The sequence below is a fragment of the Lolium rigidum genome, chromosome 1 (assembly GCF_022539505.1).
Source record: "Lolium rigidum isolate FL_2022 chromosome 1, APGP_CSIRO_Lrig_0.1, whole genome shotgun sequence".
NCBI classification, from domain to species: Eukaryota; Viridiplantae; Streptophyta; class Magnoliopsida; order Poales; family Poaceae; genus Lolium; species Lolium rigidum.
Window position 1 is genome coordinate 315560955 of NC_061508.1, and position 63111 is coordinate 315624065.

The following is a 63111-nucleotide window of genomic DNA, read 5'->3' on the forward strand; positions in this document are numbered from 1 at the left end:
GTTGGACGAAGCTTGTCGCAGGACTGGGAGCAGGACTGGGAGCGGCGGTATTGGTGGATGCTTGCTCCTACTTTCCGTATGGAGATGGGACCGCCTATCAGTTGGCCGGCCCAGGATACTCACAGCGAGACCATGGCCTCATTACCGGCACAACCTTGATCGGGAGCCGACTTGGGCATATCTTTGGGACAATGTCTCGGAGATGACGAGCGACCCAAAGATCATGTACGTGCACTACACTGAGGAGTTGGATACTCTTACCGCTGAGCAGGTAACCGATTTTAATCCATCACTCTTTTGCAATGGGGTCTTCATATTTTAGTCCAATTCCGAAATATTTGTATGTTGCAGGTGGATTGGGAGCCATATGGTACGTACTACCGTATTGGCGCGGGGATGGCTGACCTCAACCCCAAGTGCCTTGAGGAGGCGTGTTTCTGGCGTATGCGCTGCCTACTCATATGCATGTGGCTTGTTGAGTACCACCAGCCGCATAGAGTGATGAGGCAGTTTGGGCTGTATCAGGAGTGCCCACCTCAGTGGCAAGACACGGACCACGCGCTTCATAGGTAAACTTTTTGAATCATGGGATGAAAGCTTGTTGATTGAAGAGATAGTATGTAACTTGTTGATTCTTCCAGTGCTTGATAGGAAGCGAGCAGAGGAAGATCACGGATTGGCCTGTCCATCATAGAGGCCACGTCACAGCCGTTCCAACACTGTTTGGAAGCGGTACGGAATGCCGGCGATGTGGAGATTGTCCCCCACGACTTGGCCGCTTTCAACAACTATCTCCAATGGTTTCATGAAAGCACGCGTATCGAGCTAGTGAAACCCGCGTATGATGACGACATCTTGTACGACCCCATCGAGTTCAATGAGCTTGCGCAAAGCCAGCACGACACCTTTGCTCACGAGAGGAAGATCGACTTCTATTGCTTCCGAGCTGAACTTCGTGGTAATGTATTCTCTCGTTAGCTAGTACATCATCTACATTGGCATGTGATCGCTCAAAATTTGTATAATATGTTTGTCGCAGCGGTCCGAGATCCAAAAAACAGCTGAGGAGTGCGAGACTCGTTTGGGATCGAGCCATACAGATGACAAGCCTATCGGACCGATGCGGCATTTCATTAAGGTATGGTCACCAACATTGGCAATGTGAGCTACTGTGTTCGGGTGCCTTTGTAACCATGACTTCCATGACGCAGAACACGACACGAAAGATGCGGCGGTTAGCCAACTTGCTAGGTTGCCGCGACACCGAAATTGCGGCTACATCCTCTTCTGAAGAAGCGGAGGTTTGGACTATTTTGTTACCACTCAAACCTGTGCTTACTAGTTTCAACTTTTTGTAATGTCATGTGTTCATGTTTGTGAAGATTCTCGCGGACGACACCATCCCGAGTCAAGGCAAGAAGAAAGCCAAACGGTCCGCTTACAAGTTGAAGCCAAGGGGCAACGCTCCTAAACGATACACTCCGGACGATTATGTCAACCGAGGAAAGAAGGTTGTCATTGAGGAGGATGAGACGCCGCCGCGGAGATCAACTTTGAGAAATATGAGGAACGACGAGCCGTTATCTTCAGAGGAGGAGGAGGAGGAGGAGCAGGGGCATCAGGAGCAGCAGGAGCAGCAGGAGCAGGAGCAACAGCCACGGCAGCGAACGAAAAGGTTGGCCGTCCGGAAGCAGCCCTCGAGGAGGGGACGTCGCGGAGGATAGATGCATTTGCTAGTGTTGTGAACTCTATCTTCTTAAATATCGTGTTGTGAACCCTATGTCATTTCGAACCATGTCTCTATTGCTACATGTTGTTTGAATCTATGTGCTAAGATGTGATCTATGATGTGTGCTATGTGTATGTTCTATGTGTATGAAATTGCTATTGTTCTGTTGAAAACTGTTTAATTAAGGCAAGAATTTTCATGTATTTAACACAAGTCAACGTGTGGCGCGATGTGGCGCCCATGGCATCGGCGCCACACGATGCAACTTATATGTCCAACACATCCAGGGGCTCCGCAAGTCTGGGACTTAGCCGTTTTGAGGAGGCTGTTTGTGTGGCGTCGGTGGCATTGGCGCCACACCTCACTCTGTGGCGCCCGTGGCATCGGCGCCACACAAACAGCCCTCCTCAAAACGGCTAAGTCCCGTACGCTTTGTCTTACGAGTATGTTGGGGGCAATTACAAGTGCATGTGTGGCGCCGATGGGAGGGGCGCCACACATGCCGCCACGTCGGATCGGCGCGCCGGCCGCAGCGTCGAGGGCGCCACGTCGGCTGGGTGTGTGGCGCCGGCGGAGGGGCGCCACACAGGCATGTGTGGCGCCGTTGTGCGGGGCGCCACACAAAAGGGTTAGATGGGTGAAATAGTTTCGCCGGAGGGTCAGTCTGTGTTTTTCTTTCAGTTTTGGGTTATTTTTGTGCAAATCGCCGGGGTGCGGTCGACGTGGTGTGGGCCCGGTCTCGCCGGCTATTAGCGACCGTCGTTTTCGTCTCGTCTCGTGACATCCGCAAAGTTACTTACAGTACTACTTTTTTTACTCTTCTTTCCTTTTATTTCCTTTTTGAACTGGAGATGATTTATCAATTTCGTTGAGAAATGAAGTCAGGGCTGTTGAGCACCTCATCAATTAAAAAAGGAAATAAATATGCGTTATAGTTTTTCCTAATAGAGCTTATACACTCAATTTAAACCACACCAAATTCCTAGATGGCAATTTCCCTACGCAGTTTATCAATCAAATGCGATGGAGTAAGTATGTTTGTTTACAAAAATTAGTAGGTTTTATTTTCATGGGTTGAATTTTTAAGTGTTCTAACATTTTTTGTTATGCTCTTGGATTTATTTCATATTCCATGTTTTAGAAGGTCCCAATAGAGCAGTTTACCATCATCACCCAACAAATAAAATGATCCCGCATGATCCAAACATGTTATGACTCTATCTCAAAAGCCTTCTCGTGACACTCGAGGTATGCCTTGAGCCCCTCGTCGTCGGTGGGTACATGACGCAACGCGTGGTGAGAAGGTTCATGCCCTGACCTCATGGATCTCGTGACGGTGGATTGTTGCACGACACTCTGGTGGAAGGGGGGTCATCTTGGGGAAATCTCGAGGGGTGGCGGTAGGCGAAATGGAAGGGGAGTTGTTGATTTCACCTCCTTTGCTTTTGTTTTCTTATGAATGGATTTGTTTTACTTTGTATCTTTTCTCGAGCGATTTATCTCGTTTGCAAAATTTGATATCGATGAAATTTGTACTCTTAGAACAAAATTTCAGAGGTTGGCTCATCGTTGTGGTTCTTGCAATAGGCTTAGAAAAATGAAGAATATGGAGCTAGTTAAACGTGTGATTAAGCATTGTTCGAGCCATTCCATGTTCAAGAGATAGATCAAGGTGATAAGCACGTCCAATGGTGTACGTTTTGGGCTCCATTTGCAATGTAAATATGTATATAAACAATTATCACGCAGGTTTTCACGTGGTGGCCGGATGAAAACAAGGAAACGTGTGTACGCACAAGAGCATCACAAAGTGAGAGTCTTCCTCCCGTGCCAACAAGGTAGTTCGAACGGCAGTTGTATGATTTTAAATATGCCTCTATTGTTTCCTACTGTACTATATACTGACTTACTGAGCAAGATACACTCTTTTATAGCAACAATTGTATGGGAATTTGACGAGTGAATTAGCACGTGTAGTACTACTGGTAGATCGCAATGGTATTTTCTTACTCACAAGTCAGAAGATCTGCAGCTGTCGCATATCCGTATCCATGGTGATGAAAACAAAGTAGAAGGCCCAACTGCAAAGGTAAGATGTGCCATTAGACATTTTGTGTACTTGTAGTTCAAAATAGTCCACAGACCCTGCACCGGCAAAGTCACGAAACGAATGAATTCATTCTCCCCGCGGCGAATGATGATTCTTACATTATGTTGTTTTTAAACTTGAAAGAATGAAGAATATGGAACCTGGCTTACGGGTAAATTAAATGTGTGTATATGCCTGCTTCGTTTGGTAGCTTGTATCTTTGGCCCGCATCCGGGGAGATGAAAATAAGTTGTTTGGTTGGCTTCCGCGTTGTTGCATAGCACGGTTCTTAAAGCAGTGTTGAACCTGCCCGGAAGGGACAGTCAAATCAGCCGTTCTATGGAGCATGGCTCGTTGTCATGGAAATGTGCACACTAATGCAACCATGCACGCGTGGAGAATCTCTCTCTCCCCCTCTCTATCTCTCTCCCTCACTCACTCTCACTAACACGACTCCCATCCCACGGCCCATCAACGACTCTTCCATGGCCTCCCTACCTCCTCCGCCTTGTCCACCGACGGCTCCCACGGTGAGATCAATCCTCGGCGGACCTCCGACCACAGGCGGGTGATCCACAACTACGAGGCCGGCGGCCTTTACGATGCGGCAACGTCGATTGACCCAACAGTCATGCCGGTGTTAAATCGCCCCCTCCTCCATCTCAATGAGGTTGATGGGGATGAGGAGGGCGGGAGGTGGCGGCCCTGGCCGCCATCATGATTCTACCATCATCCCCCGATGGGGCCAAATAACCCCCAACTAGGATTAGCGATGGCCAGAGCGGCGGCCATGGCCAGGCGGGAGATGGACGTGCCGTCGGGGTTCCGGCTGGGAGATGGGGATGTCATAAGTACTTTTTTCTCATGATGAATAAATATACTCCTTCTTTTTTTTTTCCTTTTTTCGAACTTGAGAAGTTTTATCAATTTCGAGGAGAAAATAAAATTTGGGGCTGTTGAGCCCCTCGTCAATTAAAAAAAGGAAATAAATATGCATTGTGTTTATTCCTACTAGAACTTATGAACTCAATTTACACCAAATCAAATTGTGCCAGCGGCGGAGGGATTCTCTCTCACTCCGGGCATAAAACCCGAATCCCGAATCCCGAACCCGAAATTCCCGATCCCGAACCCGTATATCCCGAACCCGAAAAACCCGAACACGTATTCGGGAAGGTGTTTCAAATTCCCGAATTTATTTCAGGAATTTCGGGCCTGTAGTATTGGCATCCGAATATCCCGAATATCCCGAGAAGCCCATCGATAGTTAGAAGTTAGAAGGCCCAATCCCGGACGCCCTGAGCCCAGCCCAACTGGAGCGACGTGGTAACTGATAACCCTAGACTACCACAAGCGGTCAAGTGGACACACAACATCCCACTCCCGTCTCCCCAGCCGCCACAAGGAATCAGGTCCTTCGCTCGTCTGCTGCTGCACGCCACTGCCGTCTGTCGCCGCCTCGTCGACACCTCCTGGTCATCCTCGACGCTCGTCGACACCTCGTGGAGACGGGCAAGCTGCTCTGTCGTCAGCCGCCGCCTCTTCGTCGTCCTCGACGCTCAACGGGACGCATCCGTCCTCCATCGTCCTCGCCTCGTGGTGGAGACCGCCATACCGGCAAGCATACGGCAGAGCAGTCCAGTATGTCTGTATGTGGAGACCGGCAAGCACACGCCTCCGCGTCGTAGCTGAGTCTGGCAAGCAAACGCCTCCGCCCACTATCCTCTATTGCGTTGATTGAACTACTGAACACTCCATCTTGCTGTAAATTTTCTTGTCCAGTATGTAATTTCGGGCTATTCAGGAATTCCCGATCCCGAACCCGAATTGTCGGGTACCCGAATTTTCGGGATTCAAAAATTATGATGCACATTCGGGTGTCATTTTGTAGAACCCGAAATAATTTTTTCCCGAATTTCCCGTCCCGAAATTTCGGGATTTCCCGAACGCCCAGAGTGAATTCTCTCTACCCGACCTTGGCTGGTTCTCGCGTGTATCTGTTGATGACGCCTCGACCTTGGCTTGACTCTATAATCTTCATACAAATTTTCATGGGTAGTATCTTCGTTATGGTCCTTGCATTAGGATGAAAAAGAAATGAAGAGTATGGAGTAAGTTAAACGTTGTCCTTGCATTAGTTCTCCTCAATCCCGATGGCTCTAACTCTTTTTGAGGGGAGAGTATTCTTCCTGCTTCTTCTGAATTGCTCAAACGCCAGCTTGATTTGCGTTGTGATTACTTAAACGCAACCTCCGACTTCTGGTTTTGTGAGACACATTCTCACAGGCAGAGTCTCTACGACAAGAACAACACGACCCGTCATCGTTTGTGTGCGCATACTTCGATTAGGAGAGCCACTCCTTGCTCGATCGACACACAACGATACTCACGTCTGATGCATGTTAGGTCCGGGTTTCGAGGTAAATAAACAAGAAACCACTCAAAACGTGGAGACATGTAAACAGCAGGCCCGTCCATGGGGCAGTGCGAGCTGTGCGATCGAACTGGGCCCCCGAAATTTTGGGGCCCCCAAATTCCAGCCCTGCACTCTATCAGTGTCCCAGCGAAATTTTCCAGACCATTATTCCCCTGATGGTCCAGCCGCAGCCCACCCTAAAAGTCCAGTTCTGAAAGGGCAAAATGAAAAAAGCAAATAGTCCTCTCCAATCACGAGCCTCACGCGCGCTGTAGGTTTCGCGATCAATCTATTCTGAAAACCAAACAAGAAAATAAATCGCCCTAGCTCACGTCTTCCAGAACGGTAGAACACGATCGAAAAAAAAATCTCCAGATGCCATCAGCCAAGAGCCGGTCGCCCTGCGCTCCTGCCTGCGGCCTACCCGGATGCTCCATTTGATGGATCGACAGAAGACTGCCCCGATTTGGTTTTGCCAACGCCGTTTCAGTCCGTTTCTTCTAACTTCCAAATCAATCTACCCTGTGACGGTAGATCAGGCGAGCAAGGTTTGATTCTATTATCTATTTTTGTAAGACTAGAATTCATGTACTCAACTGATTCAAAGTATTTGTTGGCTTATTCGGTGCTATAAAACATTTCATGTGGAATATAAGGTTAATTCATTTCTTTTGCTTATGATTTTAGCATTAATATTTGTATAATAATAAAGTAAAACATGCTTTAGTTAAATTAGGTCTTCCATAATTTTTTAAAAATTAGGGCCCTAGTTTGCATTTTGCACTGGGGCCCCAAATTCCTGGAGACGGCCCTGGTAAACAGGAGCATCAACAAGGTGAGGTTCCTCCGCCTCTAAGATTTTCTAAGGACATGTAGATAAACTTGCCAGAAGCCCCCACGAGTCTGGATCCTCATGCGTAACGTTTTTCAAGTTTAAAGTTATCTAAGTTAACCCAACAAGGTACTCCAATCGGCACTTGTATATGACTGTAGCTTTTCTCTTGTTTTTGTGTTGAACAACCTAAGATACACCTTATAACGGCACTTCGATATTTTTGTCAAGTTAAATATCACTTGTACCTCCAATAGTTTAGTGAGCCAAGAACTTTAATATAAAAAACCCGAAAAAGATACTTTTTTTTTTGAGAAACACAGTACAAACGTAGACGCTCACATACACGCGCATACACTCACCCCTATGAACGCACACACGCACACCCTACCCCTATGAGCACCTCCGGAAGACTGAGCCGGCGGACTGGATCTTGAAATTGACGAAGTCACCACAGGCGCCTCGCTGTCGACGGGAACGTCGCCTCCCACTGAATGAATATTCCGCCTTTATGAGACACACAGATGTCAAACCTGGGGTTTGAACTCTGGTGGGCTGGTGTAAGGGTACATTGCCCCTATGTGTGGTTTTGGTAATTAATGACAACCCCTGTGGACTAATGTTTTCATTGAGTCTATATGAAGGAATATTCCATAGGTACTACTTGCTCTCCATGTGTTGGATTCAAGTATGGATGCCATGAAGATAAAGATATACCTTGTGTATTGGCATCAAGATCATCGGTATGAAGATATATATGTGATATGATCAAGAAGAAGAAATGAAGATGGAGTTCTTATGTGGAACTCAATATTAGCCATGCTCTATCTTAAGTGAGTATGAGAAGATACAAGGTTGAGTTGGGCAAGTTCAAGATGAGCATCTTGAGTGGATCACATGCTTGAAGCTTGACGTCCATTTGGTGATAATGGACATGTGAAGATGTGCATCAATGAAGCTTTCCCATCATGGTGTATGGGGGAGCATTTGTGAGTATACACGAAGCGACAATGATCAAGTGGTGCATTCCGGCTTGAGTGGAGCGTGAAGTGTTATCATCAAGATCAAGCGGGATGCGCAAGGCAAAGGTATGACCTTGATAGGGTTTCCTTTTACCGGTCTCGAGGTGGTTGATGGGAGACCGGATTATAGGATAGATAGCCGCACTATTAAGAGGGGCTTTCGGTTGGGTAACTTGATCACATCGTCTTAGGGAGCTCAACCCTTTGCATACTTTGCATATCCGTATTGCTTCTTGGTGTTTCTCTGTGTGAGGTTCTTGAGCTTGTTGCTAGCTTTACAACAAGCCCAAGTTCATCGAAAACGGAATCCGCATGCATCTTCTATTGCGTTTTCGAGGTTGGGTGATTTTACCGGTTATTCATGATATAAGGTTCTACCTTTTATATTCATGATAAAATCCCCTCCTATAGATTCTTGTGTTTTCACTTTCCATAGGATAGCATTTGTTGTTATCTTCCAAACAAAACTGGTTTCATTCGAATCGGGGTTCGGGAGCAAAAGTTATTAAAGAAAAGGAAAAAAGAGAAAAGGATAAAAAGAAAAAGAAAAAAAAAAGGAGGAGGAGCAGCCGGCCGGTCGGCCGGCCTGCCGGGCCCCGCGCCGGCCCACCCGGCCAGATCCGGCCTGGCCGCTCGAGCCATCCGGGGCCGCATCCAGGGGCCTTCCCGGTCCGGTCCGGCCACGGGCCCGGTAGCGACCGGCCCGCCCGGCTCCCGCCCCGGCCAGGCCGGCCACCCCGCCGGATGGGCCTCAAATGCCCCGGCGGCCCACCTACCCCGGCGCTCCTTGCCTATCCGCCGCCCGCGAGCAGCACGAGGCCTCGCCGGCTGCTCGGGCCGGTCGGACCGGCCGGGCCGCCGGCCGCCTCGGCGCCATTTCCGGTCAGCCCGGCCCGGCACCGGCCGGGGCGTTTTTCCGGCCCGTTTTTCCGCCCGATTTTCCGTCTTTTTCCCCCAACGACTATTTTTCCCCTTTAGCTATAAATAGGTTTCTTCCACCTTGAGCCAAGTTCGTGCTTCTCATTCTCTCACCTCCATTGTTGCTATTTGAAGAACTTGCTCTCCCCCTTGATTCCTCCAACCATTCTTGCTCATATTTGAGGATTTGAGAGAGGAGATCTAGATCTACACTTCCACCAAACCGTTTCTTCTCTAAGTGAGGGAATCTCTTAGGATCTAGATCTTGGAGTCTTTGGTTGACTTTCCCCTTGTTCTTCCTCTCCAATCTCATCCTAGCATTCGTTGCTTTGGTGGGATTTGAGTGTGAAGGACTTGAACACCTCCGGTGTTCTTGCTTTGCATCATTGCATAGTGTTGAGCTCTCCACCACGATTTGTTCGAGTGAGAGACCGTGAGCTTGTTACTCTTGGAGGGTGACCTCCTAGTTGGCTTGGTTGGTGTCCCGTGATCTCTTCGTGAAGATTGTGAAGGGGCCCGGGCTTCTCCTTCGTGGAGCTTGTGAAGTGGTTGTGGAGCTTGCCATCTCCGGAGCGGAGGAAAAGCTAACCATAAGGAAAGGGCCATTATCCTTCGTGGGTGTGGTTCGGAGAATAGGGTGAGCCTTCGTGGCGCGGGGAATCCTTCGTGGGACCTCCACTCCTCCAAACGTGACGTACCTTGTTGCAAAGCAAGGGAACACGGGAATACATCCTCGTCTCCGCGTGCCTCGGTTATTTCTATACCCGAGCTCTCTTTCCTTGTGATAGCCATCGTGCTTGAAGTATATATATATCTTGCTATCACTTGTGCTACATATATATTGTGCCTATCTTGCTTAGCTCTAGTTGTTATTGTTATATCTAGTTGAGCTTAGCATATCTAGGGTTTGTGCTTATAAACTAAACAATAGTTTAATTCCGCATTCTTACAAGACAAATCCGAAAGAGTTTGTAATTGCCTATTCACCCCCCCCCTCTAGGCGACATCTCGATCTTTCAATTGGTATCAGAGCAAGGTCTCTCCTTGTTTTAGGCTTCACCGCCTTGAGAGTAAAGATGTCGGCTAGTAATTTAGTGCACAATGACACAATTATCTTTGTTGGCACAAATTATCATTTGTGGCGAAATTGCTTGCTTTGTAAACTTCGGACCTTGTGTCCAAACATTGAGCAATTTCTAGATGTAGTTTTTTCTCCTCCGATGGATCCTCAAAATCTATCTTTAGAGGATGAGAAAAACTTACATCTTGAAGCTCAAGTATCTAATGAGCTTGTATTCTCTTTGAGACCAGATTTTCATAGGTTCTTGATATATATAAAGCGAAAATCGTCTCATGAGATGTGGATCAAGCTTAAGGAAATGTTTGGTGGATCCACTTCTCATTTGGTTGGTGGTGACTCCGAGGAGCTCTCTTCCCCTTCACATCATGAAGAGCTCCAAGTTGCTTCCACCTCCGGCCGTGATGAGTTCTCATCTTCTTCCACTTCACCAACGTGTAGCAAGACACGAGGTAATGATATGGTGAGTGGTGAGGAAAATTGCAATGTTGATATTGTGCTCAATAGTGATGATTCTTCATCTCTATCCCATTGCAATGCTTCCTCTTTGGACTTAAACACATCTAGCATTGAAAATAATCTACATGCTTGTGTTGATAGTCCTCGCATATCATGTGTAAATTGCTCACATAAACCCCATGATGATATGCTTGTCTTGTCTTGCTCCCATAATCAAAATGCTTCTATTTCCTCTAGTTGCTTGTTGACTAACAATGTAGAGGAAACCGAACACTCTATGGATCAAGACATGTTTTCAAATGAGGATTCAAGAATTTCTTCATCTTCATCCTCCGGTATGCACATGTGCCTTATGGCAAATGGATCAAAGGTATCTCCTACTTTGACTCCTAACACTTCCTCTAATGATGAGAGTGATGATGATGATAATGATGAAGAATATAATATCTTGGTGCATAATATGGCAATGGTATATGCTTCTCTTCATGGTAATAAAGAAGCTCGTGCTAATCTCGAACACTCTATGGATACCTTGAGTAAATATAGGGAAACCATAGTGGAGTTGGAGTCCCATGTTGAAAATGGGGAAAAGAGATTCACTCTCCTCAAGCATGAGCTAAAAGATGAGAAGCATACTAATTTTATGCTTACACAAAAAATTGAATCCTATATGCATGAAAATGAGAAAACTATTGTTGATGCTTGTGCTACTAACTCTACTTCTTGTGAAGCATCTACCTTAAAGGAGAATGTTGAGCTAAGGGCTCAACTTGAGTTGCTAACTAGTAATTGTAGGGAATTGGAAGAAAGCAATAAAACGCTCTCACACTCTCTTGAGGATCTTCTAACTTCCTATGATGGGCTAAAGTTAGCTCATGAGGCTTGTATCACTAAGGTAACATCTTGTGAGCCTCATGTGGACATTAGCACAATCTCTACTACAAATGTTATATCGACATGTGCTAGTCCTAGTAGTCCATCTAGTCAAACTAGTGATACACCTTGTGTTGGATTACTTGCCTTGCCTTGTTGCTCTAACAATGAAACTTCTACTTCCTCTAGTACTTGTATTTTTACTAACCATGTAGAGGAAATAAAAGAGCTCGAGGCCCAAGTCCTTTCTTTAAAGAAAGACTTGGAAAAGCGTCATGAAGGGAAATCCGCACTTGACAAGATGTTGAGTATGCAACAATCCCCCAATGACAAGAGTGGACTTGGATTCAATTCCAATAACAAGAACAAGTCCAAGAGCAAGAGCAACAAAAAGAAGGGCCAAGACAAAGTCAAGGATCCGGCCAAGATGGTTTGCTTCAAGTGCAAGGTTGAAGGGCATCATGTTAGATCATGCCCATTGAAGAAGAAGAAGCACTTGAGTGAGAAACAACAAGGGAAACGGCCACAAGGTCAAGGTCAAGCTCATGCTCGACCTCAAGTTGAAGATAGGCCACTTCCCAAGAAGAATCAAGATATTGTTCCCCAAGAGAAGAAATCAATAAAGAAGAGAAAGGGGAACACTTGCTACTTATGTCGTGTGAAGGGACACTTTGCTTCTTCATGTTTAGGTAGTACCTTATCTAACCCTATAATTGTTGATGATGATTATTCTCTAGGGAAGGATAAGTATGGCAATGTGTTTGCCAAGTTTGTTGGAACTCAAAGTGGTCTCAAGAAAAGGACCATTTGGGTTGCCAAGCCTATTGTGGCTAACCTCTTAGGACCCAACTCGATTGGGGACCAACAAGCTCAAACGTGATCAATAGGTACACGTGGAGGTCATTGGAGACTTGGCTAATTCATGAAGAATTAAGGGATCTTCATATATTATTTTTACCAAGCCAAGTCGTATGGATCATTATCTATATCTTATATCCAATGTTCCTCCTTGCGGTAACTTATACTTCAACTCTTCATATTCATTGTAAGTTATTTGCCCCTTTGCATGTTTGGTTGTGTATCAAATATGTGTTTGTATGTGTTGAGTCTTACTTGCCTATCTTGTGTATTCAAGTATGTTTGTTTGTCTCATCATATAATTGTGTATTGTTTTGAGCCTAATGCATCTTGATGATATCTTATTTGGCTCTCTTTGAGTGATTAATGGAATATCCCATTTTGGGGGAGTGATATGCATTGTGCATCTCTCTTTCTCTAAAATGTGTGTACATGGGTATCACCACCTAGTATTGATATTGCAAGATTATCTAGTCACTATGTGGCATGCCATACTCATGAGAATTCAAATTCTAAATGTCCATTAATCATCTCTAGTTGAATTTTAGTTGCCTCTTGTTTAGAAGAAATGTTTTATCACATTATGGGGGAGTAATATGTTTTGTACATATCACAAGCCTAGAAAATGTGAACATATGAGGTTATGCCACTTAGAGTTGATGCTCTTAATTATCGTGTTTCTAGGTGGCATGTTTGCTCAAACAAGCTCCATTTCTATTGAAAAAATTTTATTGGCTCATCTTATGGATTCTTGTTTGAGTAAGAAATTCTTGGTACGGTTTTTCCTCAAATACATATTTCTATATCTTATTTAGGATACCGTTTGTTTCATGTTATTCTAATCATTGCCGTGCGTGATTGTTTGACTAGTTGAAGCTATCAAGAATCTTCATCCGTGCATAGTGCTTAATTCTATATACTTATCCTATGCCTTTTATTGTGAAGTTGATCCTTACTATCATTGTCAATTCACCACCGGAAATTATTTCCAATATACTCATTGTCTTTGACAATTGATAACCTTTTATGTGGTTGAATTCATGGATCATCCTCACCTTGGATTGCTTCCTATTTACTTATTTTATTTCCAAGAAATCTTTGTTTCTCCCATGTGTCTTCCTTGTCCCTTTAAAAAAAAACTTTTGATAAATTCTCTTGATTCATATCAAGTGTTTGTTTTGGAAGACAAACCTTTTCCTTGCGGTACATTGTGCCATTGTGAAAAGTGTAGAGGGTTTGGTTTATTTGTTTGAACCTTGCTCTTTTTGGGAGTTTTGCTATCTCATTCCTTCTTCTATGCTTTATTTGTTGAATGAGATAAATCTTTGAGCATGCTTGCTTTATTTCATCTTTTATGCTCAATGGTTTCTTCTTAGTTCATTCGTTGAACTTTGTTGAACAAATCTTTTGTGATTTGCGTCTTTGATATAATTTGGACAACAAATTTGTTTGGTCACACCTTTATGCCTTATTCAATTCATTTGGTGTTTTGTCCAAAGTATATCTTTCTTGGATCTTTAAAAGTCTTTGTGCGTGCTTATATGCAATTTATTTATATTTATAGCATGCTTTCTTTCTTCGATCCATTATATAGGGTATACTCCATCAAATCCTAAATGGCTAAGATGTGCATGAAATTCAAATTTCATCTACAAATATGCACATATTGATATGGAGTGTATCCTATGTATTGTGGTTAGTCTAACCATTTTTGGACCCAATAAGTTTGGGGACCAAGATGTACTTGAATGATGTTTTAGGTACATTGGAGATGCAATGGAGGCTTGTCTCATCTATAAGGAAGGTGTTGTCACCATATGAGAATTGGAGTCAAGTTAGGATGATCGATGAACTCTTATCCACTACATCAAGCCATTGCTATCTCGGTAACAAGTATCTTATTCATGCATTCTCATATAGCATCCAATCTCTTGTAGGTTGTATCTTGGCATGAAATTATTTATTTCGAAAATATTGCGGTTCTTGAAAAACCCCTTTTAAAATAAAACATCTTATTGAACATTTGAGTAATTTGAGAAGATGCATATGATAGGTTATATATATATATATCATATTTTATGATTCACCTATCACAAATATGCCCTCTAGCAATTTATTGCATATCAATTCCTCAAAGAGCTCTTGTGTGCAATATTGATGAATTTGTGAAATAAATCCGTTTTTGAGATACTTGTTGCCTTTCTCAAAACATTCCAACTAGCCTTACTTCCCTTATTGTTAGTTGTGATGTTTTTGAGATTTTATTTGGTTGAAGTTCATTTATATACCATAAGTGAAAAGTGGAGCCATAGGCTATATATGCTTTTAAGCAAACATCCTTTGGTATATTTTATGACTTCATTTTGGATATCTAGTCCTATTTATTTTGTTAACCTCTTGTGTGTGCATGTTTCTTTATGGATCATTTTGTCCACTTTAGAAACTTATATACATAAGAGCGTTAATCCATCACCTTGATATCTTTGTTCTTTGCCAACCATCTTTTATCCTTTGTTTCTTAGTGGTGTTGGTAAAGGAGATTTATGAGTGCTTGGTTTATTTGTTTTCCTTCTTGCACTCATATCTCGTAATTGTTGGACTAAAGTTGTTCTTGATAAGCATATTCTCTTTATCCTAGTTGCGTTCTAAATGATATATATAGGGAGTGAGGATTCCATGTTTATGCATATTGTATTCAAATGCAAACATTATAAATTATGCACGAACCTTGGGGAGCTTCCTTATTTTTATTTTAGAGCACTATATCTCTCTTATCATGATATCTTTGTTCGTCCAATTGGATCTTTGATTGCTTGCTTTATTTGTTAAAGCTTCCTTCACCATGTTATCCTTGAGCAATTCTTGATCCTCAATATAGTTTGACTTCCTTCAAGTATTCATCATTGGATATGTGCACTTGATTCCACTCAAATTATGAGAAGTGCACACTTTGGGGAGGAACTCACATTATATTGGCCTTCTAAATTTTTCACCCATTTTGACAATCGATGCCAATGGGGGAGAAGTTTAGAGGGTTTAAGGGAATGGTTTTATACTTAAGTTTGGTTTCTGCTTAAGTGTTTGAGTGTTTTGCCTCTCATGCATTCCATATTTATATGTCTTGCATGGTTGTATATATATAGTGGAAATTGTCCCAAAGGTTAATCTTGACAATATATGCAATGAATTCATGTTCATCACACGTGCATACATTGTGGGGGAGTTTTCTCTATATATATATATATTGGTTCTACTCACATCCATTGCATTTGTTGTAGTTGTGTGAGTAGAGTCGGTTTTGATATGGACTAGTTGCTTTGTGTTACTTGACCATATCAAATACAACCTCTTGTATACAACTTATTCTCGGATAAGTTGCGTACTTGTCACTAATATTCATTATATAAACCCTCTTATTATGGTTGTCATCAATTACCAAAATGGGGGAGATTGTAAGGGTACATTGCCCCTATGTGTGGTTTTGGTAATTAATGACAACCCCTGTGGACTAATGTTTTCATTGAGTCTATATGAAGGAATATTCCATAGGTACTACTTGCTCTCCATGTGTTGGATTCAAGTATGGATGCCATGAAGATAAAGATATACCTTGTGTATTGGCATCAAGATCATCGGTATGAAGATATATATGTGATATGATCAAGAAGAAGAAATGAAGATGGAGTTCTTATGTGGAACTCAATATTAGCCATGCTCTATCTTAAGTGAGTATGAGAAGATACAAGGTTGAGTTGGGCAAGTTCAAGATGAGCATCTTGAGTGGATCACATGCTTGAAGCTTGACGTCCATTTGGTGATAATGGACATGTGAAGATGTGCATCAATGAAGCTTTCCCATCATGGTGTATGGGGGAGCATTTGTGAGTATACACGAAGCGACAATGATCAAGTGGTGCATTCCGGCTTGAGTGGAGCGTGAAGTGTTATCATCAAGATCAAGCGGGATGCGCAAGGCAAAGGTATGACCTTGATAGGGTTTCCTTTTACCGGTCTCGAGGTGGTTGATGGGAGACCGGATTATAGGATAGATAGCCGCACTATTAAGAGGGGCTTTCGGTTGGGTAACTTGATCACATCGTCTTAGGGAGCTCAACCCTTTGCATACTTTGCATATCCGTATTGCTTCTTGGTGTTTCTCTGTGTGAGGTTCTTGAGCTTGTTGCTAGCTTTACAACAAGCCCAAGTTCATCGAAAACGGAATCCGCATGCATCTTCTATTGCGTTTTCGAGGTTGGGTGATTTTACCGGTTATTCATGATATAAGGTTCTACCTTTTATATTCATGATAAAATCCCCTCCTATAGATTCTTGTGTTTTCACTTTCCATAGGATAGCATTTGTTGTTATCTTCCAAACAAAACTGGTTTCATTCGAATCGGGGTTCGGGAGCAAAAGTTATTAAAGAAAAGGAAAAAAGAGAAAAGGATAAAAAGAAAAAGAAAAAAAAGGAGGAGGAGCAGCCGGCCGGTCGGCCGGCCTGCCGGGCCCCGCGCCGGCCCACCCGGTCGTTTCCGGCCTGGCCGCTCGAGCCATCCGGGGCCGCATCCAGGGGCCTTCCCGGTCCGGTCCGGCCACGGGCCCGGTAGCGACCGGCCCGCCCGGCTCCCGCCCCGGCCAGGCCGGCCACCCCGCCGGATGGGCCTCAAATGCCCCGGCGGCCCACCTACCCCGGGCGCTCCCTTGCCTATCCGCCGCCCAGAGCAGCACAGGCCTCGCCCGGCTGCTGGGCCGGTCGGACCGGCTGGGCCGCCGGCTGCCTCAGCGCCATTTCCGGTCAGCCGGCCTGGCAGCCGGCTGGGGCGTTTTTCTGGCCCGTTTTTCTGCCCGATTTTCTGTCTTTTTCCCCCAACAGCTATTTTTCCCCTTTAGCTATAAATAGGTTTCTTCCACCTTGAGCCAAGTTCGTGCTTCTCATTCTCTCACCTCCATTGTTGCTATTTGAAGAACTTGCTCTCCCCCTTGATTCCTCCAACCATTCTTGCTCATATTTGAGGATTTGAGAGAGGAGATCTAGATCTACACTTCCACCAAACCGTTTCTTCTCTAAGTGAGGGAATCTCTTAGGATCTAGATCTTGGAGTCTTTGGTTGACTTTCCCCTTGTTCTTCCTCTCCAATCTCATCCTAGCATTCGTTGCTTTGGTGGGATTTGAGTGTGAAGGACTTGAACACCTCCGGTGTTCTTGCTTTGCATCATTGCATAGTGTTGAGCTCTCCACCACGATTTGTTCGAGTGAGAGACCGTGAGCTTGTTACTCTTGGAGGGTGACCTCCTAGTTGGCTTGGTTGGTGTCCCGGTGATCTCTTCGTGAAGATTGTGAAGGGGCCCGGGCTTCTCCTTCGTGGAGCTTGTGAAGTGGTTGTGGAGCTTGCCATCTCCGGAGCGGAGGAAAAGCTAACCATAAGGAAAGGGCCATTATCCTTCGTGGGTGTGGTTCGGAGAATAGGGTGAGCCTTCGTGGCGCGGGAATCCTTCGTGGGACCTCCACTCCTCCAAACGTGACGTACCTTGTTGCAAAGCAAGGGAACACGGGAATACATCCTCGTCTCCGCGTGCCTCGGTTATTTCTATACCCGAGCTCTCTTTCCTTGTGATAGCCATCGTGCTTGAAGTATATATATATCTTGCTATCACTTGTGCTACATATATCTTGTGCCTATCTTGCTTAGCTCTAGTTGTTATTGTTATACCTAGTTGAGCTTAGCATATCTAGGGTTTGTGCTTGTAAACTAAACAATAGTTTAATTCCGCATTCTTACAAGACAAATCCTAAAGAGTTTGTAATTGCCTATTCACCCCCCTCTAGGCGACATCTCGATCTTTCAGCTGGGGATACAACCATCCTCCTAACCACCCAACCTTAGAAGCTTCAAAAAACAAATCTGAGTTTTGTCCGTGGATGCATTCGGAGTGTTCTACTTATATGTAATTTTTTGTTGCATAATACATCTATGTTTTGACTACGAAAAATAATTCAAAGCTATAGCTCTAAAAAATACAGGATAAACTCGACTTCGCTCCCCATAATTTTTTATGTGTAGATTGGAGTTGAAAATTAATGCACACATGCTAGATATTTATACCAAGCTCCACAAAGTTCGTGATCTAACACGACTTCTCATTTTATGATGGCCCACTGGTTGATATTTTTCTTTTGACATACTTATTTGTTGGCAAAGATGTTTACGGAATCATAAGGTTCAAGGGCTGATGATAATGGTGGTATTGGGTCTGGATGTCATGTTGTCAGCAAAAGCACCGAGTGTTATGTTGGTTACTTCTTGAGGGTAGGCTAAATACCATGGATGTTTTACAAAGAAATAAAAAGCTTATTCCTTGAAGACTACACATGTACTATGTACAACCAAGCAGTGTTGGAGACCAGAAGTCATCTTCTTTTACACTTGCTCTTTGCGCTATCTTGTTGGTAATATATTTGCTCGTGCATTTTCTTTGTAGATTCAGCTTTTCATTTGCATTGTATTACAAAGATAAAAGAGAGAGTCGACAAACCTTTCTTCATGAAAATCATCATTTTAGCAGCTTGGTCCATTTGGATGACAAGGAATCGTTCATTTTCAACAATCTGAGGCCCAATCCTTTTAGATGCGGATCCATTTTCAAGACAGAGCGTAGATGGCTAAATTTAGGGTCGTGAGAATAAAATAGATGGTGTATGCTGCTTGGGTAGATAGTTTTGTTTGATTTATTCTTTTGTTTATTTTTCTTTGTACAATTCTCTTGTACATTTGTGAACTTGTTAAAAAATCAATAAAAATACCCAGCAGAGTCCTGCTGCTGTTTCTGTCGAAAAAAAAAAAGATCGCATTCATATTAAGGAAAAAAACAGAAGGCCGAGCTGCAAAGATACGATGGGTCATCCAACATTTTTTGTATTTCTTGTTTCAGCCCAGCGCCGCATTCTCTCCTCTCCCTCTAAAGCGGCCAGAGGCCCAGAGCAGAGCAAAGCCAGGCAGCACGAACAGAGAATTATTCCCCCTACCGCCGCCTCCTCCTCCGCCGGTCGCCGCCACCCTCGTCGCCGCCGGCTCCGCGTGGAGACATGCCCGGAGGCCGGAAACGCCCAGCGCCAGCCCCCTTCGCCGGCTTCTCCACCTTCGCCCGCTCCCTCCTCTTCTCCCCCGCCTCCGGCTTCTCCAGACTACCTCTCCCCGCCGCCTCCGCCGCCAAACCCCAACAAGGTATGCTCCTGCTCCACCAACACCCCCAACTCTACCGAACGAGCCTCTCACGCCCTCGTTCTCTCACCAGAGACCGCCGGCATGCCGCCGTCCAAGCGCGCGAAGCTGGCCGAGCTCCCCAGCGACGACGAGGCGTTCCCGAGCAGCGACGGCGAAAGCGACACCGACAGCTCGCGCAGCGACGGAGATAGCTCGAGCAGCGACGGCGACGACGCGTCTCAGGAGGTTCCTGCCCTACCTCCTTCTCTACGGCCTCAGGATTTTCTGTCTCAGCAGCTGAAACCGTCTGATGTTTTGCTCCTCGGCCTGGCGGTTGTAGATGGAGACGGTGCAGGCGGACTTCGCCTTCTTCGACCCCAAGCCCAGCGACTTCCACGGCGTCAGGCTGCTGCTCAAGACCTACCTCGACTCCAAGCCCTGGGACCTCACCGGCTTCGTCGACCTCATCCTGGAGCAGACCACCGTGGGCACCGTTGTCAAGATGGCCGAAGACGAGGAGGAGGGGGAAGCAAATGGCAGCGATGGCGGCGGCGACAACGACGATCTGTTCGGTCTCATTACCGTGCTTAATCTCGGAAGATATGGTGTATGCGCAAATTGCTGGTTCTGATCAGTTGCTGCTCAGGTGGATTTCAGACTGAATATGTGCTGCTTCCTTGTAGGAGAACCGCTGCATCAAGGATCTCAAGGACTATCTGCTTGGTGTCTGCGGCGACAAGGATACCAAGAAGAAGCTCAGGGCACTGCTGGAACAGAAAGCGGCTACTGTCGGGCTCCTGGTGTGCCGGCGCTTTGTGAATTTCCCGTATGAGATGGTGCCTAAGATGTATGATTCGCTCTTCGACGAGGTTTCTTGGGCGACAGAAGATGAGGTGGGTTTTCTGTCGTCAACCACCATTTATTTCTGCCCATTTTGTGCGTATGGCGAATTTTGAAACTGTGTGTGCATGTCTGAAGCCAACACAAGAACTCCAGGACTCGTTCCGGTTCAAGCAGTACCTCTTGGTTGTCAGAATCTTTGAGGTGAGCTATGCAGTATGTTTCGGTTTTCTATGACAGTAACCACTTTGCTTGAATGTTCAAAGTGGCATGTTTTTTGTGATTAAGTACAGTCACATGTGTTGGTCTGATTCAAGAATTACTGGTTAAAGCCATATGTTTTGCCCCTTGTATGGAAGGGCTCTATTGATCTGGTAATTGTTCATAGTAACAAACTTATCTCTGTCACTTTGTCCAGAGAAAAACTCCTCCAAAGCAGAAATCAAAGGGCAACAAGGATTTCGACGAACCTGTTATCTATTCGAAGTTGGAGGATGAAATTTTCCGTGAGGTATCAAAACATCCAGCCGAGTTATTGTTTCTTTGTGTATCTCCATGACAGATAGGTGCTAACACTTCTTTCTTTCTCAGCTTAGTTCGTGGTCTTTCACTTTCCCAATCCGTGCTGAACAGTCGGCTCAGCAGGAGGTCAGTTGTGTTCAATCTTTCGATGCTCTATTATGTTACGATATGTGATAATCTTGGTAGCATACATTCATCGTGTGCAACCGTTGACAGTTTTACTTGTGTTGGTGGTGCATATGCACCTTTCGTAGTTTCTTCTGTTTTATTTTTTAATACATAACTGCTTATCATATTCTAAGGAAAAACCAGTAGCTGCAGACAAACGTGCCAAGTAGGATCATACCTTTCTGTTTCATTCTGTCTTGAATCTTCTTTACATTTTTCTCTAACAATGATTTCAAACCTCCCATTTCCACTAGTCTGTCGGAATCTCCTTTCAGAAAAAAAAATCGGATGGTGTCTATACTTATGTGTTGGTTGAAATTAAAACATGTTGCCTAAATAGGATCTTCTGTCTCCCCTTGCAGCTGAAGAATTACAGGGAGATGGGCTTGGTGATGTGCGTTAAGGCTGAAGCGATTCCCAAGTTCTGCAAGAAGCTGGAGGCTTTGGTATCCGAATAGTGGGTCCCTTTGCTGATAGGAGAATGGAGCGAAGGTGGAATTTTCCTGCTGTCCACATCGTACAAGAACCGTCCAATTTTTTCTTGTGGTGTTGGCTCTACCATTAGGTGCAAATGTGCAATTGTTGCTGCAGATGGGAGAGGTTGATCTGTAAGAAGGAATCGTTTTTTTGAACCAGTCCATCTTTTCATGTACTGCTCTAAGACATGGAGGGTAGGGTTTCTCTTGTTGCCTGAAAACATGATTTTTCCTCTTCTGATCTATGAAAAATCGGCACTCCTGTTTAAGGTCACCACAACAATTTCTGCCATGCTTGAATGACATTATGGTTTTCAACCAACCGTTTAAGGTCATATTCTATGCCGACCTAACACATGCAAGAACTATATATGCTAATTTTTCCCTAAAAAAATGTTAGCACATATAGTTCCTGCACATATAGTGCCAAGTTGAATGTTGAAACTTGAAAGGTTCCTTCTCTTTCCATACAAGGTTGAAACCATGAAGTGACCGATCAACTGTAGTTGTAAGGTAAACCCTTGAGGAAAGTTTCCTCTATATCTGCTGCCTTTTTTAGGAGCCATCACGTTTCAACATTGTGTCATGACTCATGACTGCACACACGTATGAAAATCTTCCGTAAAATAAAAAACGTTTCCCCCTAAGAAAGGGCTTAAAATCTCCTAAAGCAAAGTGGAGTTAAGAAAAACAATTGAAGTAGAAAATGACTGAAGTTTGAGCAATGTGACTGGGTAAATGTAATTTTACAGGACTACTTCTCCACTTTGGGGCAAAACAGTTTTTGCGATGCGTCTTCTACCATTCTACGGCGATTTCTCCGTTGTCCGGCGAGGAGCCCCACTGAGACGTGTGAAAGCTGTTAGGTTGCCGAATTGTCAAAATGGGGGGTGTAATATCAGAAGCCAACAGGGGGCTACAACAGATACCGCTTCGATTTTTTTTGGAGAAGCTCGGGAAGCTGCCATTTCCCATTTTCTCCCCGCAGCCAAATTTAGGCCCAGTTCTTTTGAAGCTTTTGGACAGCTTAATGGTGGAAATAAGCTAAAGCCCAAAAGAACTGGATTTTAAGCCGTTTTGGGGGACAGCCGTTTATGGCCTTTCGTGTGTAGTCGGGGGAAGCCAAGTACCCCAGCTTCCTGCAGCTTCCCGAGCCCAGCCGAAACGGTACATAGTGATGCCCCTAATTTTCACTCTATTTACATTGAAATGCCACTGCGCTATCCCGTTGTTCTGGCCGAACCGTTTTCCTATCGAAGGCGACCCGAGCGCTGGCCTCAGCTCCTCTCCCCTGAGAAGAAACCGCTAGGGTTCCTCTCCACCACACCCCCGCCGCCGCCGTTGGCAGGGCAACTCCGGCCGCCTCCCACGTCGCCCCTCGCCGCCAAACTGCTCCCCAGATCTTCCTGGTTCCATTCCAAGGCACGGCCATGCCCCATCTCGCGCGGACGGCTGACCCATCGGGCGGACGGCCTCCACGGTGGCAGCGACGCTCTGCCCCAGCTCGTCCACGGGAACCTGATCGGCCGGACGGCCCCCACGGCACCAGCCACATCCCTTCCCAACTCGGCTGCCAATAAGCTACTATAGGAGAAGCTAGAAAGAACTGGACTGTGCTTTCTCAGGAGCTTAATGTTTCTCTAGACCACTCAAGCCGGAGTGGCTTATGCACACGCCGCAGCCCAAAAGAACTGGGCCTAACACTACTCAGAGGCCGGCGGTGGGGAGAAGCCGCCCAGAAATTTTCACTTCCCTTTTGGGTTTTAGCTTCTCTGGACCTATAAGCTGTTTCATAAGCCCGACCTACCTCGAGATTGGCACCGAACGCAACAAAATGTTTTCCTTCGATCCAGCCCGTGCTGGAGCAAAAACAAAATCCCACCCCATCGTATGTTTCCTTTCTTTCCGTTCCTGGTACCCTCTTCTCCCGTTTTTTCTGTGCTGATTAGTACAAGATGCAAACACATCATTTGTAATACCTGGCTGAAGAAAAAATAGCCCTCCTTGAAAAAATTCAGCATGAAGGTGCGATAGTTATATAAAATAAATCAGCGCATTAGAAGTAGGCACGGAAAATGTCGTGACATATGGTATTTTCATTTATCTAGGACATATATCATATCAAAGGCCTTACAGACAATGCACAACTCAACACAATAAATTTCATAAGCCCAAAAGAAGGAGAAGAATAACTTCTACGAGCTTTTTCTCACAGGAGTTTTTCCCCATCGCAAACCATAAGCTGACTTCTCCATAAGCATAAACCTAAAATAAGTGGGCCTTAAGATGGCTGGACAGTGGGACTTATGTTGTAAGCGCCGATGAGCGTCCTGTAGGTCCGCATTATCTACTAAAAAGAAGTAGGTCCACATTATGTCGTTGGGACGTAGTGTCGAGAGTTGTAATATTAGGTGTACGTGTTTTAGTTGTATCGTCATTTTTTTTGAAAACCAATATATTAAGTCAGCAAGCCGCCTCATTAAAAACCTTCCAGTCCCCTTCGGTACCCTGGTAAGGAAAAGAGTGCGTCTGGTACTTGCTGCTTCACAAATTCAGTACAGTTACATCGTTCAGCACATCTGTTAAAACGGATGGAGGAGGATTACTATCCCAAATACAAAAATTATTAGACTCAAAACTTAATCTAGCTTGATTATGCGCCGTCTTGTTTGTCTCTCTTGGACAATGCTGAAACGATATTCTCCCAATTCTTCGAGCAATTTGAAAACAGTCTGCCAATATTGCTGCATAAGGGCTCCATAATTCAATCTCACCGTTGCATGATGTAATCAAGTCCAAGCTATCAGATTCCACCACTACCGACGAACATCCAATATTTTCAAGTAACAACAAACCATTTTTCAACGCCATAGCTTCAGCTGTTGCTGGACTTAACATATCTAGTAAAGGCCAAGTCCCGCCACCAATCGCCTCACCATGATCATTTCTAATAACAGCTGCCGCAGCCCCTGAACCATTAGGAAAAAAGCATGCATCTACGTTAAGCTTGTAATGTCGAGCTGGAGGTTTGCTCCATGTGATCACCTTCGGTGTTGCTCTCTGTTCCGCTAGAGAAAAATTCATAGTTAGGGCTTTAATGGAGAAAGCTGAACTTATTGGTGAGGCCACCTTTTCTCCCTTCACACCTTCTCGCCGCTGCCACCATATGTACCAGGCCGCCACCGCCACTGTCTCCTTCAGACTCAGGGAACCAAGTAATGGCGGGTGATTCAAATCTGAGCGTAAAATCTCCTCAAGCACAACACTCCCAGATTTATCCAGTTTTGACCATTGCATGATAAAATCATTCAGACCTAAAGCTGTCCAAACCTCCTTTGCTCTGTTACATGTAAAGATCAAGTGCAGAATATCCTCAGCCCCCATCTTACAAATAGGACATTGAGCTGGCACTTTGATATGTCGGTTTGCTAATATAGCCATTCCAGGGACCAAGCCATGCAAAGCTCTCCAAATAAAATTTTTGACTTTTGATGGAACTTGCAGTTTCCAAACAATTCCCCATACTGGATTTATAGTCGATGGGCCTTGTCCAACATTGCTTCTGATCTTCAGACCAAACTGATGCTCCCATTCTGAGTAGTAGGCAGATCGGACAGAGAAACAAAAATTACTAGTCTTGTGCCAAGCTACAAAGTCTTCACCTAAATCTTGACTAATGGGAATCTGTAAAATTCTTCTAACATCCAAAGGATTAAAATTGTCCCTGATTAATTGTTCATCCCAAACTCCAGATGCTGGATCAATAAGCTCATCAACTGTCCTCAGTAAGCAATTGCCACGGTTTGTTTCAATTTTCCGTGTAACACTCCCTGGTACCCAATGATCTCTCCATATATTAATCCTTGTTCCATTTCCCACATGCCAGATATGCCCTCTCTTGAAAGTTTGTATGCCACTAATGATGCTCTGCCAGGTAAAAGAAGAGCCTTTCTTAGGCCCTGCAGCCAACAAATTTCCATCTGGGTAGTACTTTGCTTGAAGTATGGAAGCACATAGGTTGGTTGGATTATTGAGGAGTCGCCATGTCTGTTTTGCCAACATCGCCAAATTGAAAGAATGGAGATCACGGAATCCCATCCCTCCATCAATTTTTGGAATACACATTCTCCACCATGCCCTCCAATGCATCTTCTTCTGATCCTCAGTATCACCCCACCAGAATGCTGCCATGGCATCGGTAATGGCTTTGCAGATATTCTTTGGTATTTTAAAAACACCCATAGCAAAGACAGATATAGATTGAATTACAGCTTTGAGTAAAATTTCTTTTGCTCCCATAGACATTGTTTTCTCCTTCCAACCATTCAGCCTTGCTATCACTCTTTCCAACAGATACATGAAATTATCACTTTTGTCTATCCCCACCATAGCAGGAAGACCCAAATATCTATCAGATAATGCTTCAGTCATAATATTCAGCTCAGAGCATATATCCGCCTTAATGAGAACATCAACATTGGGACTGAAATAAATACTACACTTCCCTTCACTCACCAATTGTCCCGAATTTGTGCAATATTGATCAAGCACTTGTCTCAACGAGGTTGCATTAACTATGTTTGCCTTCATAAGGATTAAGGAATCATCAGCAAATAAAAGATGTGACACTGATGGTGCATTTCTGCACACCTTTACCCCTTCAATACCACGAACCTCCTCTTGATGAGCTAGTAAATTCGATAAACCCTCCGCACAAATCAGAAACAGGTAGGGAGAGAGAGGATCCCCCTGTCTCAGTCCCCTGGTTGGAATAAAACCTTATGTTTCTTGGTCATTATATCTCACTTTATACTTCACAGATTTTACACAAGCCATTAACAGCTCAACCACCTCAGGATGGAAACCCAATTGAATTAACATTCTCTCAAGAAAAATCCACTCCACACGATCATAGGCCTTATGCATGTCCAATTTAACAGCACAGTATCCCTCCTTTCCATTCTTTTTGTTCTTCATAGTATGCAAACTTTCATATGCCACAAGAATGTTGTCTGTGATCATTCTGCCAGGGACAAAAGCACTTTGTACAGGTGAAATAACTTCATCTAAAATATGCTTAATACGAACATCAATCATTTTGGATATAACCTTGTATAGAACATTGCATAGACTAATTGGTCTATATTGGGAAATTGATTCAGGAGTCTCCACTTTTGGAATCAACACAATAACAGTATCATTCCAACCTTCAGGTATTACCTTATCATTAATGGCCTACAGTACCTCTTGGGTTAAAACTTCACCCACAATATGCCAACATTTTTTGAAAAAGATCGCATGAAGACCGTCTGTGCCAGGTGCCTTCATATCCCCAATCGAGAACAAAGCCTTACGAACATCTTCAGCCGTGTATGGTCGAAGTAGGGAGTCATTCATAATGGCTGTCACACGTGGATGGACTTTCTGTAGAAGAGTTGGATCAGTATCATAAACTTCAGTAGAGAACAGCCCTGAAAAATAATCAGAAATCATGGGATTTAGATATGCTGTTCCTTCCCTCCAGACTCCATTTTCATCCTTCAACCTCTTCACTCTATTTCTCTGTCTACGGGCCTTTGCAAAGTTGTGAAAGTACGAGGTATTTTTGTCACCAAATTGGAGCCAATTTACTCGACTCCGTTGAGCCCAATGAATTTCTTCCTGAACCAAAAGATTTTCAATTTCTATTGCTAACTCCTTCTGCCGAGCAACATTTTCATCAGTAAGTGCTCCTCTCGCCACTATTTCAAGATCACGCTGTGCTGTTTTAATACGCTTGCTAGTACTTTTGAGTACTGTACGATCCCACCGATGTAGCTGGTCATGCACCCGGGCTAATCTGCCCGCCAGATCAAGACCATGCATATATTGTGTAGATTCCCATGCCCCTTCAACCACTTCCTTGAACCGACCTTCTTTCAGCCATCTCGCCTCGAATCTCAAGACCCTTGGTCCATAGGTATCGTGTGATTCCTGCTCCTCTAGCAACAGAAGCAAAGGACGATGATCAGATCGACTATATGGTAGCTTCTCCAAACTAGCCCCCGTAAATTTATTTTTCCAAGCATCATTAACCAGGACCCGGTCGAGTCTCTCTCGGATTTTTCCTCGATGCCATGTAAATTTATCCCCAATGTACCCAAGATCATGAAGATTGCAATCCGTAAGTGCATCCTGAAAAGCTTGCATAAATCGAAGAGGTCGAGGATTTCCCCCTTCTTTTTCAAACGGATAAAGAATTTCATTCAGATCCCCCATCACAACCCATGGCATGGAGCTCTGAGCATGTAGATCACGAAGATCTTGTCATGTCTTGTATTTGTCTTGCCATTTTGGTTCACCATATAAACTCCGTAAATCTCCGGATATTCTCCAGGCCACTACCTATAGTAACATCTATATAGTTTTTCATTTTGTACCGAAGATCAACTGCCACCTCTTTTTTCCACAGTAATAAGAGACCACCACTTCTATCATCGCTTGCTACCACTATTTTATGATCCATGTTTAACTTTCTTCGTAAACATTCTGCTGGCCAAGTATCCAAATGAGTTTCAGATAAAAATAAAACATCCGCACCTCAAAACTCTTGGTTATCTCTATCTTTTATAACACGCCCTCTTCTTTCACCTCTTTCTTCCTAACCCCGTGCCTTTAACCAACATTTCATGAAGCTTCTCACTACGATTGCGTGTACCGACCATCTCTTTCTTTATCGAAAAAACCGACCATCTCTTTCTTCTACCTAGGACTTTGCTGCCATCAGCCCGCTTGTTGTGTGAGGGTCTCGGTGTGACACACTTTGCCATAAGCAGAATACCAAATTGAGAGCTTTTGTGATGATCAAGGCTTCTACTCTTCTAATCTACTACTCCCTCCGTGCAATAATATAAGATGTTTTAGATGTTAAAATAGATTAGATACAAACTAAAATAAGTGAACCTACACACTAAAAGTAGACTACATACAAATAAAAGTGGGTGGATCTATGAAATGGCCAAGACGTCTTATATTTCTAGATAGAGGGAGTATGTGTCTAAATACATACCTTCTAGAGCGTTGGGTACAGGCCGAGAAGGGCGTACCTACCAAACTCACCAGTTGTTGACTTGTTGTGGCTTTTCTACATCGCACCGAGGTCACCTCTTGCTACCATCGCCGCATGAAGATTGCCGCGCTACGTACTTTCGCATTGGGGACTGGATACGTGTGAAAACGACGACTTCCCTGCTACCGTACGCACGTGTTCACTGTCTGCCATCGTGTGAGAGCCGTGTACCAAGGCTTTTTGCCCACACAATCGCTTCTTCACACATATCGGAACCCTCAAATATTGTGTTGCCCCCTTTGCCTCTCTGGCATTTTCTGTGTTGCTTAGGGTTGGCATTTAACTTCCCACGTTCAACATTTACTTGACATGAAACTAACAAGTAACATGTCTTGAAAAGGGATTTCGTTAAATAATGTCATATGGAAGAACCGATACAAAGGTGATAAGGAAACACTATTACAAAGCAGGACCACATGACCCCTCAACATAACCAATACAAAGTGAGGTGGGAACTCTCTTAAAAAGATGAACACATACAAATTTATAGGGAATCCTTTTACAAAGCATACCAAAGCGAACAAGACAACTAGCATGTCCATGACGGGAGTTAGGTAAGCGCGTTGTTGGAACCTGGTTGGAACGGAAGGGAGGAGTTTGCGACTTTGGTGTTCTTGTTGAGAATTGGAGGAGAAATGCTTGATACTTTTGGAGGATGGTTAAGATTTCTACTAGTTGCACTCGATGTAAACATGATTGCAGTTGATCGATCAGTGTGAAAACATTTACATTTGATTAGCGGGAATTACACACATATTTTATGATCCTTTTAGATTGGCGCACACTCGGGATAAATATTAGTTGGTTTCAAAACCCAACGTGTTTCCTGATTGTGAGCCAAAAAACATTAACAACCTTTTCCATGCATGAAAATGGGCTAACACTGCCATCAGGGATGGCACAAATGTTTCTTGGGGCTTAGCGCAAATTAAATCAAACAATATTTATACTAAACTTCTATAGCTTTGATAGTTCATTTTTTTTATCAAAGTGCAAACTTAATTTTTAGATACTCAATCGCATTACAATGTTGCTAAATATTAATTTGTTTTTTGTTATACACTTCAAACATATATATCACTGAAATTCGCACACATAATGCTACTATGAACCGACATATTTTAGCTGGAGTTATTTTCTTTTTTGAGCCATGCCCTTCAAACATTATGAAGTATTCCTTCAAATATCATAAAAATACATAGTCACTTGTATTCATGGATTATTTTTTAACGCATGCGTTAATTTGAGTGTGTTTTTTTATATATATTAACACATTTTAAACATCAGCATGTATATGCAAAGCATATGGAATATCTTGACAGTAGTTTCTAGTGCAGGATTACATAAGAGCAAATGGAATTTTTTTTTTTTTTTTTTTTTTTGCACAAAGGAAGGGCCTAGAAGGCCCCAGATCTCATTCCATACGTGGCAGGTAAAAGTTACAAAGAGGACCCTGTACATCTCTTGCCCAGGGAAACCAAATATTTGAAGAAAGGCCCTCTAGATTTACAGAAAGCACCCTAGGACTAAAGAAGAAAACGCGATCAGGTCCCTGGGTGCCGCCGCCACCAATCGTCGGCGTCCTCAAGGCGTCACCGCCGAGGATCCGGAGCAGAGTGCTCGACAGCTCCATTTCCGACGAGAAGACGATGCCGCTGGTCACCTTCAGATCACCGGGGACGCACCACTTGATGAAGAGAAGGCGCCGAGCTCCAGCAGCCGCGTCGATGAAGGCCTCCGTAGTGGAGGTTGAAGTATCGCCGCCATGTCGGCAGAAGATCGCAGGAGCCATGGTGACTCGCGCGTGGTTGAGCTCGAAGAAGTAGCACCTCGCAGGCAGGAGCATGCGCCGTCCAGAGATCACCGCTTCACCTCCATCTCTATCAGCACCTCCATGGCGAGACAGAGAAGGAGAGAGGAGACAGATCAACTCCATCCAGCAGCACACCCAGACGAACCTGGATCTCGATGGAGATGCGAGCCACCAGCATCTGACCGACTTCCCCTCGCCTCCAAGGCCGGCCAAGAGAAGGTCGTCATGCCAGCTCACCAAGAAAACGCCGTTCTCCTCCTCGCCGCCACGGCCGGCCGGGAGAACAGCTTCTTCATGGCCTCGACGCCATCTGCAGAGATCCGCCGCCACCTTATTGGAGAAGGTGGCTCTGCTCCTCCTCCCGCCCTGCTCCGACCACCGGAGACCAAGCAGAAGCAGCAGCAGCCCTACAAGGCCATAGATCTGGCGGAGATCTAGGCCGCCACCTTGGCTACGGGACATACGCCCAAAACGCGGCAAAACGCCGAAGAACACCAAGAAACCTAGCAGATCTACTCCTAGACTACTCCGGCGCCCATCCAAGACCAACTCCGACCGGCTATTCCGGCGGAGCGGCGCTCGGCGGCCCGGTCAACGGCGAGGAACCCTCAAGGGTACTGTAGTTGGGCGAGAGCTGAGAAGGGGGGAAATGAGAGTTCCCGCAATGGAAAATTGTAGAGATATAAGGTTTTATGAACTTCTTATCATTTAATGGTTGGCATGCTACTTTAGGGCGGCAAATGTGTCTTACATGTTGTGGTCATTTCAATAATCCTTTAATATGTTTTTTTACTTTGAACCTGGTACTGAAATAGTATTTAATCTGCTAGAAACATAAACCACATAGATATAGTAGTTAAACTAAATTGTAATATGTTCATCAAAGATACATTAGTGACCTAAACATGTTTGTTTTAATTTCTCTGATAGACACATGGTGGACATACTAAAGATATTTGTTGCACTCTACGATGCAATAATTAATAATCTAACATATATAGTATGTGAATTGTGGACATGTCCCTCAGTTTCAAGAATCACACGACCTGTATGAGCCGTCCCTAACCGGTGGGAATATATGTGCACACACACACTTATCAAACAAGAGCACACGTTTTCATGTGTGTGCATGCTTTGTAATGGCGAGATCATAAAAGATTGGTAAGAAGTTGTATTTATTTTTGTTTAGTTGGCTATGGGTACATTTAGATTGGTATCGATATATGGTCATCATCCATGTGCTTGGTTACACGAATGCTTCACAATGGTTAGGTACGAGTAAATGACTTGAAAATTTGACCTAGCCAAAAGGTGGATAGTGAGGTGCCCTAGATTCAATACATGGTGTGCCCCGTGTACATTCGAGAAACCTTCAACATGTGTGTGGCAATGAACAATCGAAATGCACACAATCTCCATCGAGGAGGGGTTTATCATTGTTCATAATTCTTATATTATGGTTTATTCGGAAGCAACAAAATGTTGGTTTCATCGACGAGGCAAGGCCTTGGCTTTGACACTAGCAACACCTAAGCTTGGTTGTGTACTACGTTTTTGGTTGCACCTCCAAGGTGAACCACCGGTGGACTTTATCATTTAGAAGTGTGGCAAGTTGAGTTGTACATGTCCCATTCGTATCGTAATTAAATTTGTTCTTTCTATATTTATCATAATCGACATCGAGATATAAGGCTTTCGTATTCGCCGAAAAATAATTGGAAGCTATATTAAGAAGAAAAAGTGAGATGTTCTCCCTGCACATACACTCACCAAGTTCGGCTGAGGTGCCGGGAGCACATATCAAGTGGGGAAGGAATAACATCCAAGGGTTAACATCCACATAATAGTGTCGATATATACTTCAACATGTCTAGTTTTATATCCAAACTCAGCTACAACTTTGGAAAGTCTTAACATTGACAATTGGCCTAAATTGACAACCAGTATAAGGTTATTGTTGCATCCGAATTTGTCTTTTCTATTTTTTGAGTTACAGATCAAAATATGAGATGAATTGTCTTTATAACTTTTAAAGGACCTTAATGATGGAAGTTTTAGATATGGGATTACCAAGCGCACCCTAAGAGGGCGAGTGCCCGATAAATCGAGGATATATCTTCCTCCCTACATGGTGCTTTCGTTCCGTGCTAACAATGAGCAAACCCACTATAAGAGGAGTCACAAAAGGGCACAAAACATGGTAACAACATCAATACAAGATGCATCTAACATGCACCGACTTTTTAGTTTAAACTTGATGCAAAATTCAAGAAAGTATATTCAATTATTTTGTGAATTAGTTTATTTCTTTCTCGAGATGGCGGTCAGATGTGGACCTGAATTATGATAGAACTATAGGTGCATGCAATAATAATGTTGTCAAATTTTTCCAGAAATTTTCAAGACATTTTTGGTGGTAGTCCTTCAACGCAGGTACCGCACTAGTCCTTAACGGAGGTTGATCTGACGTCCGATCCTACACTGACGGTTGAGATGGCGTCCTAACATGGAAGCCCTAGCCCCCAACATCCCTGGTCAATTCCCCTCGGCTTAAACCCCACCGTCGCCGTCTTCTCCTCTCTTCTCCCCACCCTCACCACACAGAGACCGGCGGCGGCGGCGATGGCCAAGAAGCTAGGGAAGAAGGCCCGCAAGTTCGCGAACAAGCACCTGCAGGGCGGCGCCAAGCGCAGCCGCAAGCTCCGCTCCCAGTTCAACCGCCGCACCCGCAAAGGTCCGTCCTTGCCCCGCCTCTGCCGCGCCTACCTCCGCCTCCCGCTTGCTGATTCGAGCCTCTCTTTTTTGCTTCTGCAGATGGGAAGGGACGGGAGGACGGCGGCCGCCTGGACGGCGACGGCGACGAGGAGATGCGCCGGAGCGAACCCACCATGTATTCCTCCATCATACATACCTGCCTCTGTTCTTGCTCTGTTTACATAGCTTTGCCGGGCGCTGTAGGGTGTTGCCGACTGATTTTACTTGGCCCGTTCATGCGACTCCAGCGTTTAGGATGGATTGGTTTACTACTAGTCTCTCCTTATCGAGCTTGTTTCGCTGTGGTTTGTAATAACAGCTATTGCTAGTCGCACTGGTACAATGGGGCATGTCACCGCTGCTGACTCCTAGCATTGGGGAGAACCAGTTAACCGGGATCTCAATTCTCAATGCAGCGTCGCTAACACCACGATGCATATTGGACAGTGTATCATTTGAAGTCATTCTGTGATTACTTCTAGCCATTTGATTTTACTCAGCTTGCAAATTTGAGTGCTGAGGGCGTGGATTTCATCTTGTTTCCGTATTTACCGTAGAACTCCATTCATGATAAAACTATTGGTTAATTCATGAAGCTTGAACTCTTTTTATTTATTTGTTTTACTAACTAGCTCAATATATTTTTCTTCTAGGAACACACATGAAGATGTATCTACTTTGGCTAACTCTTTAGAGTTTCCAGAAGATGAGCACGAATTTGATGGGGATCTGTCCGACAGCGATGGCTATCTTTCAGAGGTATGCTTGGCTGTCTTTTACAGAAGTGTCTTTATTCATCTGTTGGCAACCAGTATTCATGTAGGAATAGTCACATCTACTATTGTTTTCACGATCTTGATTTGACGTAATGTTCCTTTTCCATGTCAAGCTCAGACATACAAAAATTTACCATCAGCCGAAGTCAGTTTGCTTCAAATTTTGGATAGAACTTTGTTTGAGAATTTTATTTGTTTTTTTTTTTCCTTATTGATATGCCAATTTGGTAAGTAGCTCTAGGAGTTGACAAGTCTCCGCGGTTAGAAGGAACAGTTCGGTTGTTTGTCATTCCTACTAAACTCGGTAGAGAATCCACTTGGTTGGAATTTTTTTCACAAATTTGACTGAGGTGCTTAGATCAATTTTGAACCCACTGAGGAATCCCTAGTATGCTATGTAGTTTCTATTGGCAAGAAATGATGAACAAGTTTGTTTTATGTGGTTATAGCGTGTTTGTTCTGCATGTAACTTTGGCACATAAAAACTGCCCGTTATTGCTTTGCAAAATCAGTCATGTGGTTGGATCTGCTGTTTATAATGCTATTGCTTATTGGCCTTTATAAAATGCTGATTGATGGTTGAAATGCAGGATCCTGAGTGTCCGTACTATTCTGATAGTGAGGATGGCGATGTTGTCAAAGGTTATTGTGATTTTTTAACACATGTTGAATTTTGTGGTGCATTAGTTTCTAAGCATCAGAATATCTATTGCAGATTGTATTGTAAAAGATGGTCTCGATGGACAGAACAATGATATGAATTTAGCGGTAAAAAAGCAAAAGAAGAAGTTGAAGAAGTTGTTGGATAAGGTGAAAACTTACTTAGATCTTGCCATCTTATTTGCTGGATATCTAGTGCTTGGTTTAGTTCTGTACTCTGTAGTTATGTTTCCAATCACCCCTCGTATAAAAAAACGATGTAGACTAACTGTTTAATCTTGAACTGAGCGTCGTAGATTGTTCTTTTTTTGCTAGAACTAGAACTAATCTACAATATTATAATCTGGTCTATAACCATATAAGCGGTGTATGTCTTTTCATTTTCTTGATTTGTGTGAGCTTTCTACACATATACAGATTAATGCATGATTTTTCTCTCAAAGCGAACATGATACCTGGAATCACACAGGTTCTTATAGATACTGGTTATGTAGTGAAATGACTGTTCGCCATGCTTGTTAATGTCGATATCGTATGGAGCACATGATGGTTCATATGTACATTAGCTGTGTTTTCTGGAATTCTGTGGCTGCGGTCTGCATTTTAGGTGATCTATTATCAGGGTTCTCAGTGTTTGTTGTATTTGTAGGACCCTGAGTTTGCAAACTTCCTTGGGAAGTGGGAATCGGAATTGGTGAGCCATGAAAGTGACGAAGTAAGTGCTACTTATTGTTCCTGTTCTACCTGCTGCAATTCATGTACAACCTTTTTATAATGTACTTCTCACACTCAAAAGGATCTCATAAATAGTTCTTCTTTTGCTATTGTTTTGTTCTAATCTTTAACAGGATTCAGATGAACAAGATGAGATGGATTCCGGGGACGATGGTGTTGATGCTGGTGATAAAAATCCTCCTAGCGATAAGATCCTTACAAGCAAGACAATAAGTGAATGGTGTCAGCTAGTGTCAAAGGACCCTAAAGCACCTGCCCTGCGTAACTTACTAAATGCTTTTCGGGATGCATGTCGATTTGGTCTGCACTCAAATAGCCTTTCCACGCAGAGACTTCAAAGTACCGAAGTATTTCATCAGATAATTACGTTCATTCTTTCTGAGGCAGACAACATTTTCCGTTCTCTCTTAGACATTCCTGATGATGACAAAGGGAAACTTATGAATCTGAGAAATGGACAGAAATGGCAAGATGTCGAGCCGCTCATAAAGTCTTACTTGCGGAATTGTCTTGATCTGCTTAGTCAACTTACTGATAACCAAATACTTACCAATGTCCTGACTCAGCTTCGAGCATCTGCGGTATATTTTTCTGCATATCCATCAACATCAAGGAGGCTTCTAAAGGTATTGCTGTTTGTTGGTGATGTTGTCTGTTCATATTAAATTTGGCTTTGCTTGTTATTTTTGTTCTTCCGGAGGAAATTCATCTCTCAAACCTGTTCTGGTCAATCATATCAGATCGGTTGAGGACTGCTGGACTGAGATTTTGTTTGTTTTTTCCCCGTGAAATGTCTATTTTAAAAAATATCCATATATAAGAGAACTTGCACCATTTTTTTTGTTTATTAAGAAAGAATGTGAACAAGAGTAAAAAATTGATTGTTGTTTGGGTTGGAACACTGTTGTGAAAATTGTGTTTGCAGAGAATCGATCTCCCTTCCTTTAGTGTTTTGAACAAATCATATATTTGTGGTAGTGCAATGAATATTTCAAAAACTTTGAAGAGGTCATAATTGATATGTTTGTTCTGCAGTTTCATATTTGTAGTGTTGCTATTTTGGATCCAGTACACATCCACCTGGTCTTAAACCCTTGATGCATTGTCACAGTGCTTATGTCTTGAATATTCAAAATTCACCTGGTCTTCAACCATCCTATGACTGTTTGGAGATGGTCGTCCAATATTTTTGTCATTCATATTGGCTGACCCTTTAATTTGTATACTATCTCATTGTATATGTATATTTACTCTGCAGATCTTAGTTCACTTCTGGGCAAGTGGTGACCAGAGCTTGTCCCTCTCTTCATTTCTTATGATTCGAGAAGTGGTTTCACTGTTACCTGACTGTCTGGATCTCTGCTTGACCAAAGGATATAATACATACCTTTCCAGTTCGAAGCTTGTGGACAACAGAAATATAAAGAATATTGATCTTTTTATGAACTGTCTGGTGGAACTTTATTCGCTGGATGTCCAGAAATCAGGTGAAAGGGCAGCAACTTCCGTGGGACAATTGAGTGCTATTCTTAGACAGGTGTCTAAATCAAAGGAAAAGGTACACATCAATGCTTTATATTTGTAGCTGTGCTTGCACTTTATTTACCTTTAATAGGGGTATTTTAGTGTTCCTACCGTATCATGTGGACAGATCCTTTGGACTTGCTTGTATTTTGAGAGATATTCTATTTTCCCACTTCCAAACAAGGCTTTAAGGTGTATCTGGATTGACCAGTTGCAGCGAACTTTCTCCTCCATTATTTTCTTCGGGAGATTCTTCTTAATTAATGGTCACATTTGCTAAAAACATTAAAGATTCCACCATTCTCCATCCATTATTTTCTTATCCTGGCATATATATTGCATCTGTTTGATTTCTTATACACAGTGATGGCGAATTCACAAACTGCACCATACTTGCTAATTTGTTCTTGCCATAACTTTACTTGTCAATGATTTTTCTTTGTATTGCAATCGTACATGCTTTTCACACCCCCAAAACAAAGCAGAATGGTTGTTTTCATTTGAGCATGGACTTGGAGTCTTAGCCTTCTGGTTGTTGGCTTCTATTTATTCTTTTGGTATCACATGATTATTGATTGATTCTCTTTTATGCTTGTGATTGCAGGAAGACCTCTTGAAGATTGATAACTGGCAATATATTAACTGTATAAACCTATGGGTTAGGTTTATTTGTGTTAATTACAAGGATTGCCACAACGTCCATTCATTATTATCCTCAGTTGCACAGATAATAAGAGGAGTGGCATATTTATTGCCAGGCATGCGATACTTACCATTGAGACTGAAGCTTGCGCAGATGCTAAATGAGCTTTTGAATTGCAATCAGACGTTCTTTCCAGTTCCATCTTTGATATTTGGTTGCCTAGAATTTAGGGAAATCTTTCAGAAAGAACAAACAGAAAAAACAAACATTCACTTTTCATCACTATTGAAGGTATTGCATTTTTATCTGGCCTGTATTGCTCAGTTATAGTATCTGGAATTTTTGCGTGCTCTCATGTTTGTCTGAAGTCACCAAAATGTCCATTATTATTCTGTTCCTAAAAAATGTTTTTGTGAAGCATATACTCTTTGGTCACCCATCTCAAATGACTAAAAGTTTATTAAAAGAGTGCTAGAGTACTATTTTCTATGTGCAGATTAGTTACAATTTTCTGATAATGGTGGTGGTGGTGGTTTCATCTTCTGATAACGGTTTTGATTAGCTACTCTTTTCTATATGCTAGGTGCCAAGGAATCTGCTGAAATCAAGAGATTTCCAAGAGCAGTGCATTCTTTCAGCTATTGAGGTACTGTCGGCTCATTTTGCCCAGTGGAGCTATCATGTTGCTTTCCCAGAAGTGGCCACCATTCCACTCATCCTCCTGAAAAGATTGCATGAGCAGACAACAATTGATTCCCTTCACCGTCCTCTTAAACGACTGATAGACCAGGTGCGGACAGTCAAAACACGTACGCCAGTTATTTATAAGGAGGCCTACACACTATGTGGATATTTTCAAATTTTGATTAATGTCAACAGATTCCTTACAACATTTAAACTTGTGTCTGCAATTTTTCGGGAACTGCATTTCATTCTTTTGATCACCTTTGGGTATTTCCTTTGATAGATAGCTTCCCTATTCTGAATCTGCAGGTGAGCGAGAACAGGGATTTTGTACAGAGGAAGAGAGAGGTTGTTTCTTTCTCACCAAACGACATGTCATCAGTTGAGAGCTTCCTCGAGGTCGGATTCTCCTCCCTTTATTGTGACACATTTATTTTAAACAGTCCATGTTTACGCTTGCAGACCTGACACTCCTTTGAAATAATGCAGGACGAGAAGATGAGTGGAAACGCATCCTTCACGCAGTATTACGAATCGGTATCAAAGAATCGTCAATCGAGAGGTAAGAGTGACCTTTGTGTTTTTTGATATAAACAACATCACCATATTCAATTCAACGGGTTTTCTGATATCCGGAAGGGGTTTGCAGGAAGAAAATTTGTGTGAAGGCAAACATCGAGAACGTTTTAGCTGATTGGGTGCCACAAGAGGGATAGTTGATGACGAAGTGATGAATGAATTGAATTTACACTTGTGGTATTATTGAAGGTAGCTTCTTCGAATTATTGACACTGTTGCTGAGCAGATAAGCTGTGAATGTAACCCCACCTTTTTTGAAAGATAGGAATTTTGGAAGACTCAGAACTCTATAGCAGTTTATGATTAGTTTTATTAGTTTATGATTAATTTTGGATCTCAGCCGAGCTCTGTTTTTTTGCTTGCACTTTCCTCGGTAAAGTTTGGTCCAAGATAGAATACCCCTCGGACCATTCAAATGAGGATCGCCAATCAATCTTTACCTAGAGGAGAAAATTGATAGACTGACATGTTCAATTTTTTTTTCCCTACTAGAGGGCCTCCAGACTTGCTTACTTCTAGGCTGGCTTGCATGATATTCCTTGTGTCTGTATTTAGATGGAGAACACGTGTTTGGCTCTAACTTTCATCATCAATTTGATCAACAAAACATGGTTATTTCATCCGAAATTAGCAGGCCTCGAGAAGAAGCCCTTCTCTGTCATGAATGGAGTAGTATTCTCTTTTTTTTTTTTTTTGAACCAGAGCGCCCCAGAAGGGGCTTGAACCTTTCAGTAAAATAACAGAGGAGGTGCAAATTTGTTACAAAGGACCCCAAGAAATAAGAGAGTTAAACATGGATTTTTTTTTGACACAAATACAGTGGGGAAGGTCCCCACTGTGTCATTTTTCATTTTATAAAATCACATATGTACAAGGGGGTATTTATTACATATCTTCACAAAAGATCTAACCAATCCAGCATACCGTCCTTGAGACTAGGCTTAATTCTATGTCTAATAGATCCAAAGCTATCTTTAAAATGATCAAAGCATGCTAAAAGATCTCTACTATGAGAATCAAAGATGATGTTATTCCTATGAATCCAGATGCTCCAGCAGCCAGAAATCAAAGCCTCCTTGAAGTAAATATTATTAGATCTCTTTTCCCCATCTATCATCATATTAATATGATCCATATCTTCATTCCACTCCATACCAATCTTCCACCATAAATTTCTGCTGAAATCACAATGAAAGAAAAGGTGTGCCATCGTTTCAATAGATTGATCATCACACAGAACACACCTGTTGCATGAGTTACACATGGATCCCTAGTACTTGTAGAAAGGACCTTGCTAAAAGATCTAAATTGCAATCTAATCCTTCCTCTTCCCCACTCTGGAGCGAAGAACATAGCTCGCTGCAGCCATGGACGAAGACGGGGATGAAACCACTTGTCTTTGGCCTGGCAAAGCCCCAGCGCGTTGAAACAGGCCTCCGAACGGAGGTTGAAATCATGCCAGAGCACATCTGCGTTGATAAGACCATCTTGGCCATCGATCAGAAGAGATGCTTCGAGAAGAGAAGGTTCTTGTACCCCGAATCCACTCAAGCAAAGCAGCACATGAACGTCGACACCTAGGCAGGAGGATTAACCTACCAGCTAGCCCAAAGTTTCTGCCACAAACTCGGAAGGGCAGGCAGAGATGTCGGTGGCGACAAACATCAGCGCTCAGAAGAGTGGATTCTCGGGTACCCTGGTGCAAACTAGAGAGGAGGTTGCCGAAAGAGAGGAGCTCCGAGCCGTGCTCACCACCATGGTGAGCATCTTGCTGGAGATCCAAATCTTGCACAACCAAATCTTACACAACCGCCGCCCGTCTGCAAAGAGAGATCCCAAATCCCGGATCTAGGGATTTGACCTCCACATCAAGCTTATTCTTGGGCTGGGGGAGGAACAACTCAAGCAGCAGCCATTGACACCATGCCGCCACCACCCGCCAGATTCCCAACTCTGGCCACCTGACCCCGCTTGGAAACGCCGAGCGCTCTCCAACCACTGGCATAGCGCCAAACTCCACTAGAGGAACATAGACTACTCCTAATCTACTATGTGCAGAGAGGATCCGGCCTCCCCTCTCACAGTCACTCCGGTGGCAGCCGCCAGAGGAGAGGGAGAGGGGAGCCGGTATATATATGTAGAGAGAGAGACTCTGTTCACGCACGCAAGCTGGCGAGGGGCGTTTTTGGCTCCAGCTAGCCAGAGTATGGCTTTCCGATATCTTTTAGTAGTACTCCCTTTGTTTCGAATTATTATTTGTTATAGGTTTGACGTGTGAGGCTACACGGAACAAATTAGACTAATCTGTGATGTCTAATTCAGGATCGAGAGAATGAAGTTTTCTTATCCTTTTTATTGCTCCTGTATATATAAACACTTGCCTATCAAATACTAGAATTACAGTGCGAAACAGTCGGAGTGTGCCGAGGTGGGCACGATGCAACAGCAGGTTGGTTTGCAGCTTGCGCTAGGGGAGGAAGGAAATGGAGACGATCGACTCTGCGTGCATGTCGCAGTTTGGTGCTTGCTGGTTGCTGCACAAGGGAACGACGTTGCAGTCAGTTCGGCCCCCAGAGGAGCAGGTGCAGCAGCATCTCCCTCCTGTCGATCCCGGCGGCCTCCGCCTGTGCTCCGGCCGTCCGCCGCGGCACCTCCCGCTCCCTCTCCGGCTCCGCCTTCAACAACGTGCTTGCTAGTTTCGCTGGCTGGGTCTTGTCAGCCGTCGTCGTTGCGCCATGCTGGCCGGCGCACGCGGCTGCTGGCTGCCGCCGGTCGCCCAGCTTGGCGCCGCCGCCGCCGCGCAGCGTGGCGCGGACGGTGGACTCGCGCCTGCAGCCCTGCCCGTCGCACATGCCGGACTGTTGTCGTGAATGAAGTAGCTTAATGGGGCAACTCGCAATTCGGTTGATTTGACTCTGGCTTGAAGACGTGAACGGCGTACCGAATTTATAGTGCACTGCTGAGCGGTGGCATAGTTTTTCTCGGGTGCGCGGCGACGGCGAGTCAGGGGGCGCGTTTGGCGGTGGCGACTGGGTTGGTTCCAGGTGAATCCAGGAACTGGGGATCGGGCGTCCACGGTTTTGGCTGGCCCGTCGATCGGGACACGACGACTCGACGACCACGCGGGGGATGCACCTGGGTCGGTCAGTGGACCTGTTTGGCACCGACACCTGAGGCACAGATACCATGCGCGTTCTCGAGATTCCGCCGGCCGGCTCGTGCGTAGTTTAGCCTGAGTGATCTGAGTCATCCGTATATGCTATGTTGATTCCGTCGTACGTATGGTATGGATCGTCGTCTGATTAACTCTTGTAATCGTGAAGAAAGGAACGTTCTCCACACGCGTACGAGTAGTAGGACCGAAGGACGCCATCACGTGTGCTAGGATTTCACTTTGTCGAGTGACAGCTGACTAGCCACCCACCGGGTCTCCTCCGAGCGCCTGGTTTTTGGGAACCCGGGTCTAGTCTATTCCTCCGAAACTAGCAGCCGTCGCCCCCTGTTTCCCCTCGCTTGCCGCCACGCTCTGCACGCCTATAAACACCTCCACGACCGACCCTCTCCCTCCTCGCATCAACTCACACCGCCGATCTCTTCCAACCGAGAGCAAGCAAACAGCAAGCCACGTACAGACTTCCACAATCCCCCACAGCATCAACGCGCGAGACATCATCCATCAACCGGCTGAAGATAAAAATGAGCTTGTCTGCGAGCAAGAAGGCGTCGTCGCTGGTGGTGGCGACGAGCATGGCGGCCGTGGAGGCGCTCAAGGACCAGGCGGGGCTGTGCCGCTGGGACTACGCGCTCCGATCGCTCTACCAGCGCGGCCGCCGCGCCGTCCCCGTCTCCCTCTCTTCTTCCACCTCCCAGGCGGCGAGCAACGGAGCAGCCGGCGCCGGCGTCGCCAGGGCTGCGCGGCCCGGGCGGTCCGAGGAGGAGAAGCTGCACAAGGCGTATCACATCGTCTGCTGGGGGCCCAACTGATTACTTGTTCTGCTATTCTGTCGCTCAAACCACAAATGGTGGTGCATAAATCGAGTTATATATTTGCAAGAATCTGAGGTCCAGGTCTCCCAAGACATACGTACCTGTCTGTCATCAACCTGTTCGCCCTTGAATCTTGTCATCTACGGATGCATCCAGCTTTCTAGTCCTCTCTCAAATAAATCCTCTTTACTGGCACTGCACCGCACTACTAGTATTTAGCATCTCTTCATTAGTTTCCAAATTCGATTGCTACATTTCATTTTCAGGCGCCAAAGAATTACTGTAATAGTTTGACTGCGAAAGGGAACCCTGTATCATAGGTTGTACTCCTAAATTAATGAGTTATATGGACCGTAGGGAGTACATGAATGAATCTAATTATCGAGAGACATGTAAAAGTCTTGGCACGCTTCCACCATGAGACGTGGCAACAATTTTCTCCCTGGTTTTGTTAAACCTAAGTTGGTTGTTACAATTAATTCCAAATCGTTTAACATACTTCTCATGTCTAAACATATTTCTCAATAATACGATTTCTTTTACTAAAATCACGTCGAACATTATATGAAAAAAAAAACCTTTACTAAGTCAGGTCGGACGTTGCTCTGATCAGCCACAACGTTTTCAACTTTTTTTTTTGTAAAACCCCGAATATTTACTAATTTGAGTAATCGGGATATAACTAGTTTAGGAAAATACAGGCCAAAAAATTTTGTTTATACTTAAGTGAGACATATATGTTCCTAGGTTTAACTATACTATTGGTGAGATCGCACCGACCGGGGAGCAGTGCTGATCGAACCGTAGTTTTTGGTGATAACCATATATGTGTGAACTACTGGTTGTTAAGCATTGCATGCATTTCATAACTTCAAACGAAATTGAGCTCAAGTAATTTTGGAAAAAAAATATAATAAGAAACAAATAAATAAGATACAAGAGTAATAAGAAAATGTAACTAATTCTTTAAAACTGTCGGATACATGTCTGTTGCAATGTTTGTGTTATTCGAACAGAGAAAACATGAGTTTAGCCGTGATAGCCGGGTGTGTGCTCGAGACCATGAGGTTACCAGAATTATTAATTCTTGTAGAATAATATTTTCGAGAAAAGCTGTTTTCCGGTGTAAGTGAATCTGCAGGTGCAATTCTTCCTAACTCACGAAATAGTCGCGAGGGTAAACGGGTACCGAATCAAACGAACTAATGCCGTTTTGAATGACTTATGCAATTAAATTTACTCTGTAAGAAAATGGTTGTATATGTGGTGAAATTATATTACTTTGTTAGCAGAACACATCTAGGTAGTGAGATCAATATTTATACCATCGTTTGGTGAAGCTAGAAGTAAATTAGTTGGTAGGATCTACTAGGAGGCGTCAGCGCGGCGCACGCCGCGCCCGTGACCTTTTGCACGATGAAGTGCTCTAGCAATTTTGGTCCATGTACTTTGTAAACCGGCCGAATGGCTATGAACCGCTGGATCAATTTGGTAGCAATATTGGTGGGTTGGGTAGATGGGCTGCGCGCCTGCGCTAGCGAATATAGTCCATATGTGATCCATCAATGCCAGCAACTTTATTTCTTGAGTTTATATTTTCTTACAGTCCTTCAACCATTTTTTTATTATCACGAAACTGCTAGAGGCTAAGACGATAAGAACAGAGTGTACAGAGCAAGCGGTCAGCAATCACCACCGGCGACCAAAGCAACCGGAGAGTGAAAGAAATTAAGCAGCGAACATTACGCGAGACGCCGCCGGCATTAATCGATGCATGGCCGCCGCCTTGTTGCGTCCTTCGCCGTGCTAGCCGGCGCGCAGGTCGAGCCGTTGTCGTGCGCTGCCCGCCGTGTTATCGGCTAGCCATCTCACACCTTCCTGCTGACGGCCGCCCAACGCGGCCGTGGCAATTAACAGGGCGTTTATGGCGACGGAGCTCTGTTGCAAGGCAAGATCCGGTCAGTCGGCATCGCCAACATCGTCGGCGAGTTCCTGAGGGAAGAGGAATTCCTCGTTGGTAGCAGGCATCGGTGGTCGGGTCGGAGAGCCGTAGGGGACAAATCAAGGGCGAACAGTCACTTGACGGCGGCCCTGACTGGCTGCTCAGCCGTGCGCGTGCAGCTGCCTATGCTACCTGGATATGTCAAGCACCATTCTCTCCCGGCAACGCTACAGTAAGCTGCTTCTCCCCATGCATCTCTCTCCCCTTAATTCAGATCAGAAATAAGAAAAAGCTGCACCATCGGGCCATGCACAGGGAGCAGCGGCAGCTGTGGTGAATCCCCATATTCATTTTTGGTTCTTGGCCTGCATCTCTTCATAATTGTCACTTCGCCTCTATCCATACACAACACAGAAGAAATGATATGTGATCATTCACCTGTAGCTTTGAATGAATATTATTTCTCCGTACTCATGCACAATAGTATGCTCAGTTCAGACAATCTGCTTATTTTTTATTTTGCCACCTTGACCTTACCAATGTAAATCTCAGGCAAGTAAATCAGAAGTGTGTGCTGCCAACTTAAGCTACAACACTCTGAAGTTGAGGCTCTTACTCTCGGCTAGATGAAGAAACAGAATCTGGCGTTTTAAGGAAGGTCAATTCAGTTCTGTGATTCAGGGGTTCATGTACACCTCAAGAAAAAATATGAAGCTATAACTCTTATGCTGGCTCAGGCATGGTCCAAGTGCTTAGGTAATTCGCTATATTCTTTTACCATGTCACAGTATTTCAACATCAAGTGTCAACGGTCTCAAATGTCAATGTAGGACAGAGAATACTGGTAAGGGAAAACAATTTAGCTTTTTCAATCAGGTTGATGATAAAAAGGTGTGTCTCAACTCTCAAATGTCAATGTAGGACAGAGAATACTGGTAAGTTGTTCTTTCTTGTGTGATGTATGTTCAGACGTGCAGTCGAAGCTACATACCATTGTCATTTTGACAGCACCCTAATGATTCCATGTTGCTATTGGTTTTTATAATAGCTAAACCATTTTGTCCACATGTTAACAGAAATTGTTGCATTGAAGAAAATCAATAGTAAAACTTGAAAGAAAGTAGTCGTTGCTTTCTGAATTGTATTTCTAGTTTGCCTGATCTGCTAAAGCTTTATCTTCAGTAGTCAGACGAATATATTTTTAGAAAAGCAGAAGGAACTAATTTCACAGATATCACAATCATTACCAAGAAAAGTGATTGAAACGATAAGAAGCATTATAAAGAATTGAAGGCAGAAGATTTCAGCACATCGACTGACTATAACTATATATATAACACGAAGTACAGAAATCATAAGGCTGACCATAGCATAGAATAGGAAGCTCTGTAGTATCATGGGTAGAAATGCTAAACTTTATTAACATTTCGCTTAATTAACCGAAGTTTCTCTTCAGTGGACTGGCTGCTGGAGAAGAACTGGGAATATAGAAGAAAAGCTAATTATACAAAGATCATTGGTTATTGCTAAGTATATTGATTAGAAGGATAAGAGGAAATGTAAGAACAGAAGATGCAAAGGATAGGAACAGGAAATAAAAAAAAACAGAGCACTCACTATGGCATAATATGGAACTAACTATTAATAAGCAGTACTTTGCCACTGGCAAACAAAGCGATACATGAAGAGAGTAGCACATATAAGAACTGAGTTTTAATAAAACACAGGAGCACATTTGGAGATTAGCATAACTAAGACTATTACACATAGTTATTTAGTAGATAGATCAATTGTGCCATAAAGGGTGTCCTCGATGTTCAAAGCAGCCGAAGTAGCAACATTATATTGGATCCTTGCTTCGTCAGTTACGTTGTTTCCCCGTCCTAGACTCTTACTCTACGCTATTGGGGGGGGGGGGGTGTACTTTGGCTGGTTTCTTCTCTTCTCATAAGCCATGCTGCATGAAATAGATAACTTATGAGTCTTTAATGTAAGGATAGCTAGTCCTGGTTTGTTGCAGAAATGCACCTTTTCTTGGTTGATGTTGCAGGTGTAGTTTCATTCTTCCTTCCCTTTCCTCCTGTTGTAGAGTTTGTATCCTTGAACAAAAAAAATGTATGATGATGGCTAAGTTCTATCTGGGAGTAATATATAAGTTAAGCTTTCAATAGATAAATCAAGGAATATATTACCTGGTTTATTTTATTTACCTACTCTGGGTCTGAAAGTGTTGGCTGCATGACATCTGCGGTAGGTGCAGTGTCTGAGTTTCTGCTACTCTCCTGTGGATCAACTATACCTTCAGAGGAATTGAGTACTATGGATTTGTCTGTATTTTCTGAACTTTTGGAGTTAGTTGTGGATGTTGTCGCTCGACTGGCATTGTTAATCAATTCGGACCTTGAAACATGAAAGGTTATATTGTTGGCATCTGGTAGCATATAATCGGTCCTCCTCTGATAGTTGCAACACCTAGGACAGCTTTCTGGCCTCTGAGTGTAGTGCCATTGGCGCCCAAAAACATGAATCGACCTATTATTTCTTTAGTCACCGCATTGGGCTTGACATCCTTTCAGTTTGTACCTGTCGATGTTGTAAGGATTAATTATTAGATTCACATGAGAGAAAATCATTAGTTTTATGTGAGTAATCTGTCTTAGAAGACTGTACAGTAGTTTACCTTTGTTTTCCTTCTATGTAATATGTATGGCCACTTCGGGAATTTGTAGACATTTCTGTTAAGATGTCTTCTTTCAGCAATCTTCACAGGACATGAGCAAGCAGTCTTGAACATTGTTTACTTCTGTCACGACAATTTCCAGCTTGTAACTTTGTCCTCGTGTGTCATTAATGCATTAGATTTGTTCAGATATAAGCATATTATATTGATAGTGCATATTAATGGAAAGATGTTCACCAAAATAGTTTCTATTCGTTCTTTAGCTAGAGCATATAGTGTTGTCTCTATTGGTTCAGGTCTTTGTTTTCACCCCTGCTTATCTAGCTCATGTGGGTGATCTTGGAGGCTGCAACAAATTTGCACACACATGGTTAGTAAATAACATGTATGTTAGTATATTGGATCTAGCAGTTTATGCATTGTACCTGTCTTTCATATCAGATATTTCTGAAACAGGTATATTGACATACCAACATGTGAAGGATGTACTCTTGAAAGATAGCACTCCTGCAGCGGCAATAGTAGTGTAAGTATAATCATACACTGCATTTAGCTGGTATATACATTTTATTGATGTATGCATGATGAAATATACCTGAATAATAAGAACTTTCAGCTGATCCCTAAATTGATCCATGGGAAAACCTTTTCCATGCATCAGCAACAATGAAACTTTCTAAAGTTTAGACCGAACCATCTTTTAGCTGCTCCCTAAATTGATCCATGGGAAAAGTTCAAGGTTCATATATATATCATAAATTGCATTTAGTGCAAATTAACTTGCATACTTTTTTAGAAGAAAAGACGTGCTTCAGTAACCTGGAGTTGGCAATCAAATAGTATATTGAGGTAGGTAATTTATACAGTATCAGAAAAGAAGTCCTAGTTACCAAGGATTTATACTTGTGGGTCACTTTTCCTCCTCTCCGGTGTATATCACCGTGCAAGGGAAATACACCTGGTCTTTTAAAAGCTGGAAGAACAAATACCAAATGGTCATGCATGGAAATTATAAGGACTAATACAATAATGGTACACCAAATAGCAATTTCACACCATATTGTATTTGGACCCCTCATATATGGGAAAATAGTTGGAGCTCTTGGAAAAGAATTCTGAAACATCGTTTGCCAAAATTGCTAAAATACATGGACATATTATTATAAAATATAATTCTATGAAAGTGAATAGGCCAGTGATATCATCATGAGCATATTATGCATATCCATAACTCATGCAGTACATACCATGGCTTTGTCACCGGTGAGGAGCTGGCTTCAATGCGCACTGCTTATTTTCTCTTATTTTCCTACAGGGAAGGGGAAGACTCGAGAAACAGGAAGCTTATTGGATCGCTGCAGAAGATGACCAACACAGTATGAAGGCCGTGTAGTGGCGCACAAAAGTGTTGCCTGTGGCGTGTGTGAGATACCTCCAGATGGCGCCCTCCATGGGAGTGAGCTCCCTGGCAGCGCCACCAAGCACGAGATCGAGGCGCGATGGAGAAGGCAGGAACCAATCTAGCTACTCCGCAGGCGACCACACACACATCATCATCTCTTCCACCTGAGACAGAAGACTGACCATGAGACAGAAGACTGACCACGGGGGATGGGTCTCCACGGCGGCTCCTCCCATAACTGCACTGTCTAGGGAAGAAGAGGAGGGGGCCAAGGCCCTGTACTACCTCTGGAAGGGGAGGAGAACCCCAAGATCTTCCTCCATGCCGTCAGCGCGTTAGGAAAGAGAGGATGGTGTGCTACGGCAACAGCTGCCTCCATAGACGGAATTGCGGACGGAGAGGGATAGGGGGCATCGTCCCAAGAAGGCAGGCGGCAATGGAAAGAAGACACAAGATGAGAGAAGAGAGGTTGGGGATGGGCACCGCTTTGACCACCGCCGCCTTGACCGAAGGAACCGGATGGAAGTGATCCACAATAATAGGAAGGAGTGGAGGAAGGCTAGCAACCGGTAGCCGGTTGCCCATCTGCCAAAAAAAAGGTGACTCGTAACCACTAACAGAGCAAACAATGGGGTGAAAAAAAAAATGACAGTTACGTGTCAGACAATGGCTGGAGGAAGGAGTGGATAAATAGGCCATGAATAGTGCCTGAATCAATTAGAGCGTCCTAAAATAGCCAGCCTTTATATAGGGTATAATAATGCGTATACTACCTTGTACAGAAAAATGACTTGCCACTTTTACTCTGTATGTAGAAGCTAGTTCCTATCCATTTTACCAGTGCCTATCCTCACCGCTCCGGGGAATGACCATAGCAGCTGTCAAGGCAGAGGAGAGCCACCGTAGCACCCTTGGTACCTCACCTTCTGGGTAGAAGCTCATGGGTGAGGGGATCGAACGAAAAACACTTCTACTCTGTAGAATCCCTGCAAACCCCTTTCTCCTCAGGTGCGCTGTAGCAATTCCCCAACAAATCGCAGCTCTGCACCATGGCGGTGACCTAGGCGACTAAGCACCATATAGCAAGGAGGGGGGAGGGAGAGATTATCTGGAGGGGAACCGCCGCTCTCAGGTTCGTGGGTGGCCGATTTGGTGGACATCAGTCAGTGGCGGCATCAAGCGGCAAATAAGGTGAGGCCATGGACCCATGGTGGACAACCTGAGTACCAAGAGGCGTCTCGCCGGAGCTGCACCTTCGTCATATCATCGCTAGAGCATGTCGAGCCTGTCAGCGCTTGCTGTCCACACTGATGCCGATGAGGAAAAACTTCATGGGGCCTGGGCAACCAAAATCCAAATCCCGAACCAGTCAGGTAATACCTTGCACTTTCGGGCACCAAGAATCTAAATAAAATTGATGTGTGGCTTGCTTGTGTGCTGATCCAGTGTACGATTTGTGAAAATATAAAATGGGGATTTAGATGGAATAAGTTGAGCGTCAGCTTGGGTTAATAATCAAGACGTTAGGCACCTCAGTTCTTATGAGATTCAGTATTTGAGATGCTGCTTTATACGTGTATGCACTCACCGCACCTACACTTGATAATTTTAGTGTCATCACAAACTGAGAATATATCAGGCTAGTGTCATGTACACCTCTGAAAACTAGAATACAGATTTACCGTTCAGAGTTTAGAACTGTTGTGGTGCTGTCCTATAAATGATGTCAGACTTTCTTGTTAATTCGGACTGCATGTAAGAGCTAAACTGGACCGTAGTAACAGATCAGGCGTGTTTTGTCGCAGCAGACTGTCCGAGTCACATCTCTGAATTTGCAAACTGCAGTGTATAAATGCAAACTTAGATTTATGTGGTCTTACTCTGAATATTAGTGCCTTGTTGTTTACTTGACTGAATAAAGTTCAGAGAAGAAGGTTATTTAAAGAGCATTCTTTCAAAAATGAGAGAACAAGTAAACTACTGTTATAGTTTCAGTTAGCAGTAGTCTTACTGTGTTAGCTTGTCTATGAAAATACAACAAGCAGAAACCATCCAATTTACTATGCTTGCTTGCTTATTTAATTTGAAAGTGTCAGTAGAGCTAAAGATGGATAATATGGTCCGTTATGGTCAGCTTGGGACATCTCATCTAGTAGACCATGGAAGTGAACATCTCTGCATTTGGGCACCACGGTGTGCACTGTCCCGAAAACTGAAAACATAGGTAGTGTTGCTCTGCCATAGGTGTTTTGCTATCATTGCCTAGTAAAGTCTGACAAAGCATATAAACCATGAGAAAACCAATTCATAGAACTAAAACTGTAAGTTGTTATCTAGCAGAGATCAGCCATGCACAGATGCATTTGCCATTCATGTTCAGACTAGTAACCCCATTACTTTAGCATATGTTCAGGTTTTAGTAGAAGAACTAAATCCAGGAATACCATCGAGCATTTGATTGTTGTTGTATGTGCATGTCCGCATGTTACCAGCAATACCACTAGGTGATCAATAGGATTCAAGTGTTTAGCTTTTGACACTAGAGTTAACTATATAGTCTAATTCCTTTTAGCCATAATTAGAATTGTTGTGATCAAATAACCCCACATACTCTTGATCAAATTTACTCGGAATCTACTTAGCTGAACCATCATATCTACAACTCGTGCCTCGATGTAACATGTTATGCAAGAGAAAACCGGATAAACAAGCATGAACTGAGTTAATCATCAATACTCTAATACCGGCCAAGTGGAGATATATAAGCATGCATGCCTCATACCGTGATGTGCACTTCGTGTTAGTGTTGATTGCTTCTATTTGCATTCTCCAGTTCAGATCTTCTTTGGGATTCTTATGGATGAACTGGATCTTCGGTGTACTCGTTTATATCTCCCGAGTATCTCAGGCAAGTCCAGCTTCTTGCATATCCGTTGATTATTTTCTATCAAAGTATTTGCTAATCTACTATTGTATATCACTTGCATCGAAGAAAAAATTATCTTATAAATAATATGACATGCATGTTCATCGGCTGATGGAGCGACTCCGTGAACTATTATGGTTGGTAGTCGAACCCTGTGTGGAGGCTGTCAAGCCATTGGAAGGCGGGTTCGACTACAAGGGATATCACCATTAGGCTTTAATCAACAATTGCCTTCTTGAGCTCAAGCGCCGTAGTGACCGCGTTGACCACATGACCCTGACTAGGAAGGGCGGAGCTGAAGTAATTCCATCTTACGGCATATCTCCCAGGGATGGCAGTTGGGGTGTGACCTCTATCGTAGGCGACCAACCTGTCTAAACAAACTAAAGGCCTCTATCGAAGGCATTAAACTGACTGGGCAGGTAGCTGGTTTTGCCGACTACGATGTGAGATATGTCAAAGAAGTTGGGTGAAAAGGCTTCGTGTCCATGGGTGTGTGAATGGGGCTAGCTACCTCGGAAGCACAACCACGGGCGTACTGTGGGTAAAGTAACGCACCTCCGCAGAGTGTATAAAATTGTGGCATTGTCACTCCCTGTTCCGGGAAGGAGCCGCGAACGTGGCGAGAAAGGAATCCACGAGGGATTCTAACCGCTCGTGAGGCAAGAAGATCATAGATTTCAGAATAAAACTTGAACTCTTTCCTCGAAAATGTTTTCGAAAATTTGTGAGTTGATGGACCATTGGTCCTAGTAGTTGATAGTGCATGAAAATTGTTTTATTATATATCCTGGACTTGTTGAGTACTTCGTGTACTCATCCCCTTCTACAAAATCCCCTTCTTAGATTGTGAGCTGGTGGATGCGGGAGTAGAATATTCGGACCTCCAGGAGGAGAAGACCGAGGAGCAGGCAACCGCCGAAGGAGGAGTCAACTACTACATGGACTTCAATGGCAACCTAGTGCTGATCGGTAGAGTTGGTAGTATGGGTTCCGGCAAGATAGTAGTTGAGAGTGTTGTTGAGTGAACTTCGGTTATAATTTCCTTGTTCTTTGGAGTTGTTGTTGTACTTGGTAGCAGAACCTTGTAATATGTTTCAGTTTGGATCTTCTTCAAAACTTGTAATATAATTTCGTACGTTTGGACGCTCCAATGCTTATGTTGTGCTACTCTGATCGGCATATTGTTCGAGATACTTCACTTCTCTTGCAATATGTCGAAGACTTGCATGTTACTATTTTGTAACATGTCGGGTCATTTCAGGTGGTATCAGAGCAATGGTTGAGACCTCTAGGCATAAAAGTCTAGTTAGGAGACCTGTGAACCCTAGGATGGAAAGTTGGCCAATAAATAGGATTTATACTCAACTATAGTTTTATTTTGATAAAATTTCTACTAGAGTTGAGTCATCTTTCTACTTCAGGCTTACAATTTTTATTCTTTATACCTATAGAGCTATCCACATTACTAGATTGATCCTTTTGGGAAGAGGATGACAAAACTTGATGCTACCACTTACCTCATACCTCTAAGGCCTATGGAGCGCCGTGATGCTATGGCAATAGTTGGTCGAACAAGATATGAGAGGTTTCAGAGTGGGTAGTAAGCTTGGGTAGATCGTTCTAATTAGTGTCGGTACTAGCTAAGGATATAAAACCCGATTTCTACGCATTCTTCTGATTTTTATTTGGACACACGAGCACATTATATAATCACTATAAGTTAGAATGTGAGTGTTTCATTGGATTTATGGATTTTTTTCGGCTCTTTGGTTGAGTGCTTTAGAAGTGATTCTGGAGAGAAAACTTAATATTGTCACTTAGACTAATTATTGAGTCCTCTTCATATCACAATCTAGGAGATTATCTAGCCAAAGTGAGGAAATCCATAGGTGGAGATATCAACTTGAGCATTGCTCTCAGGAGAAAGGGGAAGAGCATGCTCTGGAGAAGATCAACTTCGACATCACTAGTTGGGGCCAAAGTTGAAGATATCCAAGAAAGGCACCTATCTAATCTTATTCTAGTAACCTTTCCTATGTACTGTTTCCACTCTCGTCTGAACTCCAAGCCAAGAACCCTTCAGTGTGTCTGCAGATATATGTCAAGTGGGTTAACTTAGAACTCAGGTATAAATCACACCTACTGATCATGAAAATGCTTTTCTAAAACATCATACGCTAAATTATAGTTCCTTGGTCATAAGATTTACCAATTGTCATGATAAGGTAATTGCTTGCATCATTAAGTATTCAGGAAGTGGTTTATATAAGATGATCACAGAAATTTTTACAAATTTATTTTTCTTTGATAACCAGATCCTTAGATGTATAATATCTGACATGTAACATGTTAATATGCACTTGTTTGATAATGGAAAACAATCGTAACATAATAACTTAAATATTTTAATTTTGTATTTGTGAAATCACATGCCTTCATATATTTAAACCTGATGTACAAGGTACTATTAGAACTTGTCCAAATCAACTGGTGTATGCCCCATTTCCATGACCATTGCATGTTACCGTAGTAATTGAAAGCATACAAACTGACCATGCTTATGATATCAACATAGGAGTAAAATGTTAGCATAGTTGTAGAAAAATAATTGCTAAGATACGTTATCTAGCATATCTAAAATGTGTTGAAGCCATGTTTTATCATCTCCTTAGCATGGGTAACATTAAAAATATCTTCGGAGTTATTATAACAAATTTGGGATATACATATCCTTTCCAAAGAAGCTTGCTGGAACATATACATGATGAAACTTTGAATTTAGGTTTAAGTTTCCATTTAGCTAAGAACATGTATTTTAACTAGTCTTAGTATTTTTTTTTTGCTCATCCGTTTGTTAAACTAGCATTTTATCCAAATGTATAAATATAATTTACTTCCCAAATCAAATCTGATAGAATTAGAACCGTTCCTAGTCATATATCCAAGGGCAGAAATAGCCATAAATTTTATATTGTAGTATAATTTTTGCTAACCTATGCCACTAATAATTAAGTAAAATTTTGTATGTACAATTGAAGTAGTTACATAATATCTGTGCTAAATAATAGGTAAAAAAACAAATTGTGCATTCTGGAGCATGCATCAGATTCTATACTAGCTACTGGAATGGCAAATTGATAACCTAGAGAAATCTTCAGATTTTATCTATTATAATCTTGAACGAAATCAAGAATCTTAGGAAATGTTATCTAATTAGGAACAACCAACATGATTAGGAGTTAACTAGACATCATGTATGCTCCTGTGTATCATAACAATACATGACACATGTTACCATGTAGTTTCTTAAGTGTTTAACATATGGATATGACGGTTTATAAACAAGTGGACATATATGAATCCAATCTAGTAATGATATTTGTGTGCTAGAATAATCAAGTTCTCATTTGGACGAATTACTATGTAAAAAAAAATAAACTAATGATTTGTACGCTGTGGTCAATTAGCTGCTAGTGTATAAATTGTAGAATTTCCAACCAAGTTATTTTTCATACATCACATATCATATATCCACTTTGTAATTATGTTCTCTCTTTATTGGTCGATCATGGTCTGCTTTCTCAACTTGCACACATCACTCTCTTACCTCAAATTTCGAGGACGAAATTTTTCTTAAGGGTGGTAGGATGTAAAACCCCGAATATTTACTAATTTGAGTAATCGGGATATAACTAGTTTAGGAAAATACAGGCCAGAAAATTTTGTTTATACTTAAGTGAGACATATATGTTCCTAGGTTTAACCATACTATTGGTGAGATCGCGCCGACTGGGGAGCAGTGCTGATCGAACCGTAGTTTTTGGTGATAACCATATATGTGTGAACTACTGGTTGTTAAGCATTGCATGCATTTCATAACTTCAAACGAAATTGAGCTCAAGTAATTTTGGAAAAAAATATAATAAGAAACAAATAAATAAGATACAAGAGTAATAAGAAAATGTAACTAATTCTTTAAAACTGTCGGATACATGTCTGTTGCAATGTTTGTGTTATTCGAACAGAGAAAACATGAGTTTAGCCGTGATAGCCGGGTGTGTGCTCGAGACCATGAGGTTACCAGAATTATTAATTCTTGTAGAATAATATTTTCGAGAAAAGCTGTTTTCCGGTGTAAGTGAATCTGCAGGTGCAATTCTTCCTAACTCACGAAATAGTCGCGAGGGTAAACGGGTACCGAATCAAACGAACTAATGCCGTTTTGAATGACTTATGCAATTAAATTTACTCTGTAAGAAAATGGTTGTATATGTGGTGAAATTATATTACTTTGTTAGCAGAACACATCTAGGTAGTGAGATCAATATTTATACCATCGTTTGGTGAAGCTAGAAGTAAATTAGTTGGTAGGATCTATGCGTATACTACCTTGTACAGAAAAATGACTTGCCACTTTTACTCTGTATGTAGAAGCTAGTTCCTATCCATTTTACCAGTGCCTATCCTCACCGCTCCGGGGAATGACCATAGCAGCTGTCAAGGCAGAGGAGAGCCACCGTAGCACCCTTGGTACCTCACCTTCTGGGTAGAAGCTCATGGGTGAGGGGATCGAACGAAAAACACTTCTACTCTGTAGAATCCCTGCAAACCCCTTTCTCCTCAGGTGCGCTGTAGCAATTCCCCAACAAATCGCAGCTCTGCACCATGGCGGTGACCTAGGCGACTAAGCACCATATAGCAAGGAGGGGGGAGGGAGAGATTATCTGGAGGGGAACCGCCGCTCTCAGGTTCGTGGGTGGCCGATTTGGTGGACATCAGTCGGTGGCGGCATCAAGCGGCAAATAAGGTGAGGCCATGGACCCATGGTGGACAACCTGAGTACCAAGAGGCGTCTCGCCGGAGCTGCACCTTCGTCATATCATCGCTAGAGCATGTCGAGCCTGTCAGCGCTTGCTGTCCACACTCGATGCCGATGAGGAAAAACTTCATGGGGCCTGGGCAACCAAAATCCAAATCCCGAACCAGTCAGGTAATACCTTGCACTTTCGGGCACCAAGAATCTAAATAAAATTGATGTGTGGCTTGCTTGTGTGCTGATCCAGTGTACGATTTGTGAAAATATAAAATGGGGATTTAGATGGAATAAGTTGAGCGTCAGCTTGGGTTAATAATCAAGACGTTAGGCACCTCAGTTCTTATGAGATTCAGTATTTGAGATGCTGCTTTATACATGTATGCACTCACCGCACCTACACTTGATAATTTTAGTGTCATCACAAACTGAGAATATATCAGGCTAGTGTCATGTACACCTCTGAAAACTAGAATACAGATTTACCGTTCAGAGTTTAGAACTGTTGTGGTGCTGTCCTATAAATGATGTCAGACTTTCTTGTTAATTCGGACTGCATGTAAGAGCTAAACTGGACCGTAGTAACAGATCAGGCGTGTTTTGTCGCAGCAGACTGTCCGAGTCACATCTCTGAATTTGCAAACTGCAGTGTATAAATGCAAACTTAGATTTATGTGGTCTTACTCTGAATATTAGTGCCTTGTTGTTTACTTGACTGAATAAAGTTCAGAGAAGAAGGTTATTTAAAGAGCATTCTTTCAAAAATGAGAGAACAAGTAAACTACTGTTATAGTTTCAGTTAGCAGTAGTCTTACTGTGTTAGCTTGTCTATGAAAATACAACAAGCAGAAACCATCCAATTTACTATGCTTGCTTGCTTATTTAATTTGAAAGTGTCAGTAGAGCTAAAGATGGATAATATGGTCCGTTATGGTCAGCTTGGGACATCTCATCTAGTAGACCATGGAAGTGAACATCTCTGCATTTGGGCACCACGGTGTGCACTGTCCCGAAAACTGAAAACATAGGTAGCGTTGCTCTGCCATAGGTGTTTTGCTATCATTGCCTAGTAAAGTCTGACAAAGCATATAAACCATGAGAAAACCAATTCATAGAACTAAAACTGTAAGTTGTTATCTAGCAGAGATCAGCCATGCACAGATGCATTTGCCATTCATGTTCAGACTAGTAACCCCATTACTTTAGCATATGTTCAGGTTTTAGTAGAAGAACTAAATCCAGGAATACCATCGAGCATTTGATTGTTGTTGTATGTGCATGTCCGCATGTTACCAGCAGTACCACTAGGTGATCAATAGGATTCAAGTGTTTAGCTTTTGACACTAGAGTTAACTATATAGTCTAATTCCTTTTAGCCATAATTAGAATTGTTGTGATCAAATAACCCCACATACTCTTGATCAAATTTACTGGAATCTACTTAGCTGAACCATCATATCTACAACTCGTGCCTGATGTAACATGTTATGCAAGAGAAAACCAGATAAACAAGCATGAACTGAGTTAATCATCAATACTCTAATACCAGCCAAGTGGAGATATATAAGCATGCATGCCTCATACTGTGATGTGCACTTCTGTGTTAGTGTTGATTGCTTCTATTTGCATTCTCCAGTTCAGATCTTCTTTGGGATTCTTATGGATGAACTGGATCTTCAGTGTACTGTTTATATCTCCCGAGTATCTCAGGCAAGTCCAGTTCTTGCATATCCGTTGATTATTTTCTATCAAAGTATTTGCTAATCTACTATTGTATATCACTTGCATCAGAGAAAAAATTATCTTATAAATAATATGACATGCATGTTCATCGGCTGATGGAGCAGCCTGTGAACTATTATGGTTGGTAGTCGAACCCTGTGTGGAGGCTGTCAAGCCATTGGAAGGCGGGTTCGACTACAAGGGATATCACTATTAGGCTTTAATCAACAATTGCCTTCTTGAGCTCAAGCGCCGTAGTGACCGCGTTGACCACATGACCCTGACTGGGAAGGGCGGAGCTGAAGTAATTCCATCTTACGGCATATCTCCCAGGGATGGCAGTTGGGGTGTGACCTCTACTGTAGGCGACCAACTGTCTAAACAAACTAAAGGCCTCTACTGAAGGCATTAAACTGACCGGGCAGGTAGCTGGTTTTGCCAGCTACGATGTGAGATATGTCAAAGAAGTTGGGTGAAAAGGCTTCGTGTCCATGGGTGTGTGAATGGGGCTAGCTACCTCGGAAGCACAACCACGGGCGTCTGTGGGTAAAGTAACGCACCTCTGCAGAGTGTATAAAATTGTGGCATTGTCACTCCCTGTTCCGGGAAGGAGCTGCGAACGTGGCGAGAAAGGAATCCACAGGGGATTCTAACAGCTCGTGAGGCAAGAAGATCATAGATTTCAGAATAAAACTTGAACTCTTTCCTCAGAAATGTTTTCGAAAATTTGTGAGTTGATGGACCATTGGTCCTAGTAGTTGATAGTGCATGAAAATTGTTTTATTATATATCCTGGACTTGTTGAGTACTTCGTGTACTCATCCCCTTCTACAAAATCCCCTTCTTAGATTGTGAGCTGGTGGATGCGGGAGTAGAATATTCGGACCTCCGGGAGGAGAAGACCGAGGAGCAGGCAACCGCCGAAGGAGGAGTCAACTACTACATGGACTTCAATGGCAACCTAGTGCTGATCGGTAGAGTTGGTAGTATGGGTTCCGGCAAGATAGTAGTTGAGAGTGTTGTTGAGTGAACTCGGTTATAATTTCCTTGTTCTTTGGAGTTGTTGTTGTACTTGGTAGCAGAACCTTGTAATATGTTTTAGTTTGGATCTTCTTCAAAACTTGTAATATAATTTCGTACAGTGGACGCTCCAATGCTTATATTGTGCTACTCTGATCGGCATATTGTTCGAGATACTTCACTTCTCTTGCAATATGTCGAAGACTTGCATGTTACTATTTTGTAACATGTCGGGTCATTTCATTTTTCTACGAAGAGCCTGCCCGAGAAAAAGCAGAGGAACCACGGAAGGGGGCAACAGATGAGGGTGCTAGCGGATGGCGAATGGCGGCTTCCATCTACATACTACCTCTATACCGATTTATAGGGGTATTACGTATTTGGAGAAATTTTTTAATCATTAATTTGGTCAATAAAATATAAGATATATGTCACAAAAAATTATATCATTGGATTCATCTTCAAAAGAAGATTCTAATGATATATTTTTGTGATATATATTTCATATTTCGTTAATTAAATTAGTAGTTAATGTTTTTTCTTGAAATTTGTAATACCACTCTCTAAATTCGTAATACACCTTGTCTACCTGGTCAGCACGAGTCACCTCCAAATTAGCCAAGGTAGCCGATTCTATCATGGACTTAACTAAAGGAGAAAAGATAACCCCAGATGCATTCGCCTATGAATTTTTTGGATCCTCAAACGTTCCTTGGACTTCATTGGTCTGTGTCCCAACATTATGTTGACCACCAAGATCAGTAGGCTGCTGCTCTTGGCCTCTAGCATTCTCACCATCATTCCCATTACCATCATTCCGATCACCCCATTACCTTTTGCATCAAGCATATCCGCATCAAGAGTTGCTATGGGCATGTTTTCAACCTCAAAACGCAAATCATATAATCCATCCTTGACTAGCATGTGTTTACTGTATATAACGTAGCGTTCACCTTTTAAATACGATATAGCGCCGCTACAACGTCGAAATAACGAGCTATTTTTTTTTTCCATTTCTATCTGCAGCAGACTCCTGGATTATTGTAGTCTTACCAGATTGTCGCCATGCTCGCTCGCAAGGTGGCCGATCGACGCGGCGTTCCCGTCAAGGGTCACGGTGCGGTGGAGCACGCCGGTAACGCCAAAACTTGTTTCACCGGCCGGGCAAGAAGAGCAGGCGAGCCGTTTCGATCTGTACTCCTGGAACGAGGCAATTAAACACCGGCGATTCGTATGCTACGCTGGTTGGCCATCAAACATGCAATTGATGCATTGCTTGGTGTCCCTTCAATCGCTGGACGCGAGCCGGCCGCCTGACTGCTCGTGTGACTCGCTTGAGTTAGTATGCGACCATCGGAAAATCACAGTATATATATAGGGCGAAGAACCTCGAGTTCAAGCACCGCTCATCTTCAGTTCCCTATCTCCCATAAACAGCAATCGGCTCACCATGTCCAACTTTTCCGCGTCCTCCGGCGGTGCCCCCAGCGTGCTGAAGTCGGCGTCGTCCATCGTCGCCCATGTCGCAGGGTCCGGGTCGCACGTCCTCCGCATCGACGGCTACTCCAACACCAAGGGGCTCGGCAATTCCAAATTCATCCCGTCCGAGAAGTTCGCCGCCGGAGGGCATCGTTGGTGCCTGCTGTACTACCCCGACAGTACACTGCTGATCGACTCTGATTGGATATCTGTCCATCTGAATCTTGCTGTCACAAATGTGGGCCAAGTGGAGGCAAAATACACCATGAGCTTGCTCGACCAAAATGGGAACCCAGTCCCGGCGTACAGCCATACCCGCCGGCACACCTTCAAGGCGGGCGATTCGAATGGTGCTGGCCTCATCAAGAAGGCCGACCTGGAGTACTCTAGGAGGTACCTGAAGGACGATGCTTTCAGTGTCAGGTGTGATGTTACCGTGTTCAAGAAGATCCATACCAAGGCCGTCAAGGTTTCTGAAGTTCGTCGTGGTGTCATCAAACAGGAAAGATGAAACAGCGGACGAGGGCAGCGGATTTGGGTGCCAGTCTTTCATGATTATTGTAATGTTTCACTTGCGAAAAGCATGCAGACATGTTCTTATGCGAACTACTGCAAGTCGAATGTCTTTCTTGCCATGCAAGTGAAAGCTATTACCCTTGCTAATTGACAAGTTCATTGTGATCTTCATCTATTAAATTGCTTGGTAAAGCCTTGTATGAATCAACTTCTGTTTTAGAAGATTGTAAAAAAGGCTGTTTGATTAGAATAAGGAACACATCAGTTTTTATCTTTCTGTTTTGGGTGAGAGCCTAGCTCAAAGCTCTTGATGCTTCATGTGTGATGGCTACATGACTTCCTCCTCCTGATCGTTGAGAGAAAAAATAACAATTTTTTGTCAAGTCTACTTGTCATGTACTTAGAATATTCAAGCACGGTTGTTAGAATTTTTTTGAGTCAGTTTAATTACTAAAATCAGCATTAGGGATGCATAACCATACATATAAGACTAAACACATTCATGAGATCTGAATATGGAACAAGTACTAGTACAAAGTAGGAGATAAGAATCACGTGCATCGTTACTAGGAAGGTCGCCACCATAATTTCGTTGTCGAGGTTGGCCATGGTATCGTCAAAGTCGACAAACCCGCATAGGTTGGAGAGGAAGCAGTAAGCCGATGAGGAAGTAGTAAGCCGGTGATGAAAGACTCGAACAGAGGCGAGCAGTCGCGCCGATACACTCTTTAAAACCTAATTACTCGTCTCTGAAAGAACATATCTCATATTGTGTTTTGTGTGTTTGATATCAATATATGTGATACTCTAATGTTTGTTAAAGTGGTACAGGGTTTACATAGATATTTATTCATGTGTGTTGGATTTGATCGTCACCAGAAAAAGTTGGCCAGGCCGGATATTGTTGAAATATCCGGCCCCCTGATTTTGGCTAAATTTCTGAGGAAAAGCAGCGCAGTAGAGGGGCCGGATTTTTGCCCGGATATTGTCCCGGTATTGTACCAGGGCCGGAATATCCGGGCCGGATATTTTGGAAATATCCGGCCCCCTCGAAATCGGCTAAGGACCTGAAGAAAAGTGGCTCTGGCATAGGGCCGGATATTTGACCGGACAATGTCATAGTTTTGTACCTGCGGCCGGATTCAGGGTGGGCATAAAAACCGTGAAACCGAAAACCGAACTGAAGCCGAAACCAAACTAACCGAAATCTCGGTTTTTTCCATTAACCGCAATTTTTTCGGTTTCCATTTGTACTAACCGAATTAAATTTGGTAGAATTCGGTTTTTAGCCCCACCAACCGAACAAGACCGAATAGACCGAATTGAGTAACCTACCATCAATTTATGCATAAACCGATCATTCCATAGAAGCCCAATTGCGTTTGATGTTCCAAAAATTGTTCATTCAATGTATGACTTTGGTCTTTGATGTACTAGCTTTTTCTGAATATAGCGTGAAGCCTGCATAATAGAACACGTCGCTCGAAGTCTTAGCTACCCCTTTTAATCGCTCACGAGTGATGCACCTGTACCACGAGTGCCGCAGCCTACCAAATAGCATCCCTCCACGATTGGTGCTTATTTGTCGATTTCTTGCGCAGTTGATGCTTTTTGTGTTGATATGTCAATCACTATTTGCTTGTTTCGGTGATGCCTACTATTTGTTCAAGTGAGTAGGTTCATTCGGTTTTAACCAAAAACCGAACCGAATTTGTCGGTTAACCGAATCTTCGGTTTTCTAAATGTTCATGCCAATTTCGGTTACCATTTTTGAAAACCAAATTTGTTCAAAATCCGCAAAAACCGAACCGAAATTTCGGTTAAAACCGAATGCCCACCCTGAGGCCGGATTATCCGGGGCCC

The 63111-nt window shown here is 43.3% G+C and overlaps 4 protein-coding genes and 1 long non-coding RNA gene across 5 annotated transcripts; 3 read left to right on the plus strand and 2 right to left on the minus strand.

The window, feature by feature from the left end:
- The first annotated feature begins 19346 nt into the window (after positions 1–19346).
- On the plus strand, positions 19347–21636 carry LOC124684203 (protein BCCIP homolog). The gene is made up of 8 exons (XM_047218576.1): positions 19347–19497; positions 19568–19722; positions 19817–20083; positions 20160–20369; positions 20455–20520; positions 20735–20827; positions 20908–20964; positions 21369–21636. Exons 1-8 carry the CDS (start codon positions 19359–19361, stop codon positions 21462–21464), a joined length of 1083 nt encoding a protein of 360 aa, XP_047074532.1. The 5' UTR covers positions 19347–19358; the 3' UTR covers positions 21465–21636.
- An 11370-nt stretch (positions 21637–33006) lies between these two features.
- On the plus strand, positions 33007–39046 carry LOC124698060 (nucleolar complex-associated protein 2-like). The gene is made up of 13 exons (XM_047230586.1): positions 33007–33137; positions 33218–33293; positions 33811–33916; positions 34524–34575; positions 34649–34743; positions 35243–35308; positions 35442–35954; positions 36587–36886; positions 37457–37786; positions 38079–38285; positions 38489–38578; positions 38669–38741; positions 38829–39046. Exons 1-13 carry the CDS (start codon positions 33026–33028, stop codon positions 38843–38845), a joined length of 2037 nt encoding a protein of 678 aa, XP_047086542.1. The 5' UTR covers positions 33007–33025; the 3' UTR covers positions 38846–39046.
- A 2270-nt stretch (positions 39047–41316) lies between these two features.
- LOC124684787 lies at positions 41317–41610 on the minus strand. Its single transcript, XM_047219038.1, has one exon. The coding sequence runs from the start codon at positions 41608–41610 to the stop codon at positions 41317–41319; it is 294 nt and encodes a 97-aa protein (XP_047074994.1).
- An 844-nt stretch (positions 41611–42454) lies between these two features.
- Positions 42455–42742, plus strand: LOC124684204. The gene has a single exon (XM_047218577.1). It carries the CDS (start codon positions 42455–42457, stop codon positions 42740–42742), a length of 288 nt encoding a protein of 95 aa, XP_047074533.1.
- A 4711-nt stretch (positions 42743–47453) lies between these two features.
- LOC124684205 lies at positions 47454–47984 on the minus strand. The gene is made up of 4 exons (XR_006996942.1): positions 47963–47984; positions 47793–47874; positions 47605–47713; positions 47454–47516 (listed from the first exon to the last, which is right to left on the minus strand). It is a non-coding gene; the product is annotated as an uncharacterized LOC124684205 (long non-coding RNA).
- Between the last annotated feature and the right edge of the window lie 15127 nt (positions 47985–63111).

What these genes read in the sequence shown, in the direction of transcription:
- LOC124684203 (XM_047218576.1), top strand. Translation starts at nt 19,359, where the DNA reads ATGCCCGGAGGCCGGAAACGCCCAGCGCCAGCCCCCTTCGCCGGCTTC. An exon ending in CTTGGGCGACAGAAGATGAG is followed by an intron (nt 20,370 to 20,454) that starts GTGGGTTTTCTG and finishes GCATGTCTGAAG; the next exon opens with CCAACACAAGAACTCCAGGA. An exon ending in TGGTTGTCAGAATCTTTGAG is followed by an intron (nt 20,521 to 20,734) that starts GTGAGCTATGCA and finishes CACTTTGTCCAG; the next exon opens with AGAAAAACTCCTCCAAAGCA.
- LOC124698060 (XM_047230586.1), top strand. Translation starts at nt 33,026, where the DNA reads ATGGCCAAGAAGCTAGGGAAGAAGGCCCGCAAGTTCGCGAACAAGCAC. An exon ending in CGCCGGAGCGAACCCACCAT is followed by an intron (nt 33,294 to 33,810) that starts GTATTCCTCCAT and finishes TTTTTCTTCTAG; the next exon opens with GAACACACATGAAGATGTAT. An exon ending in CAGTTGAGAGCTTCCTCGAG is followed by an intron (nt 38,579 to 38,668) that starts GTCGGATTCTCC and finishes GAAATAATGCAG; the next exon opens with GACGAGAAGATGAGTGGAAA.
- LOC124684787 (XM_047219038.1), bottom strand. Translation starts at nt 41,610, where the DNA reads ATGTGCGACGGGCAGGGCTGCAGGCGCGAGTCCACCGTCCGCGCCACG.
- LOC124684204 (XM_047218577.1), top strand. Translation starts at nt 42,455, where the DNA reads ATGAGCTTGTCTGCGAGCAAGAAGGCGTCGTCGCTGGTGGTGGCGACG.